The sequence below is a fragment of the Manacus vitellinus genome, unplaced genomic scaffold, assembly GCF_001715985.3.
Source record: "Manacus vitellinus isolate BGI_N305 unplaced genomic scaffold, ASM171598v3 scaffold_1_pilon, whole genome shotgun sequence".
NCBI lineage: Eukaryota > Metazoa > Chordata > Aves > Passeriformes > Pipridae > Manacus > Manacus vitellinus.
Genome location: NW_021939396.1, coordinates 10,593,061 through 10,665,149, shown reverse-complemented (window position 1 = coordinate 10,665,149; position 72,089 = coordinate 10,593,061). Strand labels below are relative to the sequence as shown.

The 72,089-nt window shown below is 41.1% G+C and overlaps 1 protein-coding gene across 2 annotated transcripts; it reads right to left on the bottom strand.

The window, feature by feature from the left end:
- Positions 1–35,219: 35,219 nt before the first annotated feature.
- Positions 35,220–66,479, bottom strand: TMEM65 (transmembrane protein 65). Of its 2 annotated transcripts, XM_029959240.1 has the most exons (8): positions 66,328–66,479; positions 59,198–59,278; positions 45,557–45,601; positions 43,399–43,466; positions 42,596–42,650; positions 41,341–41,383; positions 40,582–40,687; positions 35,220–39,025 (listed from the first exon to the last, which is right to left on the bottom strand). In XM_029959240.1, the coding sequence occupies exons 1-8, from the start codon at positions 66,443–66,445 to the stop codon at positions 38,933–38,935; spliced, it is 609 nt and encodes a 202-aa protein (XP_029815100.1). In that variant the 5' UTR covers positions 66,446–66,479; the 3' UTR covers positions 35,220–38,932. The 2 variants fall into 2 exon arrangements, with proteins under 2 accessions (XP_029815100.1, XP_017932549.1); XM_018077060.2 differs by lacking the exon at positions 59,198–59,278 and having other exon boundaries at positions 66,328–66,473.
- Between the last annotated feature and the right edge of the window lie 5,610 nt (positions 66,480–72,089).

Genomic DNA, 72,089 nt, shown 5'->3' with positions numbered 1-72,089 from the left:
TGTAAAACCATGTAAGTAAGGGTTTCCTGCTCCCAAAAGCTCATAGAAATTAACTGGCTGCTCAATATTTATATACCCACAATCCTATAGAAAATGGCAAAATTAGCAGCAATTTGTGCCTCTTGACTTAACTTCAGTGCTCCCACCCAGAGAACAGTGCTGCCACATGGCATGGAAAATGATGATTCCTCTCCCATTCAAGTGCTGTTCTGGCACCCTTTGACTTTAGAAGTGCAAGTGGAATAAAGGTGCACACTGTCATGATATTCTCAGGCCACTGAGTCTCTTACCCATGCTGATGGGGCAGGATTGTGTCTGCAGCTCTTACCTAACACACATCAGTAACAGACTCCTTGGGAAATACTTCCTTCCTGCTGCCAGACTCTGTTACTATATATAACTCCACTGTTGTCTGTGAAATCTAGAGGGGGCAGAGTGAAAATCAACCAACAGGAGTATTTGAACTGTATGTAAAAATACCTTTCAGAAATAATTTTTGAGGCTGGGGGGGAGGAGTTTGTTTATATAACATGTTATTTTTGATTTAGCAGATGATTAGTAACAATCAAACCTGACTGTACAAGCAATCATTTTAAAGGTAGACTACTATCAAGCTTGGTAAAAAAATAGGTTCAGGTTTTGTATTTAAGGTGATCCCATGTGTTTTACCAAAGGAAAAGTGGGGAGAATCAACAAGGCACAGTGTTCAGCTGGAAAGTGAAGAAAATGGGGCCAGGAGACAGACACACCAAGTACAGTCTTGGTCATCTTGCAAGTACATACACACATATAGAGCAGGATCCTGGGGACGCTGCTTCCACAGCCGCCTCAGCAAAGAAGACAGGATGGAGATTCCTGGATACAGCTTCATTCCTATCAGTGTCTCTGCTTGTAATAATGGCAAAAGACTGGCAAAGTGCTTGGCAAAATCTTCTCATTCATGCTGTGGCACAAACTAAGCTACCAAGCAAACTCTATTGCACACTCTCCTTGTATGGCTTTGCATTGGAAAGTCAATTTGGTCATTCAGGACAGATGGCTGGTTTGGGTGCTAGAGTTAAAGCAAACCTGTTGATAAATAACACCTGATGCAGCATTAAACTGGCCTGATTTTCATTTCCTGATAAAGCTCTGCCCATTTTCTCTCCTTCTACTGGAAAGAAGTTGCAGGATCTGACGATCCATGGCTAATTTTAATTTCCTGGTAATGTCATTGCCTTATAAAAAGTGAAATGATGCTGAAAAATATTTGTATAGTATTTGATGTGTGTGTCAGATTAGGGGGAAAATGCACTGCGGCTTTCTATCTTATATATGAGATGATACGCATTTACCTACCTCTACACACCATTCTCCATATTTTATGGACTGAGTGCTTACAACTCCCATCAAATTAGTGAGAGCTATAGGTGTCCTTCACATCTGAAGTAAGTAATCTCATTAAAGGAAACTTATTCCAATATACAGAGACTTTATGACAGCACAGAGCACTCATCAGGTCTTTTTCCAGTGACATTCCAGTAGTAATCCAAAGTACAGAGGAAAATTTATGTGCAGGGAATTAGACTCTGTGCTCAGATACAGGCAGCAGCTTGTGGTGCAGTTCAGACCACACAAAAGACTTTTCTGAGCTTAATCTCTTGTTTAAAATAATGTTTTCTAGGTCAGGTAACAAGTAGGCAGCATCTTGGAACCTACCCTGAAATATTTGCCCTAATTTCTCTGAAGTCATGGCTGTTGCTTGAATTGCCTCTTCTGTACAAAGAAAACAAGATCTGCACTACAGATCTTGTGGTATTCATAAGCAGACCCAAATCTAACGCACCACCTTTGCTGTCTGTCATGGTACTGCTGAATCTGCAAGGTGCCTCAGTTTTCTGAGATATTTGTCTAAGAGAAATGTATGGACAAAAACTCACTAGAACTTATTTTTCAAGTGTACCAAAATGTTGACAAAACATTTCCAAACAGACATCTGGCAAAATTCATGTTTCCTTATTGCCTTTTCCTATGCGATTCCCTCATAGTGGCAAGAGACAGAAGTAATAATGGAAAACCTTGAATGCCATCCTCTGTCTCCTTGTTGCCTTCAATTTCTGAGCATAACACAAGTCCAGTCCACAGCGGTGCCAGATCTCTTCATACAGCACCTTCTCCGTAAAACTTGGATGAAACAGCCTTGAAATAAGAATGTCCCAGTTAACAGCCAACGTGTTGCACAAATGCCAGAGCCTGCATCAGTCAGTGCCTGCTGCCTTGCTTCTGTGGCACCAGTTCTGGTCACTGCCAGGGAGAATGTGATGGCTCTGCTGGTGGCTCACATGTGGCACTGTGCAGCAGAAGAGCCACTGCTTCCCTTGTGCAATCTGACACTGACAGCAGGACCAATCCTAGAAACACACAGTGAGCTGACTCACGGAGAGTCTTTCTGACTAAAGTACCCACTTAAATAACCAAGAGTTCCAGAACTGGTTTGGGCTGATGGCAAGTTGAATTGAGCCAAGAGCATGCCCTGGCAGCCAAAAGGGCCAATCATGTCCTTACCACAAGCTGGTTTGGGCTGTGCCTATGGTCAGAGTCACATAGTCAGAGAGAACATCCTAGCTACAACCAAACTGCAACTTTTTGCACTAAAACGTGTTGATTTTGGCAACATTTTGACATTAAAATCTTCAGATCAGCTCTCATCAGGTTTAGATGTGTAGGTTTAGACAGACAGTTGCCAAGCTTGTTGTATAACTGTTTAGCTTTCCAGTTCCCATAGGACTGTGAAATATATAGTACATGTTAGTACTGGTTTATGCCACGTAGGTACAGATTGTGCCATACTGGTCCTGCCCCTGTCCTGCTGGAGGCTGTGGCAGGGGAAGGCTGCCTGCCTGTTTGACCTGGGAGCTTTGGTCCAGGCACCACTGATCCTTGAGCAGGCCCCTCGGGCCTGGTGTGGAGCCCACTCCGGGCTTTGGCTCGCCCATGCCAAACTGCAATTAAAGCAGAGGGATATATTTAACCCATATGATGTTGGTGAATGTGGTGTTCAACCCACAGGAGGAACAGAGGAGGAGGTGAGGTGCCATCTGCTAAAATTTGCAGACAAGAGCCTTAGAGACAGGAAGCAGAGATGTTTCGACATCTCTGGGGAAATTAGGAAAAGCACCACAGGGCTGAAACACTGCCAAAGCTCCCAGAGAGGAAGAACATGGTGACCCCAGGTATTGTACATTTGTAGGAAGGTTACTCCAGATCAGTAAAACAACGATTTAATTTAGGATCTAGACTAGCAGATCCAAGGGATCACTCTGTAATTCAGCATAGGTTTGTAAAAGGAAGGTTTGGGCATTTTCCCAAGAAGATTACAGATCTATACACTGTAGATATTCTTAGATATTCCTAAGACACTTGACTGTTATGCAGTATTGTGCTGGTTTTTGGCTGGGATAGAGTTAATTTTCCTCATAGTAGCTATATGGGGCTGTGTTTTGGATTTGTGCTGGAAACAGTGTGTTAATACAGAAATGTTTTTTACTACTGAGCAGTGCTGACATAGACTCAAGGCCTTTCCTGGGGGTGCACATGGAGTTGGGAGGGAACACAGGTAGGACAGCTGACCCCGACTGACACAGGGGATGTCCCAAACCTTTTGGAGTCATGCTTAGCATATAAAGCTAGAGAAGAAGGCCATGGACCCATGACAAAGCCCAGCTTTCCTGAGAATGACTGAACATCTGCTTGCTCATGGAAAGTGGTGAATTAATTCCTTGTTTTGCTTTGTTTGAGCATGTGGCTTTTGCCATGTGTGGGCTGAGTTACTGGCTGGGGTTAAACCACAGCAGTATGTTTATTGATCAACATGCATGAGAGAAGTGGAGACATCAGAAGAAGCTTTAGACACATTCAAGGGTGGGTCAGGGATGGGTCTTCAAGTGTGCCCAAGCTCTGACAGCATCAGAGGGGACCTGTTTGGTGCAAGCTTCTGCAGAGAGATCAGACCTTGAGCCAGCATTAAAGAAAGGCTTTGACTGTGACACAGGCTTTTTGCTGGTAAAATATGCAGCAGATGACAAGATCAGGAAACTAGCGAGCAAGCAAGAGAATGTCTTACCTTTGCAAACTGATCTGGACTGCCTGGTAAAATGGCTACAGTGTAAAAGTATACATTTGAATATGGGAAATTGTGTTTAAGGACCAGTTTCTTCACAATGGATAAGGAAAGCACATTTCTAAGCATGGCATAGTGAGATTGATGGTTCTTTAACAGCAAAGCATCAAAATGTGCTGACATCTGTTGGGTGTCAGAGAACAAAAGTTACAGCTCTTAGAAATATTCCTCAGCAGGCTGTAAACTCTAGTCTAAAGGGTGAGATCTGCAGAGGCAACATGCTCCACCAAAGAGTCCCCCTTGACATTTCCTTGACAGCAAGAAGGAGCAGAGAGCAGCTGCCTGTCTTAGATTTCATCATTGTAATTGCCTCAACATTAATGAAGAAATACATGGCTTTGGACATACACCACACCAAAAGATTTGTGATAAGTTTTTGGCTGACACAATTAACTAATGTAAAGAATTAAGAGAATGAGAGATGTCAGAAGGGCAAAAGCATATGTGCCAGTCAGAAAAGATATTCAGACTAACAAAAGCAGTTCAGAGCATGGTATCAATATTTTGATTTCCAAAGGCCCCAAATGAATGACATTAAAAGGACAGGAAAGGTCTTAAACCAGCAACATTTTTAACTTAATGGTGATTTGATCTATTTGTCTTTTCCTAGTGGAAAATAAGTTTTCCAAGATTGATAATGTAGCCTGCATCAGCAAATGACCTATGATGCAATGCAATCGTCATGAATATTTATTTCATAGGTAAGTGATTGGGGAAAAACCAAACTACTCCAAGTAGCATTTTAAAATATATGTTTCAAGGAAGGAAACGTCCTTTCTGAATAAGTTATTGGCAGTGGACTTCACGACTTCCTGTCTTTGCTAACTACTGTATCCCCCATCCATGAACCCATGGTGAGAATGGAGGGCAAGTCCTCAGTATGTAATTTTCTTTCATCTTACTGAATACATATTGGCCTCCCTGTGGCACCAGGCCCAGGCATCTGGGGCCACATGGCATAAAGGGCTCAGTTCAGGTCAGGTGTCTCTGCTGTGTCCCCTCCCAGCTCCTTGTGTACCCCCAGCCTCCTTGCTGGTGGGGTGAGGACCAGAATGGGCCTTGACTCTGAGTCAGCACTGCTCAGGAATAACAAAAACATTAGTGTGTTATCAACAGTTTCTAGCACAAATCCAAAACACAACCCCATATAGCTACTATGGGGAAAATTAACTCTATCCCAGCCCAAACCAGGATGAGACTCACTTCACTGAGCTTTTTATCTCTCATTCTTAGCTGTCTTTATGGTAAATGGAGGGAAACAGGCACCTTCTAACTATGTTTCATTTCAAGTATGTCTAAATGTAGTTTAATTCAAAAACTATAGAATGACAAGAATGAAATTCTGAAAGTTTCAGTTTTCCCCCATGAACTGTAAAGGGGGTCTAGACACCTTGCTCAGATCAGATGTACATTTGGTGGGATGAATCCCAGGAATGGGATCAAAACACAATGCACACAAAATTACAGGTAACACATCAGCAAAACACACACCAGCCAGCTTTGAAGTCAACATCAGTCATGGCAGCCATGGTGCCCTGCACAGAGGAACACCATCCCCATCACCTCCAGTGATGGGTCTCACCCTTCTGACTCCAGAAGGGTCCCACTACCACCACCTGGGCAGTCCTCTGGCAGGACTGTGTGGTGCATCCACTTCAGCAGGTGGTTAATCTGCTCCCAAGTAGTGACGCGACCCGGACAGTCTCCATACCACACATGTCTCTCAGGGCCTGCAAATATCTACTGCTATCTACTGCTCCCAAATGAGGCTCCCTTAGCAAACCTTCCTTTCACACTTTCTCAATTACATTTATGTGATGTTGTCCCTAAGCAAATCATCCTCAGTGTTTTCTTCTTCACAGTTTCCTGCTTTTTTTGCCTAAGTTTGGTGTTACACTCACCCTCCTACACAGTGAGGAGACCAGAATTGATGCCAAGATATTCTGGGACAGCAGAACTTCCTGAATATTTTCAATGATGCACCCAAAGGGATAATAAAATGGTTTATGTGATAATACATTATAAATAAACACATCTTCTTCCAACACTGCAGACACTAAAAACTGACTTCTCTGCTGACTCTTTTTTTAATAGGTACCTAAGCCATGCCACATCTCCCAGCTCTTCAAGACTCAGGAAAATTACCCCACAAATAGTTATAAAAGCCATTATAAACCTTCGTGCTTTTCATTGTGTTTGGTTTTGTTGTTTTCTTTCTAGTTGAACAGATTTTCTTGCACAGTGCCTGGGGATGAGATTCCTTTATAGTATACATACCAGTTAGTTTCTTCAGGCTTTCTTTGTGGTCCATGGAGAGAAGTGAATCAGTGGCCCTGGTCTGCCTGGGACACCCATGATCTTCAGGGCCATGTTGTCTACCATGGGTGAAGTGATGTAAATTTAGGACAAGGCAGGTGGAGCTGAGCCTGTCCTTTGGTGTGACTTTGTGGTCCTCCTTACCCTTGCACTCTGACACTCTGTCCCCTGGAACTTAGTGGAGGCCCTGCAAACTCTCTACCAGGTAATCCTGTATACAGCTAATGATTTTTGGCTTCAGCTTGGCTCTAGCCCATGCCTGAACAGAACAGCAGCACCAAACAGAGCACCTACCTCCTACCCACACCATGACCATCACTGCTCTGACTGACCTCAGAGACAACAAACCCCTCTCACCATGGTGTCCCTGTTAGTTATAAATGTTTATCTATTGTTAGCTCTCAGAAACATGAGAAGAGTGTCCCTTGTTCTGAGGGATGTACAGGCTTATTACAGAAGAGACGTTTGTGCTCTTAATAAAGAACATTCTCTTAAAATAAAGCCCACAGTCCATCTAACCTATCAATTCTTTTTTATCAAAGAACACAGGTTTTAGACCCTTATTACTCAGCATTTGAACCAAGAATGATCTGAACAAAGAAGTCTCCACCTCTGCTTTCCAGAGATGTTTCCAAAACAGTAGAATGAAGTTTCTCTGTAAGAGTGTGTATTCCTTATTAATACCTTGCCATCAACAAAGGAATTTCTTCCATCATAATTGGTTCTACTCAAAATGTTCTATATAGTGCAAGGAAATAGTGCAATTGCTTATTGCTTCCTTTAGCAATTATTTTCATGGAGTAATCAGAATTATCCATATCCAAAAAGAAAATTTGTTTATGTAGGACTGTCCCCTGTATCAGTTTGCTGAAACCTCTTAAATTCTAAGAACATGAATGTATTTTTCATTCTGAATCCTGTGTTTCCGTTCTCTCCTCCTGCTCTGGGGGAAGTAAAAGAAAATAGCTCAATTTGATATCTTAGTTAGAGAAAATGAACCAAGTAGAAATTAATACAAATTTTGCTACTGCGGTGAATTGCTGAAAAAATGAAATCTGAAATTGAAATTTGTGTTCCTCTTCCATTAGCATAAGAAATACTTTCTGCTCAAAGTTCAGAATACATTTCTTTAGATATTAATATTTAAAATAGGCTCGCTGGGCAAGAATTTTTAAATTCTGTTTTACAGTTGAATAAGCAGAAGTAGAGAGTGACAGAAAGAAGATTACTGATGTACTGTAAATGTTGGACACATCTTTCCCCTCTTGGTAGAAACTGTATATATTTCATATTTAAGAGAGCACCAGCAGACCTGTTGTAAATTAGCATTTAAATGCAAGTGTCCCTTGAGGAATTTGGCTACTTTACTATTCAGAGACAAGAAGCGACAGGTCAGCTATGAAAGATCGCTCTTCCCTGAAACTGGTCTGAAACGAGTGACATTCATTGCTGACTTTAAGCAAACCCCACACAACTGCACAGTAGCAAAGACACAACAAGAAATCCTGTTTTTTTTCTAACAACCTGACTTTGTATCTTCTCTATCACTTGCCTACAACCCAAATCAAAAGATATCACAGTCAGTGAGAGGGTTTCCAGTGATGTGCTGAGTGAATATATAGGAAAAAGAGTCTATCTTTTAGGATCCTATGGAGCTGTTTATAGGGAGGAGAAAATAGAGGATGGATAGCTGTTTATAGTTAGGACAAAATAGAGGATACATGTGAATGAAGCATAGACAGCAAAATATAGGGACAGTTTATATGTGAGGATAATATTTATAGAGCTAAGGTGCAAACAAGATCTTTTCATTTAGCTTGTAAGTGGTTTCTACACCCTAAGAAGAGGCTGAATCACATTTAGCAAACTCATCTTTGCCAGCAAGTATGTAAGTATGTGTGTGCATTTCTGTGATGCTGATTAATGTCCGGGTTAATGCCATAAGACATCTCAGAACTCTTAAATATTTTTGTTTTTTTAATGTTTTCTGCTGATGGCAGCTTCTCCCTTGCCCGACTGCTGGGTTATGGGTGAGCCATTTCCCACCCCAAGGCCTCTGGCACCACAGTCTGCAAAGAAATGGCATCTGCCAACTCACACTTCATCTCCAACAGACAATGTCATACACCTTTCCTTGATCCACATAAAAGGCATTGAGAAAACATGAATTCAGACCAGAGGCATCTGACTACAGCAGTATTCTTAGGATAATTATGAAAATAAAGGCAGTGAGACTCTCAAAAGCACCCGGTACAGGTTTTTTAAGTCCTATTGAGTTAAAAGAAATCAGAGTTAGCTCAATACAGGCTGAAGTTCTGCTTCAATTCAATTACTTTTCCAATCTCTGCCTGACAGATTTTGCTCATCCTCTTCCAGATTTAGGAGCCAGTATTTGTAGACCGTTCAGTAAATCAGAGTCTCAGAGCTAGGGCACATGCAACCACCATAAAACACAGGATGGGTAACCCTGATATGACTCATCTAAGACAGAATCAGCACGAATCAAAAGAAGTATCCAATCGTAAAATCACTTTGCCTCAGAGATTCTGGTAAACAGACCAGCTGCTAAACGAGAACTGCCTCTCTCTTTTTCACACTGTTGTGGTTTAACCCCAGCCAGCAACCAAGGCCAACGCAGCTGCTCGCTCCTTCTCCCAGAAAACTCATGGGTTGAGGTAAAGATAGTTTAATAGGGGAAGCAAAATCTATGCACTGAAGCAAAGCAAAACAAAGAATTGATTCACACTTCTCATGGGCAGGAGGGTGTTTGGCCACCCCCAGGAGAGCAGGGCCCCATCACATGTAATGGTTTCTTGGGAAGACAAACTCCATCACTCCAAACCTCCCTTCCTTCTTCTCCTTCCCCCCCCCCTCCTAGTTTTATATACTAAGCATGATGTCATATGGTATGGAACATCCCTTTGGTCAGTTTGGGTCACCTGTCCTGGCTGTGTCTTGTCCCACCCTCCCATGCACTTCCAACTTCCCTGCCAGCATGGCAGTATGGAAGTAGAAAAGGCCTTGGATCTGTGTAAACACTGCTCAGCAATAACAAAAACATCTATTATCAACCCTGTGTTCAGCACAGATCCAAACCACAGCCCTGTACTGGCCACTGTGAAGAAAATTAACTCTATCCCAGCTGAAACCAGCACACACACTCAGAGATTTGCTGCTTTTCAAACATTCAAGTTCATTTTTTCTCTTAATATTGTTGATTGATTTGATACTGCAGATAGTGGGTTTGTAAAGAGCATTTTCTTTGTACCCCTTCCTCACATGCACCAGCCTGTTATGGTAAAAGATTACACAGTATAATCATCTGTTGGTTTCTACTCATCTTTTTTTCAACAATATCTTGGCTGCTCCACAAACCAACCCCACTTCTATTACTTCTAGGTAAGCTGATATTTTTTCGGTTCTGCTATTTTCTGTTGGAGACTATTTGCTGTTCTACTATTTGCTGCTTTTATTTGTATTTCCAGGCAATCCTGGAACATCACTCCATTTACAGAGGTAACAATTTTTGGCATAGAACTGAGCATTTCATTTGTGGGATTTGCTGTTTAGGTCTAAATACTTCATGGTTCTCTTGCAATACCAACACAGATTTAGGAGCTGAAGTCAATACAGGAAGGCTGAAATCCTGATTTGTATGGGGAAGGCAGAGGTTGAATACAGTGAAAGCATCCATAAGTTTGTCACACAGGCTGTTCCTTAAAGACAGCCCCTGTGTGATTATGTTGTCTCTTACACGAACCTTAAGTTACATATTGTTAAAATACTCTTAAACTCCAGCTTCAGATTTATTTCTAGTAACAGGTTGTAGGTTTCCAGCATTGCACACGTGTTGACAGACCCCATTCAGCAATAGCCTCCCAGGATCCCCATGGGATTAATACACAAGCTTAAGAGCTTCACCCACTGATCTCTGCCTGTAGCTTCTTCACTGCAGCATGTCCCATGGGAAAGCTTTCAGTCCTGATGGGCAGATTCCTAGTGATGGGGAGTGGATTTTTCAAACAAAAAAATTCACAAAACAAAAATAAAGCAGGTGAATCAGGGGTGTCAGCTGTTACCCTCAAAATTCGCTGCTCTACTCTGCTACTGTAATCAGCATGTTTTTACCGTAATTAGTTCCCCGCAGCTCCTTATTCATGAGTAACCATGGGGAAAAAAAGAAAAAAAAAACAATCCACTATTACTTTTGGATGCAACGCACAGGGGGCAGAAGCTGAGCGCTTCAGTGGTGCTGCCTTGTGTGACATAAAGCAAAACAAGTTTATCCCTCTTCCTCTCTCATTTGTAGCCTGGAAATATCAGCAGTTTCCCATCCCTCCCCCTCCTCCCATCCCAGTTATTCACACTATGAACTCTTTGGAGCCGCACCTCTACTTTGGTATGTATTCATAGAGTGCCAGCACAGCCACGCACGGAGCTGCATCGGCACCAAATCCCTGACGCAAACCAGGGAGGAAACGTCATTCCTGAGAGCTGCCAGCTCACCTCTGCCCCACGCCTGCCTATCCTTGCCTCTGCAGGGCAGGTGGAGCACAAAAAAATGCTCTCAGTCTTGAGTATGAATCCCTGAGCAAGTGTGAGGTTTCTCCTCTTCCAGACCCTGCAAGGGATTGGAGGTTTTCATAGTAATTTCATTCACTTTAGAGTCAACTGAGCATCTCAAAATAAGAGTGAGAAGTAAAAATTACTTATGTTATAATTAGATGTGCCAGAATTAACCTCACCTTTTTCCTGACACTGCTTAAATTAGCATTCATTGGGCATAAACCACAGTGAATAAGCTAATGAAATGATTCATTAGTTCATTTGCCTATGCATGTTGATAACTATATGTCAAGAACCCAACGATTTTCTTAACAGCCTCATTTATTTTAAGGAAGCTGTGTCATTCATAAAGCATTGGCCAGCTGCCAGCTGCATCCCCTCACCTTTCCCTGCTGTCTTCATAAATCTCTGATTAACTTCTTAAGCATCTTGGGCATTTTTGTGAGGAGAACAGCAGCATCTGTTCCATGACAATTGCTACTCATCTGCTCACCTTGCAAAGGTTTCTTGGCCCCTGCCCCTTCCCCTATCCATGAGCCATGCAGCTCATTACTTCCAGACTGCACAGACATTTCTCACAATCATTTGATGCTTTGGCATTGCTCTGTATAGGAGAAGAGGAAGTTGTAGCTCTCCTCATCTCTTAACCAAGCCGATAAGTGTAGTCATAAACCAGATCATTTTCTCTCAGTGTGTTTTTGAATGAACCTGTTAGAAGTTGCCATTTTTCTCCATTAGATAGAATCTCCATTCTCCATCAGACACACACAAGAGTTGTCCTTCTGCTACTGAATCTGGCACAGAGGCCACAAGAAACCAGTGACTGGCAACTTTCCCATCCACAAGCACTGTTGGTGCTTATCCAGCCTCTCTGGATATTTTGGAGCACCCACGTGAAACAAGTGAATCAGTGCCATTATCTCATTTTAGAAGTGGGCTCTTGAGGCACAGAGCTGAAATGGCTGTTGAAGGTCACTAGGACCCACTATCTCAGGTTCAAAGGAGGTAACAGTCCCAGTACACACAGAGAAGAAGCACTTCTACATCAGTTGCACAGATAAGTCATCTTCTTTCCCTACCCTATAGGTCCTTTCACAGCCAACCTGCAACAGGACAGTACCAATGAATATGGCAGGCTCCATTTCTGCCACCACTGAGCAACATTGTCACCATCTGCCAAACAGTGTCACACAGTTACTGGTCTTATTTTGCATTGCAGTAGTTTTCAAACTATGGCCCATGTGCCCTTGAGGTCTGTTAGCAGCCTGTAGTTGGCAGATTTTACATATTAAACACTCACACTTACAAACCCACCAATTAGAAAGAAGTTGGATGCTATGGACACCTGGCAGTCCAGCAAATGATGCAAGGGTAACAAATGGGTCAGCCCCAGGGTGGTTTGGGATTGTCTGGATCTTTATGAATGAAAGAAAAAATATCTGCATCCTAGCTTGTGTTCCAGGTTTGTTTGTGTTATCAAAATATTTATAAAATAGCAGAATGATACTGGGCTATGAAAAGGAGCTGAGTGCATTATGAAGGAATGGAAAATATAGAGCAAGGGAAGAAAGGAGTCATAATGGTGGAAAATCATGAGAGGCACTTGTAGGATGCAACTTTGACATCACGTTAAGTGTTGGTTAAATCCTTATTAGTGTTTATAGGAATGAGTATATTCCCAGGCCCAGGTGTGCTCAGAAGCATCCCTTGGTCTGGATGACCTCAGGAAATCACTCTACACTTCAGGTCTCCAGAGTGAGCTCCTGACCTTCCCCTGGCCCTTTTCATGCAGTGCTGTGTGCTGCAGTCAATCTGTACTTGCAGTGGCTGCTGTGAGATCCAGCAAGGAAGGGTTTAGCAATGAGAATCACAACACCCTGGGACCAGTTAAAGCCTCTCCTGCTATTTTTCAGTTCCCTATCTAGATTGAAGCAACACATGTTCAGTGACACTGGTGCAGTAAGTGGGACTGGGGATTTGTAGTGATGACTCTGTAGTCTCACCAGCTCACAGATACAAGACTGATGAATAGCACTGCTGATCTTTATCCTGAACACCTCTTCTTCATGTTGTTTATCCCCCATGTGGGATGCATGATTGGATATGTTTGGAATGAGAATCAGCAACCTGCACAGTGCTTTAGTTGCTTGGGATGGGATATACAAATGTTTGTTTCTTCTTCTGCCACCTCCCAACTAATCGGTGTATGAGGCTTCAGAACTAAAAAAAATGTTTCTCATTTCATTAATGATGTGTTGACCTCGTGTTGTTAAGCAACCAAAGGAAAATTTAATTTCAAGTGTGCAAAACTGAAGTGTGGAAAATGATTGAAGCCGATAAGATTTGTGCTGCTTGGCTTTCTTTCAAATAATGTTGAAATTACTCCTGCACAGGAACAACAGCAATGTATTTCTCTTGACTCCCCTTATACTGCCTACATGGAGTTGCTCTAGCACATGCTGGTATGGGGACTCAAATTTGCAGCAGAATGTCTCTCGCTGCTATCTTTCAGTAGCAACTGTGCCCTAAGACACTATAGTGCCAATTCTGCAGAACAGTTCTGTCAGGATAATAGGCAGTTGGGCTCCAAGAACAAATTCATGGCTCCCACATACCCACATCCAGGCTCATGTCACCTAGGGCTATTGCTTTTAGAATCATAGACCAGCTCAGGTAGGAAGGGATCTTGAAAGGTCATCTGCTGCAACATTTTGTGGAAAGGGGAGCCTGGATGAGATTACCCAGCCTGACATCCTATCATATCTTGAAAACTGCCAGCAATGGGGACTTTGCCACATCCCTGAAGAGGTTGTTCCAGTGATTGATTGTTCCCATTGTAAAAAATTTCTTTCTTATACCAAGATGAAATGTGCCCAGTGACACTTGTTGACAGCCGCATCAGAAATCCATTTCTATTCATTTTTCCAGTGCGCTGCTCCTTCCGACTTCTACCGCAGCACACTTGGCAGACAATTGGGTCGTTGAAAGTAGCTGGTATCTGCTACTCCTGCAGCAAACAACTGGCTTCCATCTGGCACCACTCCTACAGCAGCTGGTTCCAGGATATGTGGTGAAAATAACTTTCTAGCACTAAACATCAGTGCAAGATTTCTACAGTCACATTAGCATGGTTTCATTGTCATTTCCTTTTCAGATATAAATGCTTTTGTTTATGGAAGGACCTGGACTGCCACTAGTTGCAGTCCATCTGCCCAGGGACAAAAGCTCAGCTATACTTCCACACACCACAGCCCAGCTCCTTCCTAAACCTCTTCCTGCTTTGATGCTTAACCGCCTGCATTAGTGTCAATGCTGTGCACAAGGATAGAGGGGAAGAGCTCCTCTAGCAAAGGCAATAGCAGAGACACCAGGTGCTTGTTCACATCTGCCTTGTGCTTGGGCCCCCTCATTGTGCCATGTCCCCTCTGTACAGATCACAACTTTGCCTTCTGCTACTCCTACATCTAACAGGGCAGCTGTGGCTTGTCCGACATCCCTCCACTGCCCCAGCACTGACAAGGATCAGAGACACATTTAGGTCATAGATGTGAGTTGTGACCATTACATTAATAGGGCTAATTGATAATCTTTCATCAAGCGAGCAATCAGGTGAGCTATACATTAATTAGTCTCCTCTACCTGTCCTGGTGGTACTTGTAGTTGGTTCCTGGTGCTGACAAGTTTTGGCAGCCCATGCTTACCAAAAAGCAAAGGCTGTATCCTCCACCCAGAGTAAGCTTTTCTGGTTTACACAGAGGGATACAGGCTTTCCATCCTTGCCTAGTAAATCAGATCCTAAAGCAGATCATTAGAAAGCTAAGTATGAGTTTTAGTATTTTTAGAGCTCCTAGAAGGACTCACCTCTCTATATATCCCAATCTCAGCAGCTGGACTCATGTTACTAAGCAAACTAACATCACAGCAAAAAGATACAAGAGAAAGTTTTGGTAAGGAATTTTAAAGTCCATCCATTTTCCTGTGAAATAAAATGGAGATGTTTCTTTAGGAGCACCCATATAATTGATGTCAATAAAATATTTATGCCAGATATATATCTGAAAAAGAGAAACTAAACTCCTTAAATTTAATGGAATTCAAATGATAACTGAATTCATTTGAAGTGGGTACCAGTAAAATCCTTTTTTATGTGGTTCTAAATGAAATTTTGTTTCATTTTGATAGCTAGATTTGCCTACAGGCAGGGTTTATCTCAATGAGATTTAGTTATTCCAAAAGACAAGCATGTCTGATAGTTGTCTGGGATCCTCCAAAAGCAGATGTTGCCCATCCTAATGCAGGGACTCATGCAAGTGCAATAGCTCACCTCTGGAGAGGTCTACCTTCCCCACTAAATATTTGGGGGGGGGAGAGGGTGATGTGGTGAGACACCATGAGCCTAATTTTACCCTCAATTTTAAAAAAGTAATGACAGGTAAACATTTTTTAGTAACAGCAAAATGAGCTTGAAAAGCATCTTCCTTGAAAAAGCACAAACCATTGATCAAAGGTGTTATTGGTTCATTTATTCCTTTGTCTGCCTCTGCCAGTCCTGTAGCTTTGTTTGACAAATTTAAAAAGTCAGCGTGGTTTCCAGCATAAAACAGCAAAAGTTGTAATTGTTCTCAGGTTTTAAATTATAGAGAGTATTACCGTGCTGTATTACTACTGATTTAATGATGATTCATATCCAAAAGAGATTCTGACCCACTACAGTTCACCTCAACCAACCAGATGACTTTTATTTAACAGGCTAGAGAATTAAAAAGTGAATTTCAAGGAAATAATTTATAACAGACATAGTTCAAGCATTAAATCAGTTGGATTTAACAACCAGAAGGATAGTTTCTACTTATAGAAATTATGCAGGCTGAAATACCAAAAGTACAAGGCTAAGCCAAACCAAATGTGACCTTTCAGGAAGACCTTTTCCATAAAATACCTGCCACTCCTGCAGAGTAAATAGTGAAGGAGACTCTTCATGACACTGTCACCAGGTCTGTTCAGAAGCTGTCAACAGCAGAAGAAACAACTTCAGACAACAAAAGCCAATGCTACAGATTTTCATGCAGATTATGTCAAGAGCCTTATTTCCATAAGATGACATCAACACTCAGTGAGTTTCTGCACACAACATCCTACTTCAAATCCAGGTGGAAAAGGCCAAAACAGTCAAATTCTGAAAGGCAGCAGAAGAAAATAAACAAGTCCTCAAAGGACATTAACCCCACGACTGCCTTTATTTGGCAAGGAACACTCTCACCATTGCTTGATTCCCTCCCAGTCTCTCCCCTCAGCCCACTGTTGATGAGAGCAGCCAGAGGGTCCTGTCACCCCCACAGGATTCATGGAGGAGAGCACTGCAGCAGGGCTGGCAGGGGGGGTTAGGATTGGCCTGTGTGGATTGATCCATAAAAGAAAGACAAATGAAAAAAGTGCACTGGGAAAGTTTCATCATATGAAAACGAACTGCAAATAAACATCTTATGTTTAAACTGTTTAAACTATTTATCCAGGTAGAAAAAAAAAGAGACAAGTAAAATGCTGGAGGTCCAGACTCAGACACACAAATTCAAGTTGAAGGTGAGAAGTTCTACAGGATTTTTTATTCCAAATCATTGCTTTCTGCCTAATAAAAATATGTCATGACAATATGTTGGGTTAAAATAGACAAAGGACTTAGTATTTTGAGAAGTTATCCCAAGAGTCCATCAATCAAACTTTGCCTTTGAAACACAGAGGTGATTAAATCTAATGTTTGCTGATAATTTTTAATGGCATAATAATAAGTCATAATAGGAAAAGAAATTATTATTTAATCTGAAAGGAGTTGGCAAAAGACTTAGACTATTTAACAGGAATTCTTTTCTGTATGGGTAACCACAGAAAAGCCAGATTAGAATGGATTGGCTATATTCATGCTTAACTTGAAAATTTCATTTGTGAGATGTGTTTAAACTGTATTTAACCTACATAAAAACATTTTTTGTTTTGTTATTTAACAACCAGTTTGGGGCCCACGTGATAGGTAGCTAGGGAAACATAATGAAATACAGAAAATTATTTTGGTTATTTTGACTATTTGGAATGTTTTTAGTGCATAATGCACTAAGCTCAGAGCAGAAGATTTGAATCAACTAGTATAAGGGTATTTAAGGTCACCTTCACCAGAGAGGAAATAAAATTACAAAATTACAGATCCTTTTGAGAAAGTCTTCTCAAAACAGCCAAGGTCCTTCTGGGCAAGAGGCCCCAGAAAAGGTCACCTGAGCAATGAGATCTTTGTTTTAGGTGGATGTATAAGAGCTGTCAAGTGGACATGAGCAATGTGCTGAGGAGTCCTGAATGACAGGTGTTAGCAGAGTCATTTGAGATCCAGTTAAAAAGTATAAATTTAGCACTGTTCCTTCAGACCATGGCAGAGATAACTGCAGCACCTTATCAGCATGAGAAAGGCCAATTACCCACACTGGCCTCAGCCCCGCTGAATGGGCCACAGAAATCCCTGGGGACTTCTGCAAGTGCAGAAGTCTTCCTGTGTGATGTCCATCACCTGTTAGGAATATGACAGTGCAGGTCTGGAAAGACCTTGAACAAAATCAACTGCATTTAATCTGACTTTTACTGTGGTTTTTTTCAGCAAGCTCTGGATGGGACCCATTAATATCAGGGAGGGCTTCACCCTGGGAAGCAGAACTAGTAGAGCCAGAGGTCTGTAGTGTTGTCACTGTATCACAAAGAAAGGAAAAACAAAAAAGGAACAAAAGGGCACTTTTATTTCCCAGTTTAATTTAATGATTAACATACAATGTTTTGTCTTGTTCTACAAATGATATTTTCTCACCCAGCAGTGATTTTCCCAAAGATACCATTTATCTCTGACCACCTCAGCAACACTCTTCCCATTTCCAAGTTTGACAGCTTGCACACATGCCACTAAACATTGGGAAAGGGGATACCTTTTACATCAACCACCAGTTCAAAGAGACATAAACCTGACCCAAAGTTGTGTATTTATGCAGTTAGAGAACATGCCATGGCTTCTGAGAAAGCAACTACACATTTTAACCTGTTTTCATTATTTATGTTTTCTTTCATTTAATACTGTGTGCATAACTGGCCGGTTACCTTCTCCCATTACAAGAAAATCCTTACAGTTATAGCAGGAAAAGCAAGAAAACTTTTTCACAAAGGATTTTAGGAAATTACATATGAATTCAGATGTTCATCTGGCAAAAGGCAAGTACATGCTTCACATTAATTGCACAATGTTTATGCCAAATGAAGATGTGACCCACTCTGTAAGGAAAGTTTTAAAAATTCAGTTACCCTGAAAATAACACATATAATCTTTTTTTTTCCCCAAGGCATGGAGTATCTCTTTGAAATTCTGTAAATCTCATTTGCAGGGTAAATAATGTTCAATCTTTAACAAACACCAGATGTATCTTACAATCTCCGGAAATGAGTTTCTTACTGCCATATAAATTAAACGTCCACCATGACTCATGCCACTGTCAGGAATTCCCAGACTTGTGAGGAGGATCAGTGGTGAAGCCAAACCACATGCACTGTCTCCTCCTCATGGCCCACCTGTTCACAGAGACTGAACCACAGTCCCTGTGAGCACCCACTGCTCCTTGAGTCACCTGCTGCTGGTGATGCTCTGCAGCAGCACCTGCATCTGCTGGCAGCACCCACAGCATGCAAAGAGGAGGCAGCACCATGTGTGTGAGCAGAGAGATGGTCTTGGTATCCTACTCTTCTCAGAAGGAGATAATTGAGATATTTTCTGCTCCATGAACAGACAGAACAGCCAGAGCAGGATGGTCCTGCTGCCATCTTAGCTACCAGCACATGCCACATGACTTTCAGACACCTTCCCTGAGCTGCTGGAAATGTGGAAACAAGCTGCAACACACTATCATGCAGTCATTGATCAAGAATAACCATTGATGTCTCATTATATACATATTTTTATGCATCAAACGTTTGTTTTCCTCTACCAAGCCTATAGAGAAAGAGCTGCAACAGCTAGAGGGCCCTGGCTTTGCAGGCTGTGGTGTGTGGTAACTTAGTGGTGCTGGGTTTTCCACACTTGTTCAGCAGGCCCTGAATAATTCAGTGGTAGCTTTGCTTCTTGTGAATAATGTACTCAGTCTTGAATCTGAGCCAGTAAAAACTTACATTGCACCACTGTGAATTTTCTGCTGTGCACAATACCAGCACTGATGCTTACAGATAAATGCCTAATGGCTTTAGGGCATGAATTTGCTCTGCCTGTACTCCAGAATAGTCATAACCTTACAAATAACACCTGCTTACCATTATTTAAATGCTCACATGACACATTTGACTAGAGCTTTTCATACCCCTGACCTGGTTGCCTGAGGTGGCCCACGAGTCCCAGAATTTTCTGCTCTGTCCTCTTCTACTAAATCCCGGGCACTTCCTCTTGGTTTTTTTGACCACTATTGATCAACCAAGCCAATGTCTTCTCTACACAAACTATCACAGCCCAGGTACATCACTCCTCCCTGGTAATGGTCAGCTAAGGGCCAAACAGTGTGTACATGACATTAGGACTGGTTTTCACCACATATATATCCCTGTACAATGACAGGTATTGAATCTCATGGTTTTCTGCCCAGTCACAGTGTCTCCAAAGATCCTCCTGGATTCTTCACACATAGTCTGATTTTTTTTACTGCCCCAAAAAGTTTATTGCCATTATTATTCATTCCCCTTCTCAGTCTGTTATGAATATATTGAACAAAGCATTCAGGTGCCTGAGCCATGAAATCATTCCCTCCTTCCTCAGGTTATTCATTCCTCCGCTCCATTCAAGTCAAAAGAACTGAATTTTGGAGAAAGATGAAAGACAGAAATTTCAAAGTCAAGGTGTAGAAAAAACATGAGCAGAAAAAAGATTGCATGCAAATAAATAGAGCTGGGAAAGGGGGAAACTTTCCTCCCAGCCTTATCCTGTCTACCTGGGACACAACTGGGGCTGGGTAGATCCCATGTGCAACCCTTCTTGTGCTGTGGCGGGACAGCACAGAGCCAACTCTCTGCAACCCAGCTCTACACACGTGTTCATGTGTGCCTGCAAAGGGACAGCAGCATCTCAGTGCACCCCTGAAGGGGGGGACCTTGGTGCTGAGCAGTGTCCTGAAAGGGAATTATCCTGCTTACCAGCAAGTGAATTAATTTGAATAAACAAATCCACATCCTGACTCCATCCAGACCGGTGTCTTTACAAAAGTAATTGCTTGAGGCTGATTGCTGAACGTTGTCCCTTTGGCATGTCAGGTCCCATGCTTGCTTCCTGGTGGTCCAGAGAAACGCTCAGTGGCCTCTGAGATCTGGAGGCTGAGGGAAAGCAGTCCCCAGCAAAGCATTTCTGTACCACACCTCCATGGCAGGAGGCCTGGGGCCCTCCACTCATCTCCTCCACACCAAGGAAAAGAAAGTGGAGGTAGATGAAACTCTGCAACGTGTGCCAGATTCCTCCTCTGTGCCTTGGAAAAGCACCAGCCTCTCATAGGCATCACCTTGCTCACCTCTTGCATTCATTCATTCTCCTCCTCTGTGCCCAGGGTTTGTCTGCCATGATTGTGCACCCCAATCTATTCAAGCTCCAACACAATGCATCAAGGGTCAGTTTAAGGGAATAAGATACAGAATTTAGAACAGAATAATAAAATGAAATTCCAGGAATTTGTAAGATCAGACTATGTAACCTCACAATTGCTCCAAATCCTTAAAGATAAAGCTCCTAAATACACCATCAAGCACCATCACAGCCAAGGTACATTTTATTTACAATAAATTCTCCTAAAAAATGTATTATTAATCAGCACAAACATTGCCAGCAGTGTCTCTGACAAGAAACTTCAACACTTTAGGTTTCCTCTTAAATGTGCATTTCTTAGGGAACAAAGCCTGCCTCTGCTCTTTTTGGCACTTTTCATTTGCATCTCTTCCACTCACTCAGGTTTGAATACCATATTACACCAAAGGGAATACAATAGCCTCTTTGCAGACCTAAGTCTAAATGAAAGACTTAAGCATTTCAATGGAAGAAAAAAGATATTCCAGTTAGAGATCCATAAAAATCAGCAGGTATCACGTAAACATTTCCATTTTGATGAAACCACACTCTTCACTGGAAAAATATTCCACCCAATGATTGAATTTATTCTAGATAATAGTTAAAGATATCTGTGAACTGCTGCAAAATACAAAACATTTAAAATGCCCACATGCAGGTGATGACCATTTAGTTCTGGTCATTCACCATGTGGGATGTCTGCCTTGCAGCATAAATGCAGGAAACACCTGGATCACACCAATGATACCTGCCCATTAATCTCAAAAATGTGGAAGAGACTCTCCATATCGGATTTGCGGGTGTGCTGTGTTGTCTGTGGGTCTGTCCTGAGGGCTCAGCTGCTGAGCAGCCCTGGTGCAAATAGCCTTGTATTCCAGGAGAACCTGCTAGTGAGACCCAGGAGACTGCTCTCTCTTCCAAAAATGTAACTAATGGTTTAAGATTTTCATTTTGCCCTCCTGTTTGCTAGTCACTAATTCAATTCTATACCAAAAGCTCCCAAGCCATGCCCAAGATTTTACTGCAGCCCTCCCAGAGGTTACAAAAAATAGGAATAAAATCTAATTGCTCGCCAAGCTGCATAGTCCTCATTTTCCTCCAAATCGTATTTGTTCTCAAATCCACCTTATGTAAAAGGCAAGAGACGTGATGGGCATCTCTGCCAGGTTCAACTCAGTAACACGTCTGTGTTTGGTCTTACAGTGCACCAAAGACATTCTCTCTGCCAAAGAGCAGCTGCTCTGAAGCGATCTCTGGAAATCTCCTTTCACCTGGCTCCTTTCCCTCCTCCCGGCTTTCAAGCCCAGGCTGTAACCAAGCCACTGACAGACAGGCATCAGCACACTGCTCTGCCATCCTGCGTGGCTCACTAGATGCCTCACTTCTCTGAAATGACAACTAAGTCTCATCATTCTCTTTTCTAATCATCACAGACAGCTAAATACTTTTTCTATCAGCATCCTTATTAGAGCAGGATGGTCTGAATGGGTGACTCTTGCTTGTGGTTTCTCTGTATGTAATGCTGCTGGTCTTGTGGGCTCTCATTTCTGGTGATCTGCTCATCTCTGGTCTTTGTGTTTCTCTTGACCACTGCTGGGGTCAGGTTCAATGACAACCTGAAAAGCCTCTGTACAAAGGCACAGCAGAAGATTACCCCAAGTATGAAATCCTTCATGAAACGGGAGGTACCAACAGCCCGAAGAACTGATTGCAACACAGTTTCGATTCTCTCTAAGCCTAATATTTACATTTACTTTTACAACCACAGATAGGTACCTGGCTCCCTATCATCTCTTGTTTGTTTACACATTGTTGCAAACACTTGTCAGCAACAACTTTCCTGCGTTTAACAGGATCAGCCTAATATCATGCTGAATTTTAAATGTTCAGAGTCCAAGGCATCCTCAGACACCAAGGGGAAGGAACTGTCTCCAGCAGTTCAGCTCCCATGAGATTGAACTCGTCAACAGGAAATATCAGCTCTTCCTGTGACTGCTAATGGAGGCTTATGCTGAAGCAGTTGGCCCCTCGGAAACTCTAAGGTTACAGACAAAAGCCTTTGTTAGCTGCAATTCCTCTGAGTTACAAAATTTCTGGAAATCTTCAGTTTTCCTCTCAATTTCAAGTTTAGGTCCTTGTGGGTACCCAGAAGTATTCAGGATCCAACCCTGACTTACCTTAAGTGAGCCTCCCACCAGGCCAACTATTATTCATAGCAATCACTGACTGTCTCTCCATCCTCTGTTCTCCTGCATTTTGGACCCTGCCTCTTCCCTTTTACTACCTCTGGCCCCACTGCTGAGTCAAAGCCTCCCTCAGAGTCCAGCCTGAGTCCAGAAACAATGGCTCTCTGTGTCAGCTTGAATGTTATTTGGGTACCAAGATGGTGCCATACTGCTGAGCATCAGCACAGTCTAAGGAAACACAGGGAAATGAGTCCATCCTGAACCCACTGGAAATGACTTCTCATCCCTCATCCCTGGAGCTACTGGGCCAATGGCCTGCCTTTGTCATGAGTGCTGTGAAAGTCAGGGAAGAAAGGGTCTACCTCCTTTCATCTCTGCAGGAGTAGCAGGCTTTCTTTCTTGATGGAGTAATCCAACCCTGCATCCCCAGGGGCAGGGATCAGCATAAAGTTTCCACCGCTCACCTGGAAAATCCTGCAGAACAAGCATCATTTTATATACTCCCAAGGTATATACTTCAGGTTTACTGCAGGATCTCTGCTTGAATGCAGACTCTGGTATAGTGAATTCACACTATTTCCAGAGGGGTACAAAAGTCTTGACTGTAAAAGGAACCTGAGATCCAGGAGTCTATCACACAGCTGGAAAAAGAAGTGTTTTCATCATGTCAGAGTCATGCATTGCCCAAGGTCACCCTGTGGCTCAGGGTACAACAGTTTAACCAGAACTTGTCAGCACAGCTGTCTGATGGCCTCCTCCACACTGCACAGAAAACTTAAAGTAGCAAAGGAATGAAAAGCAGAATTCCAGGGGAAATGAGGGTTGATTTGAAATTAAATAACGGCCTTTATGTTTTCCAATAGTTCTATTCCAGCAGTTTTTATATCTCATTGTGATGGCTGTCTCTTATCTAATATTTGCATAAAGCTGATGATGTGCAACACTTTTTATTAATAAAAAACCCACCTCCTCTCCATTTTTTTTATTCACAATGATAAATAAATTTAGAAGAAAATTCTTTTCTCCAGCTGCAGCCCCACAGCCCCCTCACACCCTAATTACACTGAGAGTGCCTGTAACCCATTATTACTATTCAGCACTTGGTACTTCAGAAGCTCCTGTTGCCAACATCTTGTTCACCTACCTACAACCAGTCTTTTCCTTATGCCCACCACCACTCAACTGCAGACTATATCCTCTCCCCAGCCCCTCTCAAATTAATACCAAAGATTGTTTAGAATAAAATTCTTCAGTTTTCTTCTCTCCCCTCCAGACAAAAAGAAATTCCCACTCCCATTGCTGCCACCTCCAGTTCAGACAGAGCCCTCAACACCTGCCAAGTTATTCTCTTTCAGTGATCAATATTCTCCAGTGTTGATTAGAAGACAATGGCTTTCAGATGGAGAACGGTCCAGAGGGTAGGGATAAAATTCAGTGGTTGCACTGAGATAAACCTGGCCTGCAGGAGAAGAGCTATTTCATGCCAAACTCTGCAAGCTACTAAAGGATTAGGCTGCATTTTTCATACACGTTCCAAGAAACTCATTCCAGAGAGATCAGATTCTGCAGCTGTTGTACCCCCTGCCTAGTCAGAGCCAGCCAAACTAAAAAGCCAACACCTTTGGGGATATACAAACAAAAGGGGAAGAGAGTAACAAATGAGATGTGCATTTAAAAAGCAATAGAGGTCCTGGTCCTGCTTACTGCTGGCAGGGAGGCACAGAAGTGGACAAGCTCTTCTAGGAATAAACCCCTGCCCCAGCTGCGGCATATCACACACAAAGGTAACACCATGTACATGACACATTATTTGCAGGAGTTCCTTCCTGCTAGGAAATTCAAAGTGACTTTTTCCAAACCAGGCTTCCGCCACCAATGCCCTCTTAATGTAATTCAAAACAAGTACCGTTCATTCTCTTCCAAGGCCGAGTTGGGTGGGGTGCCCTGAGCCACCTGATCCAGTGGGTGGCATCTCTGCCCCTGATGGTAGGGGTGGAACTGGATGATCTTAAACATCTCTTCCAACCCAAACCATTCTCTGATTCTCTGACAAGAACTGAGAATCCTGTAAAAGGTAAAACATGGACTTGACCATAGCAATGTTTTCAAGTTCTAACTACCGATGGACTTTTTAGCTACATAGGTGTTTTTTTCTCCTATTCTCCTATTTTTCACGGAAATCCTCTGAGCAATTGCAGTTTCATTCCAGTGAAGAAATTTTGTTCACAGGATAACAAAAATATATCCTACTCACAGAATCACATCATGGCTGGGGTGGAAAGGGACCTGAGAGATGACCAAGTCCAACCCCCTTCTCAAAGCAGTCACCTAGAGCATGTTGCTCAGCTCTGTGTCCAGTCAGGCTTTTGGTATCTCCAAGGATGGAGACTCCACAACCTCTCTGGGCAACCTGCTCCAGTGCTCCATGACCCTCACAATAAAATGCTGGGGTTTTTTTTATGTTTAAATAGAATTTCCTGTCTTGACATTGGGAACCATTGAGAACCATCTGGCTCTGTCTTCTTTACCCTCACCCCAATGAAATATTCACACGGGTAAGATCCCCTTGAACCTTCCCTTCTCCCGACTAAATGAACCCAGTTCTCTGAAGCCTTTTCTCATCTCGTAGAATATGCTGAATTGGAAGGGACCCATAAGGATCACTGAGTCCAACCCTTAGCCCTGCAACAGGACAGGTGCTCCATTCCTTACCCATCTTTGTGGCCTTTAACTGGATTTGCTCCTGTATGTTCATGTCTCTCCTGCACCGAGGAGCCCATCTTTGGGCACAGCTCCCAGAGGTGTCTCACCAGGGCTGAGCAGAGTAGAAGGAACACCTTCCCTGACCTGGGGGCAATGCCCTGCCCAGGGCGTGATGGTTGCCTCTGCCACAAGGGCAATTGCTGGCTTATGTCATCTTGGGGTCCACTAGGACCCACTAGGACCCCAAGAGCCCTTCCTGGGGTCAGCTCCAGCCTGTAGCAGTGCATGGGGCTATTCCTGTGCAGGAGCAGCACTTGCCATATCCCTTGGTTGGACTCCAGGAGGCTCCTGTCAGCACATTCCTCCAGCCTGCCCAGGTCCCCCTGGATGGCAGCAGAACTCTCTGGTGCATCAGCCACTCCTCCCAGTTTCATATTATCCACAAAGTGGATAATTCATATAATCCACAGAGTGCTGACAGAGCACTCTGCCCAATAATCCAGGGTCATTAATGAGGAGGTTAAAAAGTTCTGGCCCCAGTATTAACCCCTGGGCCATGGGGCAATAGAGACTGTCCTCTGGCTGGACATGGCTCTGGGACCAGCCATTCAGGCAGTTTTCAGTCCACTTCACTGTCCACTTGCTAAAGGCAGGATATCCATCACCCTCTGCTGAGCACATCATCTCTGTAGAAGGCTAACCAATTCAGTGAGAACTAGTGAGAAGAGACACACATGCACCACAGGACAAATTACGTTATTTTAAAGTTTAAATAAAAATGATCCTTGGATTGTGACTTAGTTTTTATGTTCATCTAGAACAATACACATTTATGCTTTGCCAAAGAATAGCTAACATAACATCAGAGTGAGGTTTGTATTACAGTCAGGTGAATAGCTATTCCTCTCCATATCTCCCCTGGAAAAGTACATTTGCTGGAGCTCCAGCAGGGATGTCATCAAGATAAATGTGTTCTTCAGTGAAAAGACTATACCACAGCCATTCATATGCTGACTTACCCTTGTTGCCTTAAATCTATCATCTATATTAATGATGAAGACTAAGTATGTGTTCTGAAATATGCATGTTAATGGAGATGGCTTCATTTGAAGCCAGATGAGAGGGAAATGTCTTTACTTTTATCTGCTATTCAGCTATACAAATTTTTTCTCCCCCCAGTTTATTCAACATCCATTTTGAAATGAAAAAAAATGCATTTCAAAACATGTCCGGCAAATTAAGTCATAGAACATTTCCAAAACAACCCTGAGATAATAAGGAAAACCATGCAGAGTGCAAACCTTTCAAGCAGAAGAGACAAAGTACAGTCTCTGAAGCTCATCAACCAAAGCATCTCTGATTTTCTCAGCAACACCCACCATCAGAGCCCAAAGAGTACTTGCAAGGTGCATGACTGCACTCCTGCTGCCTGTCTTAATATTCATAAAGGACCACAGACCCCCATGAGGTTTTAATATGTTGGTTAATCTGACAACATTTTGAAGCATCTTTTTCTTTACTTCTTTCAATTTCTTAGAAGTGAATTCTCAGTCCTCCTTCATTTGTCTGCTCTCGATCCTGCTGACTCATCACTTCCCCTTCCTCCGTCTGCCCAAACACTATTTTCTCTCGTACCTCCCTGTTTGACCCATCCATCCTTTGCACTCCAAGGAAAGGCTGACAGCAGCATCCATCCCTCACACACACATCACACCCCTGTTCAAAGATGTTTATATCCTATTTCAACCACCATGACTTTCAGTGCTGCTTTTACTCCTGCCTCCCCCTTCCCCATTGGCTCCACTTGCCTTTCTTTTTTTGCCAGATGTGGGTTTCTGACAGTTCTTTAGGCGTCTCTCTGACAGCACCAAGCATTCAGCATGAGTAGCTAGACTTACTACTGTGTTGCTATGACAGTTGTTTTTGTGTCCAGTGTCAAAATGATTTTTAAAAGCATCAACAGCTCCCTGTTGCCAGTGTGAACCCAAACATCTCCCGGTGCCAGATTTGGCTGGTATCAACCCTTTGCTGTCACTGATGCTGTCTGCCAGCTGCTCCCTCAGTGAATGAGTTTCTCCAGCAGATTTCTTCACCCACATGACTAGAGGCCAAACATCAGGTCAGCAAGAGGGTCTGCAGCTGTGAGAGGACAAGTCTATCCAGGCAGAGGACACACTGAGGCAACAGAGACAGAGACCCTGGTCTCAAAGTCATGACAGAATCTGTCACACTTTTCCCTGTCATAAGGAGAAACCTTTATTATCATTTGGTCAAAATAATCCTGTGCCCACGGTTAAGTCCTTATCTTCCAGACTAAAGGAACATTCAGACCTTTACTTGGTGTTGGTGCTGTACCTCATACACCATGAACCCCTTACCCAGAACATTTCTGCAGGGAGACATTGAACTGTACCTTCCCACATCTGACTGATTCTAGCTTCACCAGACTGTACCCTTAGTAGTTACATATGTACTTTGATGTTAAAAGCCTTAGTGAATTGACAAATAAAACACCTATAACATTGCAGAGGGTGAGAATGCACTGTATCTATGGTTAGATGCTCTGTATCTCTGCACAGATCTTATAAGCCCAATCGAACTTAACTAAAGGGCTCGCAACAAGAAATAAATGGGCAGGGCCTCAGCACAGCACGAGTTTACCCCAGGCAGAAAAGTCCTGTGCACACAACAGGTTCTCATCCTGTGGCAGCTGCTCAAGTTTAACTGGAGCTTATGCTCCAGGAGTCTCCCCACTTACCCAGAAACCCATCATGTGCCATATCTGTCATACAGACAAATACTGCCCACTGCTATCTGTGCATCTCACATGGTGGAGAACCAGATCAGCAGCCACTGGACTGAGGCCCTGCTGTCTATTCAATGAATTTCACAGAACTCTTTGCAGTTTCCATTAACTAGTGTATTCTGAATACAGCCCTGACAAATCTGCTTCAAACTGCCTAGAAGGCGGCCTGATACACCATTGCCAGTATCTGTTCTGGGCCAGTTTCCCAAGCTGTACAGAGAACTAGGGGCTGGGAAAGCAGTTTAGCAAAGAATCTGAGCCGCTTTTCCAAAAGTCACTTGATTTAAAACACTGAGGCAAGTCTCCAGTATGGATGAGGAACTATATTTCTTCAGGCCAAGAATGTAACAGTCTCTCTCTTTTTCCAATGAAGGACAGCAGCTCTTTTGATGTCTGCCTACAGAAATGCCAGTCTGCCCATCCCACACCACAACCAGAAGTAATGCCTTTATTTTCAGTTTAGTAGTGTCTACTCCTGAAGGTGAAAGACTTTATTATGGCTTTGAGTTTGCTCCAAGTTTGGAACACAGTTGTGTTAAAATAAATTGTCTCATCCACCACTATTATTCTTCTCTTCACTTGCGTTGATTGCAAAAATCACTCATCTTCCAGACCCTACAAGCCATGTATCAAAATCATCATACAGACAAGAGTTCCAGGAGTCAGAGAGATGAATGTGGGACAGCCCTAGGAGGTATTTATTACATCTGCAAATGCCCATTTCACTGGGCTGTGTCATCACCATGACTCAAATGTGCAATAGTCTTTGCTGGCTCACCTTCTCCCAGGATTCAAAACGGGAGAAGCAGTAAACGTTCAAACCCAGACCCACAACCTGATGTGCCCCGAGTACAGGATCCAGTCTTGAGGAGCCAGAAACTGCACACAGTTCAAAAGCCACAAGGTGCCAACACTGGATTTCTCTTACCTCCACCCACAAGTCAAAAGTTTGGGGTATAATTCATGGTTAGTCAGCTATTCTTCCTCTTTGGAAGCAGAGGGATACAACATCCTCCAGGGATGCCTGTCTGATTCCCCACGTGGCTCAGAGGGATGTGCAACTTCTAAACAGCCACAGTTAAGTGAGACAAATCCTACCCTGGAAACAGAATGACAAGCTGACACGCCATAAGTCCCTCCAGCAATGTTATTAAGTGACAAAACTGCCAGTTTCTATAAATTGATTCACTAAGATCAGCAAAAGCAGAGTTTGCTCTCATGGGTTGAACATTTAATAATTCTTGAATGTGATGAGGAAAAAAAAAAGGAAAAGAGAGGCACAAAGATTGTGGAGAAAACCTGCAAAAATATTCATGGGGTTTTTTGCATGGGTGGCCAGTAATGCCAAGAATAATGACAGTTTGACATAATTGGCATTTAGAAGACAGGAAGCAAAATATTAATAAATAAATAAATACACTTTCCACTCAACTACTGCTTATATTTCTGCTAGTGACAGGATACTGTAAGAAGGATTCAAAGAGGTTAGGAGGACATTCAAACATTTTAAATATAAAATAAAATCTATTTGCACGTGCTGAAAAAAACATTCAGAACAACCACTGAGTGTTTGGAGTAATCAGTTCGAAATTCAGAGATGAGAGAAAATGAAGAACATTTGCTCTGTGCAGTCATGGAGGCTGACAGTTTTGACTGCACACACAGTAGTACTGGGAGGAAGGGAAAGTAACAGTAGTAAAATTTCCTATTTGTTATAGCTATCTTGTGGCAATTCCTGAAATACTTCATCCTGTGTTTCAAAGCACAGGAAAATGATCTTCTTTACTTGCAGAAAGGATACATGAGATTAATGGGATATAAAGAAAAGAGCAGTTATGTTCCAACAGTGACTAAGTGTGGCTAAAAGAAGAGACATCTTTTCAATATATGAGTATTTTTCAATGTGCATATACACATACCATGGGGAGGAATTGGTCAGTATGACACACTGAGGAGTACTAATTCAAAGCAGCAATCTGGAGAACAGTTAAAAATAAAGTTTAGGGAAAAAAAAACAATCACACAATTGACAGCAAAATATATCAAAGCTGTAGACAACAGTTTGCAAAAGAGCTACGGCATCACCATGCCTGCAATATCCGACACAATACTATCAAGTGTAGCCAGAACAGTCATTCATGGACAGCAGCAGCAACAGGTACGGGTGGGGGTTTTTTATTTTTTCTAACATTCACACATCTCCAGATCATCCATGCAAATTAAAAAGCATGTTGAAGAAAGGCAGAAACTCTTTCACCTTTCGTTCTAACCCTCTATGGCATCACTGCTCCACCTGCATTTCCTTAAAACGTGGAGGAAATGAGAGAAATCACCCCATCATCAACATAACAAAAGGAAGTTACCAAGATAACAAAAGGAAGTTACCAGCAAATTTACCCAGAGTAGGATTAGATAAGGATGTGAGATAAAATTTGCAAAACCCACAGTGCGTACTCAGACAAAAACAGTTTAAGACACAGGCAAGATCAGGACACAAACCTACCACTTGTCCTGCAGCAGACTGTTTCTTTCTTAAATAGGTGTTTCCTGGCAGCAGGAACTTTCCAGCCTCTGAGTTGCTGTCCTTGCCCTCTGCTTGGGCTCTGCTCACCACAGAATTATGTTAACTACACCTGAGCTCAGCAGAGTCATCAATGTATCCAGGAGTCACTCGATGACCCTTCAGGGTCTCTTCCAACTCAGGATATTTTATGATCCTCAGTGGCAAACCTCAGGGCCTGCAGTGGCACTGGTACAACGTGGACATCATGTTTCCTGTGCTGCTATGCCCTGGCCTACAGACTGCACGTGTGTAACAGTTCCAACCCATCCTCTCACAGAGCTGGGTCAGATGATTTCCTAAATACTTCTTACAAAAACTACAGGAACTGAAACAGGGATTCATGACTCGACTAGACCACATCACAAGTGTGAGTCACAGCATATCCAAGAGACTTATATTTAAAGGGCTTTCATCAGAACATTTTTAACTTGATTTGCACCTCACTAGGACATACAGAAGATCAATGCCCCAAAAGGAACAGGAGGCTGCATGTTTAGCTCAGAGAGCAAGAAGGAAATAGAATTTATGAAACCACACAGTGAACAAGTTGCTACCATTGTATTTTCGTGGCTGAAGAGGTCTTTTAAAGTAAAAAGTCAAATCATAAAGTGCACTAGTAATTGCCATCACCTACTCAAAGTGAAACATAGACTGTCATTAATGGGGAAAAGTGATCCTAACAACTATTCCCATTCCTGATTCAGTGAGCAAAGAAAATGTTTATGTGTGACACCGTCTTAACAGCATTTATACAACTAGGATCCATATAATAATAGTTTCAAAATATGCTGAGTATTATGTCATCATATAGGAAAAAATCCTACACTCTATTATTCTCAAAAATCATTTACAATAAAACCCAAACCAGAAACAGCAACTCTTGCACTTTCACAGGCTGCTTGCACATATAAGAAGTTCCCTAATTTACTAAATGGGAAAATAGGATTAAGGAATAAACCATGCAAAATCCATAATTTCTGTTTACTAGGACTCTGATTTAAACTGAGTCAAGTCAATATTGGACCTGCCCCAAAGGAGTTTTCATCATCTGGTACTCATAAACCTTTTACTTTTGCAACCATCAGTGGGACTGCCAGAAAGAAAGTACTAGTTCAGACTGAAATACTGCTATTGTCGTTTATTCAGGTATTTTAATGAAATTAATAATTTGTTTGTATTTCTTTGAAGGGAAGGTTTATTTCCTTTCTGTGTTCTCTTCTTTTGTAATTATATTTTTCAATGTTTCATTATGTGCCCCCCACACTGGCATCAGAACCACATGCGACTCAGGGAGACATAAGAATACCCAGCACTCAAAGGGAGCAGCTGCAGAATACTAATGAAAATAATGATTTTTTTTTTTGTAGGACACAATTCTCTTAATGATTCATCAGTAACACTTTTTGCTACATTACACCATTGGCCTACCTTGTGTTACACCAACCTTCAGCAATGCCAAGGTGACAGATTTTAGCAGCAGGTTAATTGTAAGTATGCTTTAAGTTCCTCTTTGTTGGACAATTTGTTTCTTTTAGCAGGCTGCATTTTTCAAGCAAAGTAATTTGCAACAGAGATCCCTGTTGCTGTGTGACATGCAACATTGGCATCATTTGTCACGGCAGCTGAAATGAAAACCAACACAAAAAAATAATTGTAATTTGCTGCCGACACGGACTATCAGAGAGAACAGCCATCCAGAAAGGAGCAGCTCTTCCCTGCTGGAGAGTTTCTAAAGTCATTTGTTTCCCTGTCACCCCTCTTTGCTACCAAGCTGCTCCACTCGCAGTTAAAAGTTGGTTTGCTTTATAACAGTAAGCAGTTTCCATCCAATGAACTAGTTATTTCATGTAGAAATAAAAAAACTCTTCCATTTGACGTACAGACTTGCACAATTAATAATTCCATTGACCAAAAGCAACATGGCACAGGCCAGCTCAATCATACCTGTGCAAACTCCAGGCAAAAGGCAGGGTTGAAACTCCAATCCACTCCAAATACTCACCATGGCTTCGAGAATATCAGAAGACAGTAAGAATTAACATTAACACTGCATGTTTGGTGGAGAGGCTGTAAGCCAGTAACCTCCTGCCTGCAGCATGTGAGCAATTCCACCCTGAACTGCAACACCTACGTCAGACAAAATACACTCTGCAGGGTTGGTTCTACCATACACAAAGGGATCACAAGGTATGTAGCACAGATGAAATGGCCCAGTTGCAAGATGGAAATCCTACATTTAGGCAGATAAATCCCATTTCAGGAATCCCCCAAACATATGAAAACTGAGCCTTGAAGCCTGCAGGATTATCCACAAGTGACTGAGTTCACAAGTACCCAAACCCCTCACACATCATCTGGGTGACCCATAAAAACACAACATGCCTTTTGGCTTTTCCAGGACCTTACAGTCTGCCAAAACATACAGCCAGAGATAAGGAGATGACTATCCTACAAGATGTTAAAGGTTCCAATGCAGGTCAGGAGGAATCTCTTCGTTTTCTAATATCTGCATGGGGGACCGCCCTGTTCCTCAGCATGTCAGCACAATAACCCTTGCCATAAACTAACACAATCCAGCAAAATAACTTCTTTTCCAAGAGGATCTATCCCACTGTCTGCCTGCCTTTACAAGGCAACTGAGGACTACAAATGAAGATGAGACTGCCTCTCGCAGCATAGGCTCTTCTTGGGATGTTTTCCTACAGTGGCTCTGGTTGCTGACTCTTCCCTTGACCTGCCATCCTTTAAGAAGAGTTCGTGCTCTCAGACAGCAAAGTGTATAAAAGTAACCCTTCAGTGTTCCTACACAAAAAGGGGCAAGTAACTAACAGGGGAAACCATGCAGAAAAAAGTCACTTGCAGATCTGCATTACAGCCTATCTGAAACTTCACCAAAAGGGGCTGTAGTCTGTTCAATATCCAATTGGCTTTTGATATGGTCTCTGGTAACTTGGCAGTTGTATATCAGAGGTAAATCACCTGCAATCATTCTGCTCTTCCTGTTCAAGGATGTCTGGGTTCAAAAGGGGGTATTTTACTGTAATTTTTCCTTTGATGGCTATTCCTATGATTCAACAGCTGAGTTGTGCAGAAAAGCCACTCTGGGGGAGGGAAGCCTTATGAGCTCTTTCTTCCAATCTTTCTGCAGGCTAAAAGCACTGTCAGGGCATAGGGAACAACAGGAAAGTACCATAAATAAAAATCATAGGTTTTTTCTCTTTTAATAGACCATCTATGCATCTCCATGTAGGGAAAATGACCTGGAAGAATCTCATTCTCCTCCATTTCCTCCTTGTTCCCACCTGGAAGTAACAAGCCATTTCCAGCAAAACTAGATAGGATCACCACGCTATGAACAGATCACCCTGCCAAATCCAAGCAGTATTGCTGTGCAAAGACAAGTTGGCACTTCATGTTATTGCCCTAACCTGCTCAGTGGCAACCTCTTCCCAATAGGAATGGCAGCTGTAGGTCTAGTACGGCAAATCTTACACCCTTTGGATCCATATTTTCTAAGCAGTGAATGGTCCCATTCAGTACACTTCACATTCCATAACAAGATGATCTATTTTCTGATAGATAAATCAATACGCTCATGTTTGAAAGAGCTTAAACCCTCCAGGTAAAAGGTCCTTTTCAAAACAATAGACAAGCAAGACACTTTGATAAGCACAGTATTAAGAACAGAACATAAAAGAGGCACAAAATGCATTAAGTTTAAAGTCTCAAATAATTTAGGTTTTCCACAGCAACTCATGAGACTGTGGAGCAGCATTCAGAGCTGCAGTGTTCTTTAAGCCAGTTGCTCACATACCACTGAACTACTAAGGTGAAGACTGTTAAACCAGAGCTGTTTCCTGTCTGCAAAATGTTTTATCTTGTCATCATCTACTTACAGGAGAGGTACTACATCAGCACTCCAACACTCACACACACATACACCTGTCTTCCAAAATAAAACAGAAAATCCTTCTGCCTGGCTTTTAAATTCCAAGTTTATGCAAACCCCTCCACCCGCATCCCCACACTCCCACCCCCCACAATACTATTTGGAAGCAACACTATGAATGACAAGGGTCCATAGTGAGACAGGGGTAAAAGCCTTAACAAACATTAATTAAAGACTAAAATAAGAGCTTGAATTTGTGTTATGAGAGCTCTAGCTATTTTTTCTTAATATTTTAGGTTGAAAAATCCCAGAGGCATATGACTCTCAGAGCAGGATGATAATTTCTCAACTTTATTAAGCTCTTTAGTTTATATAGTGATGCTCTATCAGTTTGTCACTAGACCATGTAAAAGGTCAGACAGAGAAGAGGGAAACGTGTTGGGTAGAAGTGTGGCAGACTCTCTGAACAGTATTTACGAAGAGTTCTACAGCACAATGCAACCAGAATAGAGTAAAATAATAGCTAACCTATACAGGTTGTCAAAATGAGATAAGACCATCCTTCCAGTACAGATGTTTTCCTCACAGCACTTCTTCATGTGCAGACATCCACAAAAGGGACTGACCAGGGAGTGAAAAAAATGTGAGGAGCTCCAAAGTCCAGGAAAGTTCAAAATCGCTTAGTTTGCATACAAAAACCCCTGTTAATTCCAGAAGTTCAAATGCAAGTGGACTTCTAATATTAATCACAAACACCATCAATTTACCATGCAAACATTTTAATTATTTAAATCACTCTCTTCCAAGCATGAAGAGACAGAAGTACCACTCCATGGTGGTATCTCCTGTCATAGTGACAAAGGACCACCTTCTTATAACTTAAATAATAAATTCCTGTTTTGTATAACTGAGGCTGAATACCCACAGGATATTATTAACATTTCCCCTCCAGCATCTGGTCTAATAAAGAAACACAGAACAACTTTGCTGTAGTACAAAAGTTTACAGAAAGTTCAACAATTTAATTAAAGACAATACAAAGTATGTTGTCTGAATTCAAATAATTTATGTAAAAGTACATGCATGAGAAAATATTGGCGAGAAGATTTGGGTAACTATTATCAGATGTTCTTTGTTCCTGGAGATAATATACAGTCAAAAATACATTTATATTTTAAGTTACAATAAAAGACAGCATTTTAAACACAATTTCGGGTCTACCAGCCCTTTAACGCAAAAAAAAAATCCTGTTAACAGAGGATAAACAGATAGAATAAAAAAATTGGAGCAATGCTGAATTCTCTGAAAAAACCTGCAGTGTTTGTTTTTTCCTTTTAGCAAGGAGTGAGAAGACACTAGAAAACAAAGGGGACTCAGTGTTCTCCGTTAAGTTTTTAAAAACTGTGATCAGGGATTACATTCATCCATACACCCCAGAAAAACCCACCCTCCTTGTGGGGAGACAGGGTACAGATCAGGCACAGATCTTCCCTTCCACAGAAGCAGTACCATGTCCACACATGTGTGGATCCTGCTGGCAAAGCAAGCTACCCCATGGTACTCAGAGGGGCAGCTTGGCCCCCAAACACACCTTCTCTCAGCCTCCAGCAGCACCACTAATCCTCCCAAATCACAAGTTATTTCTTCACCTTTGTCAAAACCTGAAACACCTGAAGTGACCTCCTTGATTATGGTACCTGACAATAGCCTGAAATACCGAAGATTTCTTACCATGTGTCACTTGCACTCCACATTGTTGTGGTCAGTTAAATAGTTTAACAAGACAACACATGATTAACTTCTTTCAAGATATTTTAGTTCATTGATTCTCAATAAAAGCATTGGTTGCAGTACAACAGTTTGACATACAGCAACAAAAGGTACTCAATTTACATGCACAAGCTATTTAACAACAATACAGTCTGTTGCATTATGAAACAAACACTACTGTGACAGTTGGCACAGCCTTCCAGTTACTCTCATGAGCTCTAAGAAAGTGATGAAAACAGCGTTCCAATGGTACAATGCCAAAGAACAGAGGTTTGGCCACTGCTGAAAGATTCCAATCAAGATGCCAGTATCATAACAGGAAACAGTGTTGGAATTACTGTAAAAACAGCTACAGAAAAAGCTATGCAAAATTTCTTTGATTTGTACTTCAATTTAAGAAAAATGCATGTGGGAAATACATAGAGCTTTGTATAGAAACAAAAGTACAAGCAGAAGCATGTTTAAGGCAAGACAAATGTGTGGATGAGAAAAAAAAAAAAACCTCTCATCATTTAACTACTATTAACCTGTTGGGGTAAGAGTGCATAATTGCCTATCTGGATTGGTTTTGGTGGTTGTTTGTTTGTTATTTTAATTTATTTTAATAAAGCTTCCAACTTTGAAAGTGCAAGTCAAAACTCCTCTGCATTTGTATTTGATGCCTGGCTGAGCTTTTGTTCAGCTTTATAGTTTAGTCCAGATTGTCATGGTGTAATGTACAAAGTACAGCACATGCTACTAGGACAACTCACTCCCACTTTTCAAAGTCTGCTTCTCAAGAAACAGAGACGAGAGTGTCGCCTTCACTATAAATCAAAGTTTCAGTACTGCTGTTAAGGGGCTTCTAGAAATGAGAACAGAGAAGTCAGATTTATGATACTGAGATAAGCAATGAGCTTATGTAAAACATACATGCTACAATAAGACTTTTCCTACAGCATATAAAAGTCATCAGGGGCCTTAATTTTTTGTTAAACATTTCTTTATAGGTTTCACAAGTGCTAACAATTCCAGCAACAAAACTTTCAAAATGTCCTGGCTGTGCCTCTTTTTAGTGTCTTTTCCAAATGGTATTCAAACAGATACGAAATCTTCTCCTCTAAGGGACAATTATCAGTTTAGCATTATGCTATTGGCAAATCAGATCCTGAAATATTATAAATATTCGATAGCTGTCATAATTTTATCCATGTCCATATAAAAGAGCACATTTACATGAGACTGCACTGTCAGATCTATAACACACCAAGTAAGACTGCAAAAATAAAAGGCAAAAAAGTAAAAAGGCCTCAAGTGTCCTTTTTTTGTTGTTTGGTTTCTTTTTAGTAATTGTCTCACAGCACAAAAAAAAAAGTAGCAAAGGCTTAACCTTAAATACAAAGTTATCATCAGCAAATCAGGTCCTCTAATCCAGACTGATGGTACACTTATCATTTCAACTGAACCACCCATTATAAACTTGCAATGCCAGCACTCATTCATACCCTGAACTGTTCCCTGGCCTCATCTACCCAATCAACTATTCACACCTTATTTTAAGCAGAACAATTAAAAAAGTTGTTTGTGGTTTCGAAACAGTTGGTCTGAATTCTTTAATACCACTCAAAACACAAGAATACAAATTTAAGGATATCTCAACTCAGTTCTCAAAATACGGTTTACAAAGGAAAAAAAGAGGCATGAATATGGAAGTACAGAAGGTGTTAAAACACCACTTTTTAAATGGACTTGGTAGAGACCCTATACTGGAGACACTTACCTTGTCAAAGCATCAACATGATCATCTCAGAAGACAATTCAGAGACACTTAGTCAGAACTGGGAAAAAAAAATGCAAACTATACTGTCAAAGATCACTGAAATAACTCATCTAAAGGCAGTGCAAAATGATGGCTAGTCAGGGGCAACCAGTCATCTTGCAAAGTGAAGGACTTCAAATTACTCATCAATGACCTCCATAATAATCTGCATTGAAGGACCTGATGAACAACAGTGATATTTCTGTCATGCAATTACAACTGTTAAGCAACCAATATGCAACTCAAGAGTGATACTGTCATCCATGGTGGATTACTGAAGTAATAATCCATTAAAGAATAAAATCTAAGGGGAAAGTGGTAAACATCTTGCCATAAGTGAAAACACTTCAAAAATTTACAATTAAATAAAAAGTTAGATGATATAAAAAGAAGTACTGAACACAACAAAGCCACAATAAATTAGTGTTTCCATAAAACGACATGCTGAAGGTTTTGTTCCCAAGTCTATACATTTTTTACTGTCTGTTAATTCCTAAATATTGACAGCATAATTGAATAATTGAGGTACAGTAGTTTACATTTGTATATGTCTTGTAAAAAGGTTATTATTTTTCTTCCAGTTTTTCTTCCTCCTCGCCAAAGAACAACAAAGGAAACATTCCTAATATGCAGCCAATGGTCACTCCAATAGCTTTGCCCTAGAGAAAGGGGGAAAAAATTAAGTTTCTCACTGATCAGTTGCTACTCATTTGCCGTGTACCAACACAACCAGAAAAACATAGCCCTTGTTCTAGTTTTCAGTTGTGAGTCACATTTATCTTAGCATGCAGACTGGAAATACAATCCATGAGAGAAAGACAGTTATGACAATGTTACAAACAGTGTTTGCTGTGATAAAGACGATTCTGAAGAAAGAGAAGGGGAATGCTCATGAAGAGCTGCACAAGTCATAAGGGAGGAGACTGAGATTCAAAGGATTAGTAGGATGGCCAGGAAGACAGGGAAAGAAAAAAAACTAAACCAAAAAAACCAAACAACACCTGCACACATTTTAGGTGCAATTGTAAATGTATCTGTTTGTATCTGGTAATGCAAATTATCGAAGTCAGGAATAAGGAGTGCCTTGCCAACATCACGGTTTGCAAAGGCAGAAGGCAAAGACAAAAATATAAAAAATGGAAAACATTTCACAGTTGACCTACATGTATAAGTCAAGAGGAGAGGAAATAAAGTAAGAGAAGCGACATCCAAATCACATCACCAGCAGCAGGTGGATAATGTTTAGAAAACTGAGACAGCAGGTAAAAAATGAAAAAAATGTTACCATACAGGCAAAGGTGCTCAGAAGAGTTTTCACAGAAAAGTGCTGTGAATGAACTGCAGTACAATGACAGGGGTTTGCCACAAGCTCAGCTTCCACTGAGAGGACTCTTACAATGGGGACACTATCAGGCAGCCCCTTGACAATATAACAACCCTTTGCTGCTTTGATCTATCACTGTTAAAACCTGACTTTTCCCCCCCTAACTTTTCCTCAGCAAGTGCTATTTTTCTTCCCTTAAATCTGCATGAATATTTTCCCAATGAAGGCTCATTTTGGTAAAGTGAAAGAAATATCTGTTCTTTTTACTCAGTTTCTGATAATCTGTTTCTTTAATCAAAATAAACTAATGCTTTCATTGCCGAAACATTTGACCACTTCAAATGTTTAAATGTTAATTAAGCAACCACCCTGAAAATGTAACTGCCCGATGAGTGTCCTGCAACTGTAAACACAGGTAGTAAATATTACTGAAATGTTAAAATCTTACGCAAGGGAAAGCTAATTTTATATCCAAGCTAATTATAGAATACTAGAAATTAATACATACCAGTGCAGGTATATGAATAGAAAGCACTTGACAAAAAATGTGTAGGAGTAAACTACTAAGATGTCATAACTATCAAGTAAATTATCTTATCACCATAGCCAGAGCTAAACCCGGTATCTGCACAGCATACATGAAGTGATTGCAGAGATTTTCCACATCACAAGCCATTTGTGGCTCACTGCATTAAAAAAAACATAGAAGCCCAAAACAATCCAGTCTCATGATGCTCCCTGATGTGGGCTCACAACTCAACCTTACAGGGAATGTAAGCACAATGCTGGTGGTCAATGAGTTAATGGAAAAAGTGACAAAAAGGATTTATCACCTACTAGTTTAAGCAGAAAAAGCTCCATACCAGCAGTGCCTACCTACAGGATACTCACCAAGTGTGCACTGAGACGCGTTTGCCACATGTCAGCTTGTTTGGGTGTCAGGTCAGGGATTGACAGACCCAGTCGTGAAGCTAAGGCTTCTACGTAACCTGCAAGACTGGAAGAACAAGAAAAAAAGAAAAAACAATTGTGAATCTGATAGTGTCTTCTAGTGAGGATTTTGAAATATTTGAACTTAAAATCTATAGCTTTTCCTTCAGCATACTGATAAAGACATTGACAGATTAATATGGGAAAGAGTTTAGACTTCCAAAGGTCACATTTTGCAACATAAGTTAATTATCTCGCTGATTTAATATGAAACATTTCCATAAAAACTTTATGCAGTGCAACAAAACTAGTGTGATTGTTACTGCATTTTTGTAGAGTTTGTAAGTAACCTTTAGTGGAGGAAAGGTCACACACAGGCTAGTTAGTAATAAGCCTTGCTATTTGCAGAAAACAAAGCATTAGAGGGAAAGTGTGAAAAACAGGTATAACAAACAGCTTTACTTTCAGCAACTACACAGAAATTTCCTTTAAAAATAAAAAAGTCACTGTATCTGTTTATATCAGAAATAGGTATGTCTAGATCTAAAGAGATTTCAGATCTATAACTGTTTTATCTGAGAAGGAAATGTCTTCATATCTGGCCATAACAATCTGAGGACGTATATTAAGTACATCAATATTTTATCACCAAAAAAAGTATTTTTCCACATTGCATCTCAGTAAATGCAGTTAATATTCTTAATACAAGCGCATACATACCCCAGTCCGGCTAAATCTGAAACAAGGTTTCCTAAAGCTGCAGCTGGAGGGAGGAAGAGGGAAGAGAAAAAGGCAAAGGATTACTTTAGTTGTGAACAAAACCAAGCAACTCCTCTCCCTCCCCTCCTAGTGACCCTCACTATTCTCAGTATATACAGGATGAGAGACTAGAACGAGGGTCCTCTTATTTTAGAGTTTTTATTGTGACCTTACTACAGTTTAATAACAGCAGGAGACTAAAATAATAGGAAGTGTAACTGTTTTTCTTGACTTATATGAAGAAAACTTGACAAATATAAAAAAAACAACACTAACACCTGGAAATCAATATAACAACTTTTCAGATCAGAGTTAAGAACAGCCATGTGTGGCTGCCAGTTCCATGCAGCTACTGCTGGACACCAAGCAAAGCCTTCCAGTGCCTGAAGAGGCACAGGAGCAGTGGAAGTAGAAGGAGCTGTTACTCAGGTATGTAGCTTTGATAAACATTTCAACAAATCCACAAACTCTGTCAGTTTAGCAATGAATACTGTCCACGAGTGAACAAAGTTATATACAAAATGCATGATTTCACAGCAGATCTTACTGAGATAAGCTTGACTGTCTCACACTGCAACAGAGGACTGCACATTTCCAAACCATTAACTCGCTCTGCTATAGACACTTTCACTGGAGCTCTCTATGTGCTTTCAAGCAATGCTGCCCCTGCAGTTAGTGGACCCACGAGCAGGTTTTTACCCTCTGATGTTGCAGAGGCACCAAAGCTGTCAAGCAAAGCTTATCAGTTTTGGCCCAGTGCAGGAGCAGGGTTGCTCCTTGGCCTTCCCTTATCTCATGGAGGCAGAAGAGCCACCAAGAACAGCAGCCAACACAGCAAAAGGACACCAACACTGATCTCCACTTAGCACTGCAAGCCAACAGCAACGTACAAATACATATATAGACACACATCAATACGGGATCCTGGGGAACTTAAAAGCAGTTCCACTACAGAAATGCAAATATGCTTTCCCAAGTGACACAGGATTTGAACTATTAGGTGAAAACTGACAAGAAGCATTTCAAAAGCTATTTGAACTGAAATTCCATTTCTGCAAAAGGAGTATGTCCTTGTTTCACCCACAGGTTGCTTCTTTATTAGGAAAGGCAGCTGCAAGACTGAGGAAGAGCCATTTCCAGCCCTGTGTGCCACTTTCAGCCTAAAATATAGGAATGTGTCATATTAGTCTAAACATGCTGCATTTTTAATACTTGCCTGCCATAGTTGAAATTCCTAAGACAACTCCAATTGACAATTCTATTTGGGTTCCCTGAAAAATAAACAGTTTTGTCATTATTTGAGGGATCTGGAGTTAAATTATATTGATACAACTGACAGAAGTATTGCTTAGTGCTTGTCTATGTTAAAACTGAAGGGATAAATGGACATTACTTCTACTAGATCTGAACAAATCCTATCCTCCTGGTATATATAATTTCCCCTTGGGAAAAGAGCCTACTTCTGATACTCTTTTAGTATTTTATACTATTTCGTAAGAGGTTTAATGGACAAACCTTCAATCCCTATCTCTGCATACCATTCTTCCTCACTGTAATTTTTAGCTGAATGTATAGCTCTGAATGAAAACTTCTACAAATACTGAGCAAACAAATAAAACACAGTACCACAGCTCCTTACGTGTTCAACTGAAGAAACAAAATCACAGTGAACTGCACTATGAAACAGCAGTACGTGGTCCAAAGATGAGAGACAACGTGCATGAATTAAAACAAGACATATTCCAGTTGGATATAGCAAAACATTTTCCACTGTGAAGAAGATGAACATTGGAAAAGGTTGCTCAGACAGGCTGCCCCTGGATTTCACAAGTCCCATAAAAACATGAACAACTTGACCTTACAGCTGATTCTGCTTTGAGCAGGAGGTTAGACTACAGACCCTGAGAAAGTCCTGAGCAAGAGGACTTTCTAAACTAGACCTCATAGTCTAGTCTATTCTATTCTCTTGAACAATATAAATCTTATTGACTTGATCGAGGAATTAAATAATGAACTTACCGCAGCAATCATAATTGCGTTATCCAAAAATCCAAACCCTACAAAAGGTAATGCATTGTGGAAGAACACTAAAAGAAATAAGTAACAAAGAGAAAATAAAATATTTATAAGAGAGTTCACCAATTCACAGGAACAACTGAAATGTCAGTCTAATACAGCCTTTAAGAAAAAAAAAGACAACATACACAAAATTCCTTTCCTACTCATTCTACTGAGGACCTTTTTGTTACTGGCAGGTGCAGTAAAACCCTTTGCTACACAGAAGTGTTACTAATGGCTTCTGAAGAACCAGGTAAAAAAACTTATTCTGCAAACACTTGTACAATTTCAGATGGAAGCCACTCATGCCTACTCATGTGTAAGAGAAATATTTAAGCTACACAAACTTGGGTAAGATTTACAGACCTTCCAATGGGTGTTGCAGTATCACTGAAGATGGCCAACTGTTTCACCAGACTCCCTGCATTCTTCTCTTGCATGAAATAAAGGCCCTTTCTCTGCAAGTCCCTCGCTACTCCTGTGCAAGAGTTCCATCTCCGCGTATTCCTAAAAATTTGTATTTTAAGAGCATTGCCTTGGAGCTGGACAATTCGTATCAAAACTCCTTCAGCTAAATCTGCAAATGCTAAGGTGGCTCTCACTAGTGTCATACAGTGTTATTTACCCCACTATTTCAACCAAAACTTCTGTATCTTGATTTTGTTTGTACACTATCCTCAGAGCAAGTCAGACTTGAAGCTGCTCCTTAATACACTTTTTAGGAAATCAAGTTTCAACTTTAGTTTCATGCATTTTTTTCTTTTCACTTCTGAAACCCCTGTTAAATACTTTTGAAAATATTTTCTATTGCAGAAACTTGGAACACATTGGTCTGAATAATTTCTAAGAATGAGCACAGTGCTACTGTATCATTCCTTTTTGTCCTGCTTCATTTTCTCTCAGGTTTTAGAGCCTAAGCTGATGGAGGTGGGACTAAATTTGCACAGCATTGCCTCCAGCTGAGTTTCAAGTGCTCACTTCATAAGACTAACTACAGCACTGAGGACAGACTATGTGACAAAAATACAGCTTAGAAAGTTAGAAATTTTCTTTTTTTTTTTTTTTTAACATTTAAAATGCATCAGCTCTTCAGTTTGGATTTGGTTGGTGGGGTTTTTATTACTTCAGATGGTACTATAATTCCTTCATTTTATAACTTAAAGAGATGCAAACATAGGAAGAGGGAAGAAAGAAGAGTGCATGAACCTCAGCCGTGAAAAGGAACTGGCAAGAGTACCTTTTAGGTTTCTCTCTCACAGACAGCATGAATCCATGACCACCCAAAAAAACAAAGCCACACTCAAGATGTTTCTTAGGTACAAGAACATGAATGGACATCTGTAACTACTTTCTAAGGAGACACATACCTTCTTAACTGCACAGGTAAAGGACTAAAGCACAAAATGTATGAAACTTTCCAATTTTTCGTTTTAAATCACCACAAGACAAAAACCCCAAAAACATAAACAATAAAAAAGCACACAGATATGCCCAATATTTTCAAAATGTGTGTATACAAAACTCTGCAGCTACAAAAGGAGCTCAAGTTCTTAGTGAAATGGGCAGACTTTTGGAATTCATGGAGTAAACAGAATGCCAGGGACCAAGTGGAAAAAAAAAAGAAAAATAAGTGTAGATACTTAGAATAGGAAAATGTTTGACTAAATAAATTTGGTCACTGGAGAGTATAAAGCCACAAAAATAAACTAATTCGGAAACTAAATCAGAATTTGAATCATTACAGTATTATAAAGAATACACAGTGTATTTCCAATTTCTCTGCAATTTTATACCACTTCTCAGTCCTTTTTCAACAAAAACCCCACAAGGTACTGCAGCATCAACACTGTTTGGCTTAGAAAAACAATGTTTGCTGCTGGTTTTGAGCAGCCTGCTCTCATTTGGGCTTTCTGTCCTACTTTCACTAAATGGTGCACATTCTCCAGCCGAGGTGTTATGAAACAAAGGCAGCAGGGTGAATGTTGGTGCTTGTTTTGGTTTTCTGTTACTCCATTAGACAGGGATGAGGACAGACTAGCACTTGTAGAAAAAGATGAAGCCAATTCAAAGAGAGACTGCACAATTACTGAACCACATTCAACAAACATTCTTCTTTTACCATGTCTCAGTTGTCCTGGAGATGGTGGTGCAACCTCCAACTTCTCTAGAGAAGTCAAAATAAATGAGAAAGTTAGATTGTTCATCACAAATTTGTTTATTATAAAGTTTTTATCAAATTACTAGCCAGCAAAAAAGCAGTTATGTTATTTAACAGCTTTCAAATGGGAAGAAAAATGCTTCACACCTACATTTTTATTATTTTTACAAAAGATAACATGTTATTAAAAGCCAAGAAGTCCTACTATAATATTACTAGCTTAAACTAGTATAAGTGATTATGCAAAGTAACAGCATACTTCAAAAGCAGCCCAACAGCCATCTTTATTACTGAAAATTAGAAAAACACACTAAAATTAGAAAAATCAAGATATCTAAAGACAATTGTATTTTAATTTTTTTTACAGGTCCTCTAAACATGCAGCAGACAACATTCTTTCCCCAGACACAGTCTGCAAAAAAATCCTACCATTTCTGTTCTCACAGAAGGCATCTTTTAATCGCTAGTGTAAGAATAAAAGAAAAATAGAGACCACTGATTTTGGTAACAGCAGATCAAGTTTGGTCATTTGGTGCATGTTTCAGGTATCCTGGACTCGAATCATGAAGAGCTTGCAAGGACCAAGACATCAGTCCTGAACCAAACAGAGTACTCTATGGGACACTATTTTTTTCTTTTAATGTAGATATCAAGCATAAGAACACCCGTTTTCAAACAGAAAAAAGCATTGCCCCACTATCTTCCAGTATTATGAACCCTGACCTTTTCCATACTTCTGATGAGATAATTTCTATAAGCAAAGGTAAAAAACGGAAAAACATGTAGATCCTACAACACTCAAGTATTCAAATATTACTTGGGGCAACCAAGAGATGGAAAGACAGTACTGCAAACAAAGACTGTGATTCATTTGAGCATCTGTCTGAGCAGTGCAGACTAGAATGAGTATCCTTGTATCAAAGTCACTCATATTCAAAGCTATTGTAAAGAAACTAAAATATTCACTTACAGTAATTTTGAGAAAAACAAACAAGTTGGGTCATAATACCAGTATTCAGCCAACCAGGACACTGACTTCCAAAATAATTTCATTAATTGAAGGTCTTTAACAACTCCCAAGCTATAGGAGTTTCTGAAGAGCTGCTTCTTCCCTCTGCCCAATATACACACCAACAAACACCGTTGTAGTCATCATGCAAGTGGGACAAGTACAGCCCAAATACTACAGAAATAAAGATTATTTTGTTTTCCCCTCAAAATGCCAAGGAATTCACAGATTCACAGCTCAGGCTGGAGGAGGAACAAAAGAACATGCCATGGTGAACAGATGGGAGCCCATTGAGAGTCAATCTTCTGAAGCCTCAGGCATCACTGGTGCACGACAGCCAGAAAACATCAGACTAAAATTTTTAGCTTGTGTTCAGGAAGGATGGGATCAGGGATGAGATCCATTTTCATACGGTCTCCTTCCATCCTCACAGGTTAAGCAAATCTTTTACAGAGGCATGGACAAAGAGAGAGCTATCTATATATATACCAGTACTGCTCTTTCAGCAGCTTTTCTCAGAGACAGCAAGTCTGTACAACACTGGGGAAAATCAAAGCCACCTTGAATCAAAGAGATTAGCTGAGGCCACTGTTTCCAAGAGCTCCAGATGCCCTGGGGGTGGCCAGGCAGCCTAAGCCAACACCATCACACCCCTGACTAAGCTTCCCTAAACTCAGCTTGCTCCATCCTGCTGAATGCCAGAGAGAGAACAGAAACCCCAAATCAGGAACACAAGCATAGAAGGTCAGAGAGTGCTGCCCTGCATGGCTTTCTGCTCTGACAGGAAGCTATCACACCAACCAGTGTGGTTCCTGGGCTTCCTGTGACACTGCCACTGAAACAATCCCTGCTGCAGCACCATCTAGTCTTCAGATCTAGTTCTCCATATACAAGGATTTCATGATAAAAAGCTGTAACAGCACAGACAAACTTTCAGGAAACTCTACCTCTGAGGAAGACATCTTTTCATAGATGAATATCTGATTATGATAGTCAGTTAGGTTAGATAATTTCCATGTATTTTGGGCACCAACACAATACAAAAGACTATTCAGTTTGTCACAAAATACCACAAAGCTCTAGAACATCAGTCCTGTGGATTTAACTACAACTGATTTTTGAGTTTGATAGCACATGTCAGTCTACATAATTACACTCTATTCAGTGTAGCTAGACAGTTATTAAAATAAAATTAAAAATAAAAGCCCAGTGCATAATTGATTTTAGAAACTTAATACCAAAAGGAGGAATTGAGGGCAACCGTTTGGTAGAAACAAAAAGAAATAAAAATCTCTTACATCTATGAATAATGAGAATTCTGAGTCACGTTAACTAATAAGAACAAACTTCTTCAGCACATAAGTCAAGGACTACCTTGGGGGAAAAAGAAGGGAGGCTGAGGGACACTACTTTGGGCTTAGAGGAAAGATAAGTTCGTGCAAAGTAGAGGGAAATAGCAAGGGATCAAATATAAGCAAAAACTACTTAATTATTGACATAACCTGTTTAAGTAGTGTGAGATTCCTTCTAAACAGCAATTTTATAAAGCAGGGCACCTAAGGTGCTTCAACACTACTAGAGCAAATGTTAAAAGAGAAGTCACTAAGCATGGTAGCACCACGCTGTGGAAACCAGACTGCTCCTGTCCAGCCCTAGGGAGCTCTTGTGTCAGTAACAGCATCTTCCTGCTGCATCTTTCCTCATCATTAAGGTAAAAATTAATCTGTGAAAAAATCTGTGATTACACACATTAATGAGACAGGGAAAGGAGAAGTCTGACAGATGAAGTTCAGATAACTGCTGCAGGTCAACCCTTGCACACCCTGAACAGGGAAACTCCCTCTCTGCCTGAGCCAAATCTTTGGCCTAGAGAAAGCATCTTCTCCCACCCCAGCACAAAGCAGGGCCAAATCAGACCAGGTTGTTCAGAACCTTGTCACACAGTACCTGCAGGACCAGGCACATGGAAAAATCTGTCCCCTATGGAGCACCAAAACAAGACTTTAGAGCTGCAGAGGACTTCACTAACAGCTGAAGTACTCTTGGCCACTGCCGGGTACAGAGCACTGCCCGCCACAGGGAAGGGGCTAGTCTAGCTCAGCTCTACCTGCAGAGGCCAAGGATTAGTTTAAAGCTGGGACTTTGGGAGGGGAAAAAACGTTAAAGTAGAAAAAATTAAATAACCACTGTGGCATTAAAGCCAATAACCTTTTTACAGAATCACTTCCAATACCATCTCTTTAGAGCATAACATACTTTAAAACTCTGCAAGATATGAAAGCACTGTGAGCCAAAAAAAATCTTTAAAGCAATTTTTTAAAACTCTAGATAGCAAAATGTATTTCAGAATAGGGTATTTATTCATAGGAAGTTGTTCTGACTACTTGAATTTTCAAGACTCAGCAGAAAAAATGAGTAAAAATATTCAGAGAGTACAGCAAAGGAAACATGTCCTTCGCTTGTTTTACTAGAGGAAAAACAAAAATCCAAATTACAAAACTCCCTTTCAAGAGCTCAATTCAGTCCAAATCCAACAATTCAGAGTTTAAATGTCTGGGGGAAAAAAGAAAACAACCCTAAAGTACTTCAGTATTGCATTTCAGATGGCCATTCACCAGTTCATCCTGTGCCACACTGCTCAATAAGACACTAGAATTCATCTTATTGCAAAATGAATAAAATGAAATGGTGCAGTAAGGAATACTGCTATTTTCTTACTGACATTCATTACCACAAATGAGGTTATAAACCAAGGTTCAAGTGCAATACATGTCATGAGTCCTGAATTAGCAAAGTCTGGGGAACAGAAAAAAAAATTACTGCTTCTTAAATATGTTCTTGATTTTTTTTTGATTTCACAGTATCACTTTTTTCCTAACTAAATATTTACTTTTTTTTGAAAAAATAGTTTGATCCTAAAGGTGGGGTTAGGGGAGGGAATATAAAACCATCAACATAAATAATACCATTATTCACAACTTGGCCCAAATCCAGCAAGTTAAATTCACTCTGTCAGTTGCAGCCAAGTATTTGCAATTTAGTTTTAAGATTATTATTCCTAGCTGACAAAAACCCTCAACTAACTAACATGTAATGGGCATGCATTTATTCAGATGGTTGGTAAAAAAAAAAAACAAAAACCAGCCAAAAGTTGTCATCACCAGTATTTGAGTTATCAGTTTTTTAAGGACTGGCATACAAGAGAACTTTCAAGCCTAAAGGCATGTATTATGTTTTATTGAAATTGCAGCTAACACTGCCATAACATTTTATAGCTAAACATGTTACTGTCACCCAGGGGCAGGAAACACTAACACTCATAGCAGATACTATGGCCAGAGCTCGAAGATACATGCTACTGTTGAGTATTGTTAAATCTGAGATAAAAATATGAGCATTTTTTAATAGATTTTTAAATAGTGAATGAATGGTTAAGATTAATGATTTAACAATGAATATCAAGAAGGAAGAGGAATATGAAAAATATTAACAATCTAGATCCATTGTAACCTCATTTTAGGTTCTGAAGGTGTCTAATCTGGAAGCTACAGAGTGTTTTGTTTCAAATTCATCAATCTGTTTCCTCCAAAAAGCCCATCCAGGTCATTTCAGCAAATCATTCAGATACACATCACTGAAACAGGAAAAGCATCACTTGCATAGAATAAGAAATCAGAGAAATTTTTGTGTCTACTAAAAAGAGGTACTCCTTTACACGTGAGTTCGTAAGAGAATTTTTATCCCCAGCATTCTCGATTGGAGCTTAGAAATGGGATGTGTGTTATTGCTTGTTCAGAGGTGGATCCTCAAAATAAATTCTGACCCTGATGTATGAGTTCATTCGTGGAATAAGCTCATAAGGCACATCCTCGTTGTCCTTTGTTCCTCCTCAATGTTTTCGCCAAAGTTGCAAAATTCTCAGTACATACAGCAAAATATGGAGTTGAAAAACCTTGTTCCATTGATCTTCAATTGGATTCCCTTAATATTCCATATGGGAAAACAATAATCCATGAGTTGACAGCAAAGAAAAATTCTGCATCATTTGGTATAACTCACAAATGGTTTCCTGTTACTACAGCAATTAGGCATGAAAGGATGCTGTCTCGTGCAGTGCTAAATATAAACTTGGCTCTCAGCCCCTTCAGTCACATGCCCACCAGAAGGGAAAGCTGGCAAAGCGCTGGTATGAGGTGAACAGAGGATGAGATAGAAAATTTCTCTACTACCCCGAAAAACTATGTCCAAACAAATATTCTGCATAAATACAAATAGAGTAGTATTTTTTTAATGTTCTCTGTAGCATTGTAGACAATTGCACAGTGATCATGTTCTATCGCCCTCCTTGAGAAACCCTGACGTAGCAGAAGAGATTATAATCTTTATTTGAAATTTCTGTTACATCTACTGGACCAAGTGCTGAACAAGCTATGCAGGAGTGTCATTTGCTCCCTGGTTTCAGTCAACCAGTTCCCTTCTGAACAAAACCCAGGAGTGATTTCAGGCATTGCTCATTCCTGGGACCCCCTATGGTGACTGTACAATACATTTATCCTATTATCCTTTCCAAAAATGTGACAGAGCAGTTATATCCTCTCAAAGATGTTTAAGAAAAAAGAGAGACCTAAGGTGGAAATCCTCACAGGAAAATGCTCATAGGAAAAGTATAAAATGCAAACAGGCATCCAGAGGCTAAAATCATTGTCTTCAACATTCAGGAGGGCTTTATCACTGATCTAATCCCAATCTCTATCAGTGCCTTATAAATGTAAAAATCAGCATTTCCACTCAAGCAGGTTCATGCCAAAATAGGATTTGCAGTGGTTTACTTAAAAAGGTCTCAAACTGCAGTTGAAAAAAATTAGAAACAAGATGTCTGCCTCAAGATTAAAGGGGTTTAATCAGCTAAAATGATGACAACGCAGAAAGGACTTGCAGCTTGTAACAGAAATGCAGGGTAAGATAGAAATATAGAATTTGAGTTGTCTCCTTCAGAGAGAAATGGAAAATGTCAGAAAAACAGCTGAAGTGTTAGTATAAAAGTGCCAACAACATGCTAACATTGATAGGAGAGTTAGCAGGAACAATAATGTGGTATTCTGATCTGTGTGTTCCAGAAGCAAATGATTACATTATTATTTAGTGAAAAAATAAGGTACTTGAGAACTGTCAAGAAAAACTTGCTATAGCAATTCCCTGACTGGAAAGAGCCATCCTCAGAGTCAAAATTCTCTGCCTCAAAAAACCAAATACTTATCCTCCCAAGAGGCTGGCTCTTCTTCCCTCCTCACCCTCTCCATTTCAATGCTTGAGGACTTCAGTGAGTTCCCAGGAGCCAGAGGAGGAACATCCCCCAGTGGCACAGCAAACTAGTTCCATCTTCGGATGAATGAATCTTCCCCTGGGATTTAACCACCTCTCCACTAGATTTGGAAACAATGCCAGGTGAGTACTTCTAACTAACATTCAAGTGAAATTAATTTAATCCAAATATACTTGTCTAACTGTTTCAGTAAGATGAGGTGCCAGTACTTCTCTATCAGCACTGATTTTTCTTGGGCCTCTCTGGTTCAAGGCAGGAATCTATCCATCATTTCACCAGTCTGCAGTTGAGCAGAGCAGCAGTGGAGCAACAGTGCTGAACTGGAAACAAGACCACGATATCTGTGTATTATCAGGATGCGAGATTAGGCTTCTGCCTGTCCTCTGTGACAGGTTCCTGTAAGAGGACAAGAAAAGCAGTTCTGTGGGACACCACCAAAGATTTGTTAACAAGAATTATCAGCACTCTGTGCACAATCTGATCTGATCTATTAGAGGACTTTCATCGCCTTCAAATAGAGCTGTGTTAGGCATCACTGATGTCTACATGAGTGCTCATGAAATATCTAGGGAGTTATATATACAATTATAATATCCTTTATTTGATTATGTTCCCCCCCAGGCCTTGTTTCAAAAAGAAGTCTGAGAAGCTGGCGAGAGATGAGCTTATTTATTCCCACCCCTCCTCTTCCCTATGGCCTTCCTCCACCTGCCCAAAACTACACTTGTTTCCCTGGGAAAGAAGGGGAGTGAGAAAAAGGTATTAAGAACAGTGTATTGCATTGGCTGTCAAGCCCAGACATAGTGGATCTGGTACTTGCAGCCACCAGCATATTCCCTTGGAGGGCAGAGCTTATGGAGGGCAGAGCTTACCTGTGCAGCACCCAGGGTAACCACGACACTCCCTTCTCCACTGCCCCGGCACAAAACTGAGTGTTAGTAGCAACATGAGGGGCTTGTGCCTCAGAGCAGACATAGTGGACCAGGTCCACACTATATTCTCTGGATTTTTTCAAACACACTTGCTGTTTATACTGTCATTTTGAGGCACAAAATGTGAGGTTTTACCCTTTGCAGAACCCAAGGGTCCTGAAGTGAAAGAAAGTCATTTGGTTAATACCACAAGAGATGCTTACTGTCAGAGCAAATCCAACGCTGGCAACAGCAGTCCCCGGTACCAGCAGCACCTGTACTCAGTCAGACAACAAATCTTCCCACAGCCACCACCACCCGCAGCCTGCTGCAGCAGTGCAGGAACAGCAGGTGGGTGGCTGGTAAATTGTCTTTGGTGGGACTATTTTTTTCCTTTAAGAGAACTCTACTATGATGTTTACAGAAAGCTGAAGATGAACTGCTATAACATCACATACCATTAAGTATCAGCCTTTTCGTACGCAGGAAGTTTCATTCCCTGCCTGAGGACGACCTTGGAAGCAAGCACAACTGCAGAAATAAGCTCCTCTCTGAAATAATTTCAAATGCATGTAGAGTTTATTGCTTTTCATCTGTCTTAGAATTAAAAGAGCTACCTAGAATAAAAGAGACAGAAAGATAAACTGAATGACGTTCAAACATTTTGTTACAGACTCACATTAAGTGTAATTACACTCCTCCTAATTTTTCATTGCAGTGGGGCAATAAAGATGAAGTATGAGCTGCCCTGAAGTCCTTAAGAAACTATTCATACCTGTCAGCCAAAGGAACACCATAAGAAGCCATTGGCAATTTAAGTTCCAGCTATAAATTACACTCAGATAATTTGCACCCCTCTATATAAATGCCTAACGAATACAGAATGCAGTAGCAATGAAGCTATTCTTAACCCTTCACCTGCTGCTACAGGTAGTGCAGTAGATTCATCACTTGGGTACCTTCTTCCCTTCTTCCCACATAACTTAGCAAAGCTTCATTTATGAAACTAGTCTGACTTCCCCATTTGACTCTCTGCATAGTAAAAGCCAAGCCACAAGAAAAGACTGTTTATCTTTGGCAAACAGCTGAAGGAGTGAATATAATGGAAAAACAGATAAAAATCACTTTACATGGAACTTCACCTAAGGTATTTTCTTTTGGCTTTTATGTTATAAGCATATGGAATACCTAATGGGTTGTTATGCAGCTGCATTATGCAATAATTTACTCTGCACGTGAATTTTAAGTTCTAATAAAAAAACCTGTTCATAAAAATTATCTGAAAGTATTAATATTGCTGGTTTTGTAAATAAAGTAATATAAGTAAGGAGAAGCAGAAGATAAAGACCACTGTGCTCTACTCTTCCTATAAGTAAGTGAACAGTTCTGACTAAGGTCACTTTTAATTCTTTCAACCAATTGCCTTTATTCTGCAAAACAAAAAAGGAAAATCCTTCTCCGGATCAGTGTTTCTGCAGCCTTTGGGAAGCACAAGGCCTCTCTCAGGAGGATTCAGTTCCAAATGCACCCCTGCAGCTTCCAGCTGCAGAGCCAGTGCAAACTTCAGCTCACGTCACACCCCTGCAAGTGCCAGCTGTGCACACACTCCCCTAAAGCTGCTTCAGGACCTCTGCTCTATGAAGAACTACACATCTGGCCTGTCCATTTAATCCCACTGTTTCTTAACTTTCCCAGGAAACTACCCAATGCCAGTTCACATAAGACAGTGTTCCTCCACTTAGGACAGTCTTTGTTTTTCAACTTTGCGCATTTTCCCTTTTCCACTGCCAGGATTTTTTCACCTGTCCTTTTGTCACAGCTTCACTGTAAGTGGACAGCAGACTTCCATGAGTGCTGAAATTATGCTCTTCTCCTCCAGTTCTGTTAATCCGCTTCAGAATCAATAAACTACGAATGTGAAAGCACAGCTGATTCCAAGTTTTCTGCACACATAAGCCTGTTTCATTTTCTACGTGTGAGAAAATCTGGAATCTAATCTATTTAACCCTTTCCCCTTGGCAGTGGAAAGTATGCTGTGGCACTAGTGTACTGCCTGCATCAGTGACACAATTGCAATGCCACTATTTACTGGAGAACTAAACCTACAACCCTCCATTTTTTCATGCTGTGAGATGGAGGCTGATCACAGAATGCCTCCAGCATCCTCCTCTCCTCCCTCCACTTCTCCAAAATCTGTGCAATGTTTACACAACCCCTTTTCCAGCAGCAAGGGAGGGGATGGATCCAGGCTGAGGATGCCTCTTGGAATGCTGAAGCAAAGTACTGTGTACTGCAGGGGGCAGCCACTCAGACCAGGATGAATAATTCTGGATAGAGGGCCAGAGGAAGGGAGAGACAGCTCCCTTCCTAGTCACAAGACAAATTTTGAGGTAAAAAATATAATTGCAAGTACTTGACAAAACTACAAAAGTAATCCAGGAGATCACAGCAGTATTGCTCACTTGTGTAAGTCACTGCAGGTGCTGTCAGTGACAGACCCCAGAACAGACTCCCCGCCTGAGGCACAAAAACCCTCATGGCACTTCTCATGAGAAAACAGGAAAAACAGAACCTTATAAGGCCAAATACAAAACTGCACCTGGAAGTGATCTAAAGTCACGTTGCTGCTGCAATGGGTGATTTGATTCTTTTCCTCCTGTTCCTAAATTCCCTCCCGATTATTTATTTGGCATTTCTTTATTGTGGCACTTGAGCTCAATGAGGTACACAGTCAGGTCCAGAGAAGAACAGCAGTGCATGGAAAGCAGAATCGAGGCTTTCACATCAAGAGGTTTTCAGGACAGGGGGAAGAACAGAACATAACACGAGTGAAGCCAGCAGTAAATCTCCGTGGACAAGTCACGTCTTCTACACATCACCTCGTCCACAGTTCATCTAGGCCTGCTCTCACACCCTGTGGGAAATCCAGGAGAATGTTTTTCCTCCATGGCTGGGAAAAAATAATAAAAGTGAGTTTTTGGTTTTGGGGTCTTTTGGGATTTTTTTAACTGAGCTTTTAACACAGGGTCAGACATAAATGACAGTAAAACTCAGCCATATTAGTGTGCAACTGCAAAAACTGATATAAGCACAGAAACAAGGCAGAAATGATAGGTTTCTAGCATCCAACCCTGAGAAGCAATCCAACAGCGAAAACTTTACAAATCCAAAGACTGTCTTTCTTTATTTCTGATAAACCAGACCCAATAAATGAGGAAAAAACAAGTTACATAGATTTCCCACTGAAAAAAATTTCAACCTGGGCCACTTGTACTTTATCAGAACTACAAATGCACCTTTGGTACATTCCTTCTGTTCAGGGAGGGGGATGTAGAATTGCAAGAAGTCTGTCCGACATTTGCAAAAGGAGAAGATCACCAGGTTGATTATTTGTAACACCACTGTCACTTTTGCAGCTACCTATTCACTTTATTTACTTCATTCCATAAAATAATAACTGGGGAAAGGGGGATGGATTCCAAGCTGCTCTCCCATCTCTTCTCTCTGACAAAAATCTTTATTAGGCAAGACGGGTTGTGGATCTAGTTGAAAATTCTTACAACTCTTAATCTTGAATAAAACAGTTAATTTTACATTTGTAACATCACATCTTTGTTTTGTGAAAATCAGCCTGTTGCCAGAACTTACTGAAGCCAAGGAACAGCTGGATAGAAAGGTTAAATGTAACCTGAAAATAGAAGCTGATGGTATTTGAAAGAGCAGCTAGTAAAGAAATTGTTTTGTTCCACACACATTTCTCTCCAGTTTTCCACAGAATCAAATAAAGCCAATAAAACACAATTTCTACCCATTCAGATTGTTATGAGAGATAGGATAATATCCTCACGGAGACTGACAATTCACACTTTCAGAATAAGACAAGTTATAGCAAAAATTAAAAGCCATGGAAAAACAGTTACTTTAACAGTACAATAACCAGAAATTGATAATGTCTAAAGACAAGGAGAACTTAGTAGGTCAAAATGCAACAATTAATCGTTGGTTCACAGGAAGCATTTGGACCTGAGCTTTGTGGCAATACAACTTTACATATGGCAACACAAAGCACAGACCTCTGTCCATGGCATGGACAAGAGTCACATAGAATCACATATGATGCCCTGTGTCTCCTCCTAACCCTCTGAAGGCTTCACGGAATGTTTTGAAAGAACTGCTGGTGCCCAGTCAACAGATCCCAGGGTATCTCCAAGAAGTGAGCTTTGGGAACCAGAGCCTGGGCCACTACAGACACCCATATCTGGCTCCTCTCAGTTCAAGTTGGTCTTACTGTAGAAGACTTTTTGTCTTAAACTTTTCCACTCTTTCTGAAATAAAAAAGATTTTGCAAAGCTTTGGCCTTCCCCCAGGTCATGCAGGAGCCTTTCACCAGGATCACTGCCAAACAGTAAGGTATGTTTTAATTCTGGAAATGCCTGTGCTCCTGACATCCTAAAAGCCATAAAGTATTTAAGAGCATTGAGGAAAGGTTTTATCCCTAGATATAAGCAGTAGGAGAAAATAAAACAAACCACCTGCTTCTTATGACTGCTTTAAGCTAATAAGAGAGTTGATACAGAATATGCCTCATCTCAAAACACATAATCTTAAATATGTTCCTATCTATCCTTTTAATTATCTAGAGAAAAATATGTGAGTTAAAAAAAAACCACAACAAAAAACGTTGGAATTTACCAAAAGAATCTCAGTTTGTCAAAATAACATTTAATAAAAACTCAAAAAATACCCAAAAAGGAATGAATATGTTGAGTGCATCACATACAAATGGAAAAGAGGAACTGATGCAGCAAAAACCATGTAGCAATATCAGTATGTATTATGACTGGTAGATATTTTATTAATTAACATATAAATATCTAAGAATCCAAAGTAAATGAACACTGGAAAAAAACAGTTATGGTTTTATATCCCACAGTTTTGAAGGAAACATGCACTCTGCTGGGTTGAAAACAGTATTTTGTGGGCTTTAAAATGCTCTCCATGTTTCAGAGGAAGCATTTGTTTCAGGCATGGGTTAGTCACATCCCAAAAACTTCAACAGGCTCATTCAGTGTTAAAGGAAGTTCTCATACAGAGCAACAAAACAGAAACCAGAACGCATGCTTTCAGTTTTTGAAATAACACCGCGCTAATTTAGGGATAAAGAAAGGAAGGGGGGACATGAAGCAGCTCACACATTCCTGTCCAGCTTTCCCCATATGAGCCACTCTTGTAAAATAATAAACAACACCAGAGCTATCCAAGATAGCTTCCTTAAGTACTCTGCTTGCATTATATACTTATCTCATTTTTCCATTTAGTTCTTGTTTTTAGAAAAGATTTTCTCCCAGAGACACTGCCTCTGTAGTTCCGTATTTAGATTGATTAAATAATAAATAAGACTGACTAAAGCTATGACTTTTCAGTTGAATGAGTTAGCCTTAAATAATTTCTTCCTTAGAGAAACTGGTAGACTTCATTTTCTTTTAATTTATGTTACATTCTGGAATAGTACTTCTGTGCTCACAGAATAAACACGATCCAGTTCATTCATGTCTGTTACAGGGAGAGCTAAATGTTTTGAGTCTATCACTCTGAGAGGTTTACGTGGCATTGTAAGTAAAAGCTGCATTTCAAGTGATCTCTCCTAAAAGGACCGAAATCAAAAGCACTCTTTGTACCAGATAGGATAGTTATTGGGAGACAGATTTTCCTTTTAGCTATAAAACGTATTATTTTAAACAAGACACAATTGAAGAACAATGGTTCAAGATTCAGATTTTTTTTTCTGATTCATGATTTAAAAGTTATTTGTACATGACACCTATTTTGTACTCATCACATGCTTAAAAACATGCAAAAGACAAATTTTAATTGGAGCAATCTTATTTTACATTTTGTAGGGAAGGGCAAGGGTAACTAACTAAAGAATGATGTTTTGTAACAATAATATTATTTCTGCATTATATTTGGACCATCTATTTAATGCACACCACTTTACGAGGAAAAAGCATAAGGTAGTGACACTGAGTTTCTTCAAATAAACGAAGCTGTTTCAATCTGAAATCTCTGATCAAATTATTAACTAGAAACTACGGTACAGCTCAGGAGTTTCCACAAGACCCGGACTTGAAATGCTTTGGTCACATTAAGTCTCTGAAGATGTGGATTACTGAAATTCTTGAGAAGGAAGGCTTTATATGAATATGAGCAGAAACTGTGTACTTCTATTCCTTGCAGCACTCCATGCCAACTGCACCACAACAAGCAAGCGGGAAGTCTGTCAAACCAGCAGCCTGCTGGCCTTATGCAACACAGGTCTCGGCAAACACACTCTTCTGCTTGGGGTTTTTTTACTGTACCAAAATCATCGGTCGTCTCTGGTGACACTACCTCCTCTGCTGGCTTCTCAAGTGGTACCAGTGGTTTAGGATACCTGGATGCTACAACGATTTTTCAAAAGCAAAACAGCAATAATTCATTATTTAAAATCTTCCAAACAATACTGGAGTGTCTGTCAGCAAGGAAAGATCCTTTATAAATATTAAGACTGGATTTCTCTAGGTTTCACAACAATTTCACTTGAATGTTTGCAGGCTTTCCTCTGCAAAAAACATACAGCAAGTTTCTGCATGTAAGCAGAGAACTCAGACTAGAACCTGCTTTAAGTTACATGAGCAAGTAAAATTTCAGAATAGGGAAGCAAATCAAACCACAATAGCAAAACCAACATGAACTTCAGAAAACAGTACCTTGCTGCAGGTGGTTCAGAGGTAGCCAGTTACATCTGACATTTTCAGAAATCAGTTTCAGAATAGTTTTACCATCAGTGACCAAGCACCAATTTTCTTGGTTATGACATTAAACCTCAGCCGCTAGATTACAGAACAGTTTGGGTTTGAAGGGATCTTAATGATCATCTAGTTCCAGCCCTAAGGGACACCTTCCACTAGACCAGGTTGCTCAAAGCCCCATCCAACCTGGCCTTGAACACTTCCAGGAAAGGGGCATTCACGGTTTCTCTGGACAACCTGTGCGAGTGTCTCACCACCCTCACAGTAAAGAATTGCTTCCTAATATCTAACGTAAACCTACCCTCCTCCAGTATAAAGGCATTTCCCCTTCTCCTATCACTATATGTCCTTGTGAAAAGTCCCTCTCCCACACACTTGTAAATACCCTTTATGTACTGGAATATGCTGTAAGATATCCCCGGAGCCTTCTCTTCTCCAGGCTGAACAGCTCTAACTTATTCAGCCTGGAGAATAGGAGCCTGAGGAGAGACCTCATCACAGTCTGCAGATTCCCCAGGAGGGGAAGAGGAAGGGCAGACACTGATCTCTTCTCTGTAGTGACCAGTGACAAGACCCAAGGGAATGGCCTGAAGATGTGCCATGGTAGGTTTAAGTTGGGTATCAGGAAAAGATTCTTCACCCAGAGGGTAACTGGACACTGAACAGGCTCCCCAGGGAGTGGTCACAGCACCAAGCCTGACAGAATTCAAGAAGCATTTGGACAATGCTCTCAGGCACACGGTGTGACTCTTGGGAATGTCCTGTGCAGGGCCAGGAGTTGGACTCAATGAACCTGATGGGTCCCTTTAAACTCAGAATATTCTATGATTCTGTGTTTCATGAGGTTCACATGTTAAGGAAAATGATCAGTAGTGCCAGTGCAACACTTTTCCTTCTGCACTCCGCCTTCATGAGAGGGCTCCACGACTTTGGGCAGGAGTTGAGGGGTATATTAAAAAAAAAACCAAAAAAAAAGTTTCAAAAGCAAAAAGAAGTAGCACATCTTTCCATCTGAAACATGACATTCCTTTCACCACCAGATATTTTTGACTCAGCAGTGAGATTAGCCCTAGTCCTGGTGTACCCTGTGATGGTTTAGAACATAAAGGGACTCACACAGTCAGGCTGGCAAGAGTTTGTCATTTTACCAGCTTGACAGGGCACTTGGAACTTGTGCATTAGACACTTGCCAGTAGTCTGCCAGAAGACATTTTCCTAGAATAGCAATGAAATACTAGAGTTAAAAAACTTTCTTGACCCCTAGGTCACAGAAAGGGAGAAAGAGGTAGATGATCTTCCTTCACACACAGTACAGAGTTTGCCTGCATATTTTGGGTCTGTAAAGGAGAGAGCAAGAGAACGCTCACCATCAGGTGCCATGGGACCTGTCAAAGCACAACAGCAAGATCAATTCCTCTTCTCCCAGCTCAAGGGGTTGGGCAGTCCCCACAGGAAACCTCACATTTGCACTGTGAAATCACTCTTCAAACAAGACGAGTACTTCCATAAGGACTGAATTAAGCTTTGTTGTTTTAGCACAGATTAAGTTCTAACAAAAAGAGGTACTAAAATCCAAGTGGTTCTAAACCACCCTGGCAGATGAACTGGTTTGCTCATATTAGCAAGAAGCATCTGACTCATGCAACAAAGGGAATCTTTTTCACAGGAGATTATGTTTTGAGTGTCTAAAACCCTGAGTGAAATCCATTTGTCTTTGATGACATTTGCAGTCTTTTGAATTAACTTTTCTTTGTAAAGCTGTGGAAGTAGAGGCACATAGGTTCAAACACTCGCTCAGCTATTCCAGTAAACTGGAGAGCTCATTAATTTAACACCAGATCATAAGCCAGAGAGGTATAATTACTTACCAAAGTAAGATTTTATCCAACAATGGTTAAAACCTTGCTAATTCTCTCAGAGATTCTGCCCCAGTTGTCAGCCTGACTGAATGCACAGAAGTGGAGCCTTTTACCTGCACACTATTTTGGGGTTTTTTAACAAGAATAAGATGCAGCAACTTGAACTTATGAACAGTTTTCTATCAGAATGTGCTGGCTTGGTCAGATTATTATGTATGGTATGACATACCAGTGCCTTCAAAGAGAATCTAGCTAGAGACTGCATTCTCCAAGACCTGCAAATTAAATAACAAAACCAGCTGTCAAGACTGCATTGCTATGGTGTTTTTGCATGTCTTCCAGTTAATATTAAACCTCAATCCACAGAGAAACAAGAAATTCCACTTCAAAAGACCTTTTATTTAAGGATCCCATCACAAAAGTCTTCCATTTAAAATATAAAATACAATTGGGTGCTTTCAAGAAATTGTGTTCAATGTACATACATTATGTTAAAAACACCCATTTTATGTATTATATACACACATATATATAGTAATGTATTTTATGTACATGTATACAAAAATAGGAAAACGGGAATTGTTTTCCCATGTTTGCAACAGAAGATGGGAAAATAATGGATTCTCTCGCTGTCAAGATCTGAGATTTCTTAGAGGCCCTAGACACCACCATGTTAGTATTATTAATGAAAATGAGTTATATCTGGGCTCAAGAATATTGTAATACAGCACAGGTAAGATCAATAGTACCCTAAGAAGAAATAAAGGCACAGCAGACATGTCAAATTCAGTGTTTCTTATGTAAACAAGTCAAACCCTTTTGTACTTTTCCCCCTAGTCACCAGGTTTGCTGCACTGCTTACAAGTGCAGCTTTCTTGAATCATCTCATATCATACACTGGAAACTAAAGGTAGAAACCCCATATATAAGCCCCTTAAGAAAGAAGATACATCTTCTTCCTAATACTGCTTCTGTCAATGAAATATTGCTACACAAGGTTAGAGGCATTAAATCATTCTTCGTACCGCCTGTAAGATTTTACACATTCATCTCCACCATGAAAGAAAGAAACAACTGCAAGGAAGATTTGACTGTCTGTTGCCAACAAAACTAAGCCTTGATTATGGGGCATCACTTCTACAAACAGTAAGGCAGCACTATCAGGTTTAAAATGAACTCACCTACTTACTACTTCAGTGTTGTGTAACTATGAAACAGAAATATACAAATTACTTGGATTCAACATGTCCACATGTATCATCTCCTACTACTGTGGCTGGGTGTGGCTGACAGGCTTACAAGAAACACAAGCTAGAATTTTAAAACTTTGTTTCAAATCTCTTCCTGGGAAAATGTGAGACCTTATTCAGCTTTCCAAGATCAGAAAGGAAAAAAAAAAAAAGACTTCAATGCAGAAGGAAAACTAAATCCAAGTGAGAAGGATTCAGAGCTGTCTTCAGAAAGAACAGCTCAGTGATGTTTTGACTACACTTTAAGATAGTAAGGTACGGATTATAGTCCAAATCAGGACAGTTTTCAAAACATTTTCTGAGAACTATTAAATCAAGATTCAGTTTCACAGTCTTCCCCCCAGGTTCTGTGCAAAACACATCTATTAATTAAACTCAGGTTCTCAGCTCTCAGCCATCACATGCTCACAGATAGAGCTCCGTCTACTGATGCACTTAAGTAAACAGCAGAATCCCAGTGTTTATTAATAAGCTACACTGTTTAACCGGCTGCTAATGCCCAGCATCTGGAAGCTCTATAAACATCCAGGTAAGACAGGTGACAAGTAATGGTAGGAACACAGTCACAAACCTCTCCCCACCTACAGTTTTTGTGACTACAGCGCAAACAGATGTTTTAGGTTTCAAAAACGCTTCAGAGACTCACCTAACTTACAGGTTAGAGCTACGACTCACCTACCTGAGGACTGTCCTTCAGCGTAGCAGCCGCAGCAAGGGATGGGTTTCCCCACAGCCTCTGCCATTAGTGGAGGCCACAGATAGTGTGTCCTGTCATATTTCGCGCTAGGGCAATTAGGTGATGGAACTGCATCCTTCTGGTGGTAGGCCTGGGAATGGGTTGAGGAACTTGCCCCATTTGGTTCTTGATGTGCCCAGGTCTCCCCATATTGCTGACAGCTTCCCCTAGCTGATATGGGGTCTGTTAGGGCATAGAAGAGGTAGTGAAGGAAGAAGGTCAAAACTTAACCCAGTAAGGACTGTGTTATGAAGGGTACGGACCAAGACCTCACTTTCCATAAAGAATTATGAAAAGATCACAGGCACAAAACAAGCTTAAGCACAGTGGCAAGACTGCATAGCCATTTCATGATCAAGGAGAGACTGATTTTTCAGACTCAAACAGGACACGGGAATTACTCAGTAGGAAGAGAAGAGAATTTGAAGGCTGCATTTGGATCACTTTCATTGGAAAAAAACATAAAAGCACAACTAGCAAACTTAGCTAAAGAATCAGCTACTGAGAGCTACAGCACGATGCCACTGAATGAGAAGATTGAGAAGAAACCCAGCATCTCTAAAACCATTTAACTTGACTAAACTCATGAGTTGTAAAAACCAAAAGTGACACTAATCGATTGGAGAAAGTACTTGGAAAGGAAGGCACAAATCCCTCTCTCCTCATCTCCTACTCACACTCACAACCAGCATACCTATTCAGATCATTCCCAGACAGTCACTATTTCAACAACAGGAAAGAACAATCACACAAAATATTATCTAAACATAAGAAAGCATTTTGAGCACACAATATGAACATGTAGCTCAGAAATTCTCTAATTTTCTTTCCAGAACAGTCCTTCTATCCACTTTCTCTTCTTCTGGCACTCCTTAGTGTTGAGAGTGATGATACATATCCAACAACCCACAAGAGCCTGGCTCTACATTCATTGCCTTTCTTAACATAAAATCTGAATTTTGTCAATATCGATCCTCTACAGAAAACGGCTATGGGCAATAGTTTCAAGATAAGGCTTTTTCCAATTTCTGAGATTTGAAAGTCGACAGCCGTTATCATTTTGCAGTCTGGTAGAAAAAAAAAACAACAAACCACAAAAACATGAATGAAGCTGGCTAAAGGAAAAGGTTATCTACAAAAAAGCCTTATCAAGCTACTAGATGGGCAGATTAAGAATCTGACTCCAAGGACTGAGGTCCGGTGGCGCTGCAACACTTTATGAAGCCTTTACCTGCAAGACTACGGAGCCCAGAACTGAGATTTTGCTGAAACGATCTCTCCAGTGAGATCAACGTTTACAGTTTCAGGCACAGTGAACTGCTATTTCTACTGGTGGAATAAATTTGCAGTTTACTAATGAGATCCCTTGCAGTAAAGTCTCTAAACTCAAACTAATACTTTTGGTACTTTGTGCTTCTGAATCCTGAATCATCAGAAAGTCAGAGTATGTTACAGAAATAGACTTTCATATTATAACTAATGGCATCTGAGCAACAAGATATTAAATAGGACCATCTGTTGATTAATCTCTGTATAAACCTTGAGACATTATATTGAAATACATTTTAAAGTCTCATTTTGATATCCACCACATGATCCTCTGGGTACACAGCTTCCTCCTGTTTCACCTGAGCAATAACTGATGAGACAAACTCACACAAAAACCTCATAGCAAGAACCCTTCAGAAGCTGAGAAGGATTTACTAGGGACGAGTGTTAGTTGTTAGTATTCAAAAGTGAACTTACAGCTCAAAGCACACTACCCTCTATGTTGGAAAACAAATACAATTGACTCACTCGCTGCAGAACAGAAGCACTGCTCCCAAAATGAACCGCTTAAGTGAACTATTCTTGCTCTGACTAGAAACACTAGTGTTTACATGTAAGTGTGCTATAAACAAAACCGTAGAGGTACCTGAAAGGTGTCTGTCTCTTCACCAAAGCAGCATTTCTACAGCTGACTGCTGGACCTGTTCTCTGCCCACCCAAGACTTCTTTCAGACAACTACAGAAGAGTCACCAGGCACGGAAATGCCCTTTCCAAGGGCATGCCACTATCAAAGTCAGAAAGAGGCCTAGATCAAATGCACACTGATCTCTTAAGTACCTGCTATCATCTTCGCTGCAATAGGGATTGCAAATTACAGCTAAGGATCAGAACCAGGAGTAAGAAGGTTGTAATTAAGAGGATTTGATTTTGTCACGTTTTGATTTGTTTAAGGAACAGTGTCAAGTTGGCAAGAACAGTTGGATCAGAGGAAAAAAATCACTGTGAATTACTTCAATTGGCGTTGGTTGCATAGCACCGTATTCAGAGATACAACTGTAAACCTCCCCAGCACAAACACACCTTCCCGCACAAGAACCAACACTTCCACGAGGCAGTGTCGGCAGCTCTCCGTGCGGGGAAGTGTAACTCATGAATGAGCTCTGCGAACAGCAGCCGCCCACAGCCTCTTCAGAGGTCTGAAATCAATTTACTGCTGCCCTGGTGTCAGGAGGGTTTTATGAGACACACTTTCCTACTCCCATTCCGAAACAATGGCCACGCGCGCCTCTCCGAAACACCTGGGGAGATGACAAACACACCGAGGATTTGGCACGCTGGGTCCACTTCTGAAGGTGCTGCGGATGCTTCTGGAAACTAAATTTCAGGTCGTGTGCCCCATTTATACCCGATTAGAGTAACACACATGGGCGTGCGCCTCTCGGTGCCTTGTCCTGCTGGAGTTTCCTACTCGCCCGAAGGAGTCGCTTGGACGAAGGCGGGAGGAGCCCCAAACTTCGGGGGCTCCGTCCCAGCTCCGTCCCGGCCCTCCCTTCCCCGCCGGGTCGGGGCGGGTCGCGGCTCACCTTGGGCGATGGCGATGGACTCGAAGCGGTGCAGCTCCCGCAGCAGGCAGCTCCGCTCGGTGGAGTGTAGGCTGTAGATGAAGTCGCGGGCCCCCTGTGCCGTGTTCAGCGCCTCCATCGGCTCCTTCTTGGGGTGGGTGCCGAGCGCCCGCTGGACCGTCCCCCTCGGCAGGAAACCCTCTGCGCGCCGCGCCGCAGGCTGCATCGAGGCGGGCGGCGGAGCAGCACCGGGGCGGGGCCCGGGCGAGCGAGCCCAGGCAGGATCGGGAGGGCCAGCGTGCGGCGAGCTGTCGGACGCGGCTGGCGCCCGCGCGGCGGCCGGGGCCCCAGCAGCAGCGCCGCCGGCCGAGCCAGCCGAATGGAGCCGGGCAAGGGCGCGGCGCTGGGCCGCCAGACCGCCCGCGGCGAGTCGCCCCGGGCGCGCTCCGCGGCGCTCTCGCCGGTGGGGCCACGCAGGACACCGCCGAGAGCGCCCGCCCGAAGCCCCCGCCCGCAGGGCGGCGGGCCGCCCGCGAGCCGCGGGAGCCGCGGCGAGGGCGGGGCTGGGCGGGCGGGGGCGGCCCGCCAGGCCGCCGCCCGGGGGGCTGAGGGGAGCGGCGGGAGGCGGCGGCGGAGCGGCGGTTCGCTGCCATCGAGTCCCGCACCAGCGGGGTCCCTCGACGAACTCGTTAATCTCTTGTTCAGGTACCTGTAAGCCCACAAGGCTTCTTCTCAGCGCCAGCTCCAGCAGCTCAGCGAAGTAACACGAGCGAGATTTTGCTCGTCTTTCCCATTTTCCCGACCCTTGCCTCAGTGTTGCGGTGTTGCATCAGCCACTTTTAGGTTTAGTGTGCTTTGCCTGCATATAGCGTTTGTGTCCTTTATAATTAATTGCAGGTATTGTGCCTGACGCATACGGAGCAGTTATTTAAAAAAAAAAACCAAATAAACATATTCAGGACACAATTCATGTCTTGAGAGAACAGAGGATGCTTTAAAACCCAAGGTTTGGTTTTAAACCTCACTTGGCCTTATTGGTACATGTACCAGCCATAGGTATTAGTCCACAATCCTTTGCTACTTTGTCAAAACACTGTATTCAAATCGTATTAGATTTTGTAATTAGGCTGCAAAGAACCTAAATAACCACAAGGGACCATATTATATACCCGGCTTATTATATGCCTGGCTCATTTAACACGAAAGTAAGCAACTTCTGGAGGCACTGAAAATATATTGCTGTATCTTCAGCTCTTTAATGCCAAAGTTACCAGACTTCTGGATGTCCATCCAGCTGTCTGCTGCCTTCTTGGAGGGAAGCAAACAGAAAAATTTAACTTCACACGAAAAGCAGAGTTTTCTCCCCAGTTCCACTGCTGCAGATGTATTATATAGTATAAAGGCAAAGATCTCATGATAAACAGAGGTGTCTTATCCAGACTATGCTTTCAATATTATGAGTATTTACATAAAGTATGTGTACTGTAGAGAGGGAGCAGAAAGTGAGTGCAGAAATGCAGAAAAGAAGTCATAAAGGCCTGGATATATGATGTCATAATTCTCACCCTGCCAATGAAATACCAGAGATAGATGAGTGTTAGCTACTATTTCCAGTTCAATGTGTTTTTGCCATGCCCCTAATAGAGCCTGCTTCTGAGAGGAGAGATTTTGTACAGTTCTGTCTCTCTTTCTTCCAGTGCATACTCCTCATACAGAGTCACCAAGCCTTTGATGGTGCTCAGAACTGTGCTTATCTTCCCAGGCACTTTATTGAAAAAGTGGTATCTTCTGCTACTCTTCAGGGGCACTGTGGCTATCAGTAATAGTTTTCAATCCCAGAGATCTGTAATAACAGAGTTCACAGAACTGTTCAAAGATGCTGTTAAAATCTTGGTAATCAGATTGCTTTTTCAATAAAAATGCATTGCTTCCATGCACAAAGGCAGGGCATGCAGTGGGACTACCAAACACCTGAAAAAACACACCTAAAAAATAGGGGAAAAACAAACTTTACAGAGGCCCAACATTTGATACTTTAATTTGATATATTTCTGATTGTTTGTATTATATATTATATTTGATTTTACATTCACACAGCTGGATTGCACCTGACTACAAAGACAGAGCAAAGAAGGAACACTAGTGCCTGGCAAGAAAGGAGACTTTCTCTCTTTCCCCCCACCACAGCCCATGCCAGCCACACTGTACAGCCATTGCAAACTTGACTGCATTTGGATTATTCTTGGGGTGTTTTGATGTGACTCAAAACACTGCAGGTGTTTTCAGACACTAAAGGGCAACGAACAGGCATTTTCTTATGTAGCCTTTTGGCATTTGATGTATAGGAAAATCAACTGTATAGAGACATGCAGGGACATTAGTTAAGTAGACATGATATAATACTATTATGAAAATAAAAGTAATTACTTGTGTATCAAGGCAGAGATCAGGGTGTACCAGACTGTAAACCCTTCTGTGGGCAACACCTGTGGCTTATGCTTTTCCAAGCCTTTAAACTGCATTGAACAAACTGGAATAAAAATGTAATTGGAGGGACTATTCTGCAAGGACAGGAAATGAACTAAATAACCTAATAGTTTTCTCCATAATTCTTTGTTGGGACTTCTATTTTGTGAAAAAGTGAAATTGAAACCATTGGCTAAACCAACACTTTAATTAATCAGACTGCCTATTTAGCTCTGTTCAGCAGGTGGTGTAGAGTAACTTTCATTAGTCCCTGACACTCCAGCAGGGAGAACCTGCTGAAATACATATTTCTCACAATCTTATGAAAAATGCAGAAGCTTCCCTTTGTTTTCTCAAGTTTTTTGCTGATAGATTGATTTTCTCCTAATGTGATTTGTTTTATGAGTGACTAACCTAATAAAGCTGATTTAAACACCAACTGACAGGGCTAGGAGGAAATTGGTAAAGATGTTACACAGAAAATTTGTCAATGTTCAGCCCTAAAAGCTGGAAGAAAGTTTATGTAGAAATAAGCAGAAAAATATCAACCATCTAGAAGAGAATTTCTACAAGGCCTTTTAGGAACTGCAGAGCTGAGAGACAAATCTTTTTGTGGAGATTGGCAGGAAATATTTTGCAGCCATCATCCCATATAAGTATTGGGTGTACATTTAATACCTATATTCTTATATGGTGGAGCAATAGAATATTATTTATTATGAACTTTTTATTAAGGGAATAGTGTGATTTCTCTGCCAGGTGTAAAGGTAAGTATTGATAGCTAAGGCGGGAGCAAGATTTAAAGGTTGATAATTGTTTGATACCATAAATTGCAACTTTGCACAGTTTATGTTTTACCAGTTAAGTACTATATTTTTATATTAAGTACTTTATTTTGACCTATGCTGGTCAAAATTTGTAGCAGACTTGAAAATTAATAGCCCCAGAGAGGCAGGGACAAGCTACTTCTCTTTTGCCTCATGTTTCTGAAAAAGAAGTGGCCCTTCTGATCCTGCTAGCCCAACCAGGGGCTGACCCTACAATTGTTTGTGTGCTGGCAGGTGGAGGAATCCACAGAGAATGAAACACAATGCTCGCTCTAAAAAAGAGCCCTCGAATATATTCACCACCTGCTAAAATTCAAAATTCTATCTACAGTCTAAAATATGAATATAAGACAAAATGAGGAGGTTAAATTATCATTATTTATTGAAATAGAGCAAAAATGCTCTATTATATCTTGTCATTTAGGAATAAAATAAGAGCTTACAGTAATCTTAGAATCATAATCATAGAATGATAGAATGGTTTAGGTTGAAGGAACCTTAAAGATCATCTCATTCCAAGCCCACTGCCATGGGCAGAGATACCATTCACTAAGGCCCCATCCAACCTGACCTCAAACACTTGCAGGGATGGGGCATCCACAACTTCTCTGGGCAACCTTTTCTCATGCCTGACCACCCTCTGAGCAAAGAACTTCTTCCTAACATCTCATCTCTCCTCTTTTAGTTTAAAACCACTCCCCCTTGTCTTGTCATGATCTGCCTGTGTAAAAAGCTGCTCTCCCATCTTGGGAAGTTCTAGGAGACCGAGTACAAACAGAGGATCTTTCTGACCATCACCATTTCCCTCCTTGTATAGCTTTGTAACATCATATGCATTATTATATTGATAAACACTGATGCCTTAAGCCCCTAATGGTTTTTTATTTTTCTAATATTTGTAAGACTTGTAAGTTTTATAAATAAGTTTTAAAAGCAGCAACCTTCCCCCCCCTTGTCCCTTGTTCCCTTTCTCCAGTACCCTTGTTTATACATTCCTAACCCTCTTACCCCATTCTATGCTCCCCATATCAATCCTGCTTCTGAATACAGCAGAGTGTTTAGTCTTTTGTCAAGGCAAGGCCTAGACAGTTGACAGCATATCAGGGCCTAAACCACAGAATACGGTCAAAAATTAGGTAACTATGTACCCTTTGTGCTCTGAAGATGGTGAAGATGATGAAGTAAAAGACCCCAGACTCATTTTAAGGGGGTGGACCCGGGGCGGTCCAGAGGAAAGGCCACAGGGTGGGCACATTTGGGATTGGATGGATGATATTATGAAATGTAACCTCTCAGGCACGGCCGGGGCGGGCGTCCTGTAACATTTTAGCCTTGGCAAATAAACCCTTTCTTATCTCCCCCCTAATTAACTGCTCCGGAGATTTTTTTTCGGCACCAAAATACACCGGCAACAACACTTATAAATTATTTCAAGACAATTTTTGGCCTAGGACTCTACTGGCTTTGGTGGGGACAGAGTTAAAGTTCTTCACAGTAGCTGGCATGGGGCTGTGTTTGGGATTTGTGCTGAAAACTGTGTTGATAACACAGGGATGTTTTAGTTATTGCTGAGCAGTGCTTACACAGCGTCAAGGCCTTTTCTGCTACTCATCTTGCTCGTGTAAATCATTCCATGTTTTTAACATTCAGGAAGCAGACAGGCACATTGTGTGGTTTAAACAAAGATGGGGATCGTGGCAGACAATCACTGAAGTAAACTCCCTCTGGAGCACTGTGCCTGAAAGGGATCATATGTTTTTTGGCATTATAAATATGGGGTTATCAAATACAAGATATGAAGTCACAGGTTTTCTGTCTTTCAGGGTAAGTGCTTTTACAATATTGTATCCAGCTACAGTGAGCTCAGTCTGACATAAATTGCATGGAGCTCAAAAAAAGGCTGTGAGAGTTATTAAAGATTTGGGAAAATGCTTGTTAGTAAGAGACTCCAAAGATCAATTTATTCTCTTTATTAACTGGAAGTTTGTGAGTTTAACATAAACATAGTCTCTAAGTAACTTTACTTATAAAAGAGCATTTTCAGCATACAACAAAATTATACAGCCATCAGTGTATATCAATGTATGGCAATTTTGATAAGGAAAGTAGGCAGAATCCGAGTGCTATACAAAATTTTAGCAGTGAAAGTAATTAGAAAGTGGAACAACTTTCTAAAGGTTATTTTTTAAAAAGGTGGGATCTGTTTCATAGAATAATTAAGTGCAGTCTTAGGTTAGACAAGCTCTTAGCTCTTCTTTAGACCTACAAGAGCCAAAAGTAGGTGTTTACTGTAATTCCTCCCACATTTATAATATATGGATGCACAAGATTTCTTCAAATGAGTCCTGAAATTCTTCACACTAAACATGATGGAAAAATTTGCCCTTTGTTCTCCAATACTTGTGTTGTACTTGGAAAAGAGTAAAGATCAGTATACCCTTTGAGTTAAAAAAATATTGTGTTAATAAATTGGATAAAGTGAGAGGCCTG

Coding starts and splice junctions, on each gene's coding strand:
- TMEM65 (XM_029959240.1), bottom strand. CDS start 66,445: ATGGAGGCGCTGAACACGGCACAGGGGGCCCGCGACTTCATCTACAGC. Junction 45,602..59,197: donor AGAGACGACCGATGATTTTG/GTACAGTAAAAA, acceptor TGACTTCTCTAG/AGAAGTTGGAGGTTGCACCA. Junction 40,688..41,340: donor TCAGATTTAGCCGGACTGGG/GTATGTATGCGC, acceptor TTGTTCTTCCAG/TCTTGCAGGTTACGTAGAAG.